Below are 72,089 nucleotides of genomic sequence, written 5' to 3' on the forward strand. Positions count from 1 at the left end.
TGCATTAGTTAATCTTCTGTTTCTAATGTCACCAAGGTGTTCAGAGATCCTGACACGAAACTGTCTAGACGTTTGGCCAATATAAAATGCATGACATGTACATGTGGCAAGATAAATAATCCAGTCTGAACTGCAGTTACCAAAAAACTGTATGTCGTATATTTGTCCAGTGTTCCTACTAGTGAAAGAAGTAGTTTTGAAAATATAGTTACAAAAACTGCAATGTCCATCTGCATAGGTGTCATGAAGTTTGCCACTTCTGTCTTAAGAAGCATGAAGTTGGCTTTGGAGAATTTTTTTACCATGATTTCCTTAATGGGAGGTGGGGGCGGGATGTGGATATCTAGGGTGATTAGCTTATGGTTGGATCTGTCCAGTGAAGAGTTGACTTCAGGTGTGGAACACCGGTCACTCATGTTGGTAATGAGTAGGTCTAGGATATTGTTTCCCCTGGTGGGGGTGTGGATAAGTTGATCCAAGGCATTGGAATTTATGAATTCCGGAAAGTGTTGAGTGAAGGAGTTGGTACATGAGTAGTTTTTCCAGTTAATGGTGGAGTAGTTGAAATCACTCATTATTAAGGTGTTTGGTTGAACCTTAATAATTTCCAGTATATCAAGAAAAGAGGAGTGGGAATCTTGGGGCATGGTGGGGGATCGGTAGCAAACTACAATTTGGATTGCAGTTTTGCCCAGAGTTAGTTGCACTTAGATAACCTCGGATGCATTATGCTGAGCAACTAGCCTGGAGGTGTGGATATCCTTAAAGAATATGGACACACCTCCACCTTTGGTGTTTCGGTCCAGGTTACATGGCTGAAAAGTGTGGTATGAGTTATAGCCTGGTAATGCAGGGGAGCACTCTGGACCCTTGAACCAGGTCTCAGTCACTGCACAGATATCGGTGTTCTCCATTTTAAGGAGTGCCTCGAGGGAGTGCATTTTGAGGGTTAGACTTCTAGCATTGAGTAGCATTACCTTCAGTTTTTGCTTGCCTGTTCCTGTTACGGTGGTGAATTTGTCATTTGAACCTTGCCTAAAAAAGGCACTATAAGGGCAGCAAGGGCCTTAGCCAATATCCAGAATCCCAGGGGTGACAGGTGCAGGCCATCTCTGGCAAAGCATCGTGGTCTGTCAACCATGTCGTCCTAGGCAGACAGATACTGGATCCCCTTAGAATGACATCAGAAGCTTAGCCAATTGTTGAAGTCAATCATTTTGTCGGTATCATTCTGGCGATGGCAGGCTGCTACTCAGGCCTAGGGTCATACCTGCCTGGGTTACAAGATCAGAGAGCTCTTCTATGTCTCTTTTCATGTAGTCCAGGGAGGTACGTCTCAGGTCATTCACACCAACATGGACAATGACAGAGTCATATTTGCTCTTGTTGTGGAATGACCTGAGTGTGTGGGTTATGTGGCAGATCCTGGCAGCTGACAGGCAGCTGACAGTAACCTTCTCCTTGTTTAGCCTGGTGAGTGGAACATCAGTGTGCCTGACTATAGAGTCACCTATGACTAGTGTGTTGGGTATGTTGCTTTGCCTTATGAGCTGTGGTTGAGTGGCACACTGAATCTGTGGGCTATGTGTCATTTGGGTTGTGTTGGGGGGTTGGAGGTTGCTTGCATTTCTGCTTTGGAGGTCTCTGTTGCTGGAGCATATTATTATTGAGAGCCTCTGTGAATGCTTTTGTGTTTCTATGTGTGATTTTGGTGGTGTAGGTTTAGTGGGACTATGTGAAGAGTGTGGTGTAGTGCAAGTGTTTACCATCTCCTCTTGACTGTCAAGTTCAGTCTTGGTTGGAGAGAGCTTTACCTCCAGTTTGGCTAGATAAGTGCATCTCTCACAGGTTGTGGTATTGGGTGCTAGGAGTAGAGGGTCATCTGTGTACATGAGGCAATTGTTACATTGCCCTAAGATGCCCAGATTCATCAGATAGACAGGAGGGAACACTGGAAGCTGACCCATGGACATGTCTGAATAACAAACTACTTTCCTCTAGACAAGTGAGGAAAGTGAGTATAAGAGTTGTTTTTTCTATATGCAAGTAAGGAAAGTAAATACAAAAACTGTTTTCCTCTAAGTAAAGAGGAAGGGTGAGTGCTGTAGTAATTTGTAGCTTATTTAGTGCTAACAAGTTCTGAACACGTGCTGAGCATGAATAAGCAAATTCAAGTGCTAAAACTAAGAATCTGTACCTGGATCATGTGGTAGATAGGCTACCTAGTGCTGATCACTCCCACTGATAAGCTAGAATGCTTTCCTCCAACACAGAAAGGCTTGGGCAGCTCCGAAGCTTACAAACAGTCCTGGATACAGCAAATCTGTATCTGGACTAGACTAGTTACAGGAAAGGTGGGAAACAAGCGCAAATGCGGCCTTTTAAATGAGAAAGTTGAAAGAGATGGAAAAACTGCCCAAACTGCCAATAAACTACAATTTCTGGGGCAGAAACCATTCTTGTGGTAGATAGGCTACCTAGTTCTTACCACTCCCACTGATAAGCTAGAAGGCTTCCCTCCAACACAGAAAGCTTGGGGGGCTCAGAAGCTTACAAACAGTACTGGATATAGAAAATCTGTATCTGGACTAGACTAGTTACAGGAAAGATGGGAAACAAGCACAAATCTGGGCTTTTAAACCAGTAAGTTGAAAGGGATGGAAAAACTGCCAAACAGCCAATAAACTACAATTTCTCAACCAGACACCACTCTTGTGGTAGAGAGGCTAGCTAGTGCTTAGCACTCCCCACTGATAAGCTAGAAGGTTTCCCTCCAACACAGAAAGGCTTGGGGGGCTCAGAAGCTTACAAACAGTCCTGGATACAGCAAATCCATATCTGGACTAGACTAGTTACAGGAAAGGTGGGAAACAAGCGCAAACACAGGCTTTTAAACTAGAAAGTTGAAAGAGATGGAAAAACTGCACAAATGGCCAATAAACTACAACTTCTGGGCCAGAAACCACTCTTGTGGTAGATAGGCTACCTAGTGCTTACCACTCCCACTGATAAGCTAAAAGGCTTACCTCCAACACAGAAAGGCTTTGGGGGCTCAGAAGCTTACAAACAGTCCTGGTTACAGCAAATCTGTATCTGGACTAGACTAGTTACAGGAAAGGCAGGAAACAAGCTTAGAAAAAAAAATTTTTTTGGAAAGTGGAAAGGGAGAAAGGAGAAACAGAAGATAATTCAAAATTAAGGACCTAAGTGGCTTGCCCTTTACAAATGTTCTCTCTGTATAAGGTAGAGTGAGCTAGTGACACTAGACTGGAATAGAGTTGGGATGGAGCAGAACAGATGGGACTGATAGGAATGTCTGAAGTCAAAATATGATCTCACTGTACTCGGTTGAGTGAGCAAATGAGATAGACCCAGGAGGAGTGCTCAAACACAAATTTACAGCAGGGACGGGCAATTCCAAAGCCACCAAGATTAATACCAAAACAAGAACAGGGAGGGTGGGCAGGAGACTAATTGCAGAGACAGAGAGAGACCACAGTATTCTATGAAACAATTAAATAGAAAAATAAATAACTACAGAGAAACACAGACACAGTATTCAATGAAACAATTAAATAGACAGAAAAATGAAATGCAGTGCAATCTTTAACACTGCAAGTTTGTACTTAACTCAGCTAGTAATGCAATTGATTGTAGGTATGTAGCAGAAGCCAAACAACTCAGGTATTCAGCAATAATAAATTCAAAGATATGTGACTCACTTATAAATACAGAGAAACCCTCTAGGCTAAGAGTTTAACACTGAATATCAATGAAGTGAAACACAATAGCCCCCACTAATTGCAGAGACAGAGAGAGACCACAGTGTTCTATGAAATAATTAAATATAAAAATAAATAACTGCAGATATACATATATATATATATATATATATATATATATATATATATATATTCTAAAAATACATATATAGAAGAACAGAATCATTTGTATTATGAAATAAACTGGATGCATCAGACATTATTGCCAAATATCATTTACAAAGATGAAAAACAAAAGTGAGAAAAGCACATTGCCTTGTTGCATATTCTAAGATCCACACAATTGGGTGTGATATGTATTAGAGTCACTTTTATCAGAATGTTTCTTTTCCTAATATAAGGTCTTTAACCAGGACAAGGATGAGTGGCTAAAATATAACTGACCACGCCAACTTACTGCTATCAGTTGCCTTACATAGATCCAGAACAGGCCACCAATAACAGTACTAGAAGTATTTGAAGTGGGATTTGAGTGCAAATGTTCAATAATAGCTAATAGAGCTGCTTTGGTCGCATGACTGGACCTACACATGAGCTGATAGATAAAAAAAAGAAAATATGGATACTATTGTCATGATGAGGCTTTGAGAAAGCAACATGTTCCAGGATAATAGGTAATGAATAGAAAAGGGCAAAATGTGGGAATTATTAACTTCTAGAGATTTTGTTCTATATCAGAGAAAGATTTAGTAGGAGTTTACATCTTCAGGTCAAGGATGCGTCTGTTGAGTAGGACAGTCATAAACCATCAGCTGTCACCCTTAAGGGAGCTATGTAAGAGCTGTCAGAATAATCAGTGATTTTCTTTTTGCAATAAAATTTATTAAAACACTACACAATGAGCATAACATAGCTTGTGCAATGCATTTATTTATTTATTTTATTTTTATTTATTTTATTTAACATTTGTTGACCAGGAATGTCCGACTAGGTTCCACAGATCCTGTTTTCAGCGGAGGCCCGGGGAGAAATGCTCCAGAAGCATGTCTTTAGATTTTCATTTTTTAGTCTTTACATTTCTACACCAGCAATATAGACTAATTATTCAAAATGAAACCCCTCATATAACCCACTTGCTAGCAAACTGTATCAAAAACAGAACCCAGCAAAATATAACTGGGACCATGCTGTTCTCCAAAAGGTCTGTTACTAGTGAGGTTCCCCATAGGCTCTGTATAAGATATGCTTCTATCTGGTATCAATTTTTCTGATGTCAAGGCCAATGCCAAAGGTCTTTGGCTTAGCAAGTTGACAGAGGGCTGCAAGTTCAGGCCACATTAGCTCTCTAAAAGACACCGTGGTCCTACAAGCAGGAAAAACACTTCAAAACAACAAATGCACCAGAAGAACCACAGACTAAAGCTAGATGCTAAAAAGGATAGTCACATATCCTTTGATAAACATAACAACCCATGGAGCTATATCATTAATGGCACCCACCTCAGCATTGCTACATTCATCGGAGTCCGTGGCATTTTTTCAGACAGCAAACTTTTTTTGGACCACTACCTATCTACTGTTGTCAGACAGTCTTTCGGTATGGCTCAGATGATCACTAAAAGTTTGTGTTCTAGGTCCAGAGATGTATTATCAGCCCTCTTTACTCCTCCATTACTAGGCCCCTAATGGAATATAACTATCTGGCAAGTGCCCATCCAAACACATGATCAAAGTGGAGAAACAGCAACATGTCCTTCTTAACCTCTGCCTTGTTAACAAGACCTCAAATGATGCTAGCCTCTGTCACCTCTTACATGGCTGCAAAACCTGTAATATTATGAACATCTATATAAACAAAATAAACCACCACTGAAATTTTAATAGAACCTCCTATTTGCTTGGATATTTTTCCAAAGAATTCCTCTCTTCTGAAAAAGACTTGCCCTTCATACTAAAAAAGTAGTTCAATAACCATCTTCAAACACAGCCTAGATGAATAGATGGAAATCCATAAAAAAAGTTCCACCAGATCAACTGCCTAGTAATAATCTATGATTCTATGCACATATGAACCTATATTCCTAGTCTGTCTGTGTGCTGTGCATGCATTGGTTGCACTATGTCCTTTGAAATCACTGGAAATTGGAACATAACATTAGTAAATACAGTTCAAATTCCATCTGTCTGAATAGTCAGAAACTCATTTCCCAGATACTCAAGCTTATAAGCAATGGGAGTAAACGAACATTATGGAATCTTTTTTCAGGAGGTTACCTCCCTGTATCAGACATATACCCCCAGATTCACTATACTTCCATGCAGGACTAGCTTTGTCCTGCAAAGAAGTGGCCGTTTAGGAGCAGGACGGCAGCGTGCCGTGCATATAAATGAAGACGCGCTGCCTGAGCTCTTAATCTTAAACGGAGTGTGTAAGAGTGCAGAGGGCATGTCTGAGAGCAGAACTCTCAGAATATACATGCCCATGCAACGAAGAACAGCAGACAAGGCATAAAAAATGAGTGAGACTGCTCATAGGTGTATGCATACCCCCAGCAACACCCCTCACGTGTACAAGAGCAATAGTTAAAACAACAAAAATAAAGATTTTTTTTTTATGAAACAGATTAAATTTAACCATAGGTGCACGTGTTTGCCCATCGCTTAATTACGGTTAATGCAGCTTAAATGGCAGAAGAGGATAAAAAGCAAGATATATGCAAACAAAGCAGTACAGCAATAGTGTAGTGGGCAGAGCATTCGTCTTACAAGCAGTCATTCCCGGTTCAAGTCCCACTGCAGTACATTCCATTTTGGATGTCAAATCACTTTATGACCAATATTTTTAGTTGCATAACCTACTAAATAACATATATTTGTGAACTGGAGTATTGCAGTAAATGCAGATGTGAGGTGTCAGTGTCATAATGTTGCAAAGTCCACAGATAATTACACGTGCCCCATACAGTATATGTACACAGGAATCAGGGATACAAATGGAAGGTAAAATGTGTAATGAATGACAACTCCATACAGCTTCCAAATCCCCCACCTTCCCAAGAACCATTAGACATTACTGTCTAAAGTAGTGCAGTGATAAGCGGGAGTAAGTACTAGTAAGCACTAGTAAGCAAGTGTAAGCACTATTAAGCAGTAGTAAGCGGGAGTAAGTATATTTAAGTACTAGTAAGCGGGTTTAAGCTCGTTTGCGCGGGGGTAAGCAATGCGCACACAGGTTAAGCATTACTGAAGCTAACTCTCTGTAAGCATATTTAACCGAAGGTTAGCATAGCTTACCCTCGCGCAAACCCACTTACAAGTGCTTAAAAGTACCTTAATCACTCTGTATGCAACAGCCGCTGTTCTGTCCAGAAACAAAATAAACAGCCTTTGCAGGTCTTGAACCTGGTACACTATAGTCACAGTAGTTAACCACTAAGCCATCACAGCAGTACATAAGATTGAGGTATCACCAAAGAAATCCTCACTATAGGAAAATCAAACTGAACATGTGAAAGGAATCTATATACAGTCTTATGTCGTATAACCTACTACATAACATAAATATGTGAACTGGAGTACTGCAGTAAGCCCAGATGTGAGGTGTATTTGTAATAAAGTGTTGAAGTCCCCTAATAAACACAAGAACCCCATACAGCGTACGTACATATGAATCATGGATACCAGACACATATATAACATGCAATGTATAATAAATCAATGCCAAAAAGAAAATATAATGCAAATTAAATATTAAGCAACACTAAGCATTGCACAGCCCAGCTTAGTAGGTGTAAGCAATGTGTAGGCCAGCTAACTCAATTTGACCATTGGTATACCTCTTTAAGCAATGCCAACCTTAGGTAAGCAGGTTTGCCCATAGCTTAGCCTTTTCAAAACCATCCAATCATGTGATTCCAAGATGGTGGTTATCTGAGTAGCACCCTCTCCACAACGCTCTTACCCTAACTACTTGAATTACTGCAATAGCTAGCAAATCGAGGAATAAAAATATTCATCAGAAGGGAAAACCCTGCACTGATCCTGACTGCCTGTTTTAGCTCCAAATCTTGTAAATCTGACAGTTAAATACAGATTTACTATCTAACAAGTACTAAAATGAGCCTGCATGTGTAATTTAGAGGCCTGAAGGCTTCAGTGCCTCAGCAACTGACAGTGACCACGAGGTAAAAAATCAAGCAAAGCCGAGGTCAGGAAATGCCCAAAGAAATGGAAGGCATGAACACTCAAACCTCAAAAGCCAAATTATCAGCATTATTATCCGCAGAGAAAGACGTTATCCTAAAAAGGCAAAGAACATCCAAAGCTTAGCAAGAAGAAATAAAGGATTGCACAAAACAGAAGGCTGATAATACCGTTCATATGGACGTTCTGAAGAGCGCCCTTTTACCTCTGCAATTTGCTATCCAAGGTTTCTCTGAAAAACTAAATACTTTCGGAGGCACAATCAACCAAATAGCTGAATGATTGGAACTAGTAGACAGGAGATCCAAAGCTAATGAAATAGATATTGAATGTTTGAGAGTGGAATTAAAATCCAAAGACAAGGCACTTTCAGACATCCATTTGAAAATTCTGGACCTGGAAGCAAGGAGCATACAGAATAACCTGATTGTTAGAGGCTTACCAGAAAAATATGACCAATATTAGCTGCTCCAAACTCTTAAACAAATCTTCAGCTCTCTGCTACATCCAAGAGAACCTCCGAATCGAAAGGGCACACCAAGCTCTTCAAAAACAAGTCACTACAACTCCAAGGTCCATCTCTGTGAAACTTCTGAATCACCAGGATGTGCAAGCTATTCTCTCTGCTTATAAAAAATTAAAACAGTTCACATGGAATACCTACACAATCTCTATCTCCCAGGATCTCCCCCAAGAAATCAAAGAAAAGTGCCACAAGCTTTCTCCATACTGTACAGACATCATCAAATGTCAAATTAAATTCCAAATGAGATTTGCAAACACCCTGCCTTTCTATCACAGGGACATAAATTTTACATTGGTTTCACCTAAAGAAGCTAACCCCATCTTCCTAAAATGCTTTGGATCAGCTCTGGAGGCATGAAAATGATGTATACCCCAAAAATCTCTTTGTTTCTGGTCTCCCGGTCCCAAGACCTCGGCCTTAGCCTGACTGCACAATAACTTTTATAAATAAAGTAAATTCAATGTATAAGTGAAATCTGCTAATACTCGCTTCTCCCAGGAATGATTATTCCAAGTGTTATAGCCAGGGGGAAGCATGAGCGGAGACAACACTTGACCCTTATAGCCTTACACAGCAAGGCAATAGGAAAAAGAAAAGTAAGGGCTTCCTGTTAGCCCAGCCTGTACATCATGAACCAGCTATGTTTCATCGGAAAGCACTTACCTGGCTCCTTACAATGAAACCTTTCCGTCTGCAGAAAACAGCGATTCAAAAGAATGACTATATTCACTGGAAAAGACTAAGGTGAGCACTACCCTTGTCATTCAGGTCAGGACTAAAGGTTAGAAAATGAAGTATGCACTTCCTCAAACCAGTCTTTACACTCTCATTCCTTCAGTAAAGATTGCGCTTACAGACAGCTTCCCTGCTGAGATAAAGTTAAGTTTTCAAAACTCACTCTGACAGTTACTTGCAACCTGGACTTATACTTTATGATGTGCTTTATGCCTCAGATTTTCTCCAATTTGGCCATTCTGACTGATGATTGTCAGCCTAGTATACTGGTTATGAGCCAAGGTACCTCTATATGCACCCCCTGGAGAGTAAAGCTGTCCAAATAATGACTGATTTGCGCTCGGTTAGGGTGCAATGATCCACGTTAATGGGGAAGCCGCAATTTACTCCACTATTTACTGTTTACTCCAATTTAATTCTTATAGAGAAAAATCAAAAACAAGATCTATGAAGGAATGGGCTTGGGCTTGTAACATATGTACAGTAGTTTTTTTTCTGCCTGCTGTAGTTGCTTGTTCAAAGTTTTAGGATTTAACCAATGTTTGTGTTTTAAATGGTTTTAATTGTTGTTGATTGTGTTATTCTCTCTTAAACAGATAAATATAAGTGAGATAAAAGGGAGAAAGGAAGGAAAATGAAAAGAAACTTAATACATGCTTCAGAACTAAATTTATATCGCTCGGCTTGTTATCTTTCTCATCACTTGCCCAGATCTTTATGTATTAACCAATTATATTGGTGCACAACAGCCCTCCCTTAGTTTATGTTTACAACTTTATCTGGTTGATGCTTAATCACTAGATTTTTTTTCTGCCATAACTAGCAGAACCTTCAACTAAGAGCTAGTTGGATATGCTAAGTAGGGTACAGGATGGCAGCTTTTGTAGTTGGATTAATGTTGTACATAGTTTGTGAAATTAGTTATTTTATTTTTGTTGACTACCTAATTGTTTTAAAGTCATATTTTCTTGGTTATTTATTCTCTTTTTCTCTCTCAAATGTACGGGTTAAGTGGGTAGGCACAGGGGTAAATTTGAGAGAGTCTAATGCTGCTTTATCAATAATTGCTACACACATACCTAACCTACGAATTAATCTTGAGCCACATTACAGCCCCCACCCCCCTGAGCACTACATAAACATCTATAACTTAACTATATGCCACATAATTATAGATAAGGTGTGGAAAATATTATCCTGGATTGTCAGAGGGCTCCAGGACAAAAATAAAAGGAATCTTCTAATGCACCTATTGGTTAAAGCAGAAGCAGATATCTGTTATATTCAAGAAGCACTTATGGTAGATGAAGACTGGGTAAAGGAAAAGAACAGGAAGTGGATAAAAGACATTATTTCAGCAGGAAACAGCTGTGATGCTAAAGGGATAGCAATTATTATTAAAAACTAATTTAAACCGGATATTATAGACAAGGGGGCAGATCAGGAGGGTATATGGTGCTACTTCAACATGCATAACCTCTCATCTTACTAAACCAGTAATGTTCCTAAACATTTATGGCCATGCTCAGGATAACAGGAATCCATTTTAAATGTCTGTAACACTCTTCTTAATTTCCCCAATCACTTCTACATCCTAGGGGGGATTGGAATGCAGTAATTGACCCCAACATTGACCACTCGAGTAAATCCAAATTATATAACACACAAGCCTCCCTTGCTTTAATGGAGTTAATCTCTGACTTTGAATGAGTTGACCCTATATCCTTTAGTAATGATAACTGGAACAACAACAGCTACACATATTTCTCTAAATGCCATAAGTCTTGGTCACACATAGATTTCTTCTAATGTCAGGCATACAAACAAATTAGCAAATAAAATTCTCAACTGAATCCAGATTTTTCTCAGATCATTCAAAGATGGCTTTAATGATAGAGCAGGTAACACATCTCCACTGAACAAAGGTTTTAACTGGTCCCTCAATAACAGTATTTTACATGTCCCAGCAGTTACTGATAACCAATGCTCTAACGGAGTTTAACATTGATTCTCGTTACACAGATATCCCATTTGATGTCCGATGGGCAGCATGTAAAGCTGTTCTTAGGGGTATGTTAATTCAAATATCTACCTACCTTAAAAAAAAGAGGAAAGAAAAAGAGGACTACGTAACATCTGAGATCATCAATCTTGACGACAAACTTCAAACTAATTACACTTTAACAATGGAAAATGAAATGTTAGATAAGCATAGGGAGCTATTTAACCTGCACCAATCCAACTATTCCCTGCAAGAACTAGATTAATAACTAAATACTCTGAATGGATTCAAACCCCCTCCAAAGCTCTAGCTAGGCTAATTGAAAATAAGCTTAAATCACCCAGAATAGCCCTTATTTGTCATCAAGGTACACTTTACAAATCAGCCTCTCAAATTATTCATTTATTTCATCAAACATATTATGATATCTATGCTAGTAACAATCACTAAACCCCAACCTCAGAGATAAAAAATTATCTCAACAACATCACTTTCCCAAAGCTAAACAAAGCTCAGAAAACAATCCTCTCTGCCCCACTGACTGATCAAGATGTTATAAAGGCCATTGGCAACCTGAAACTAGGTAAAGCTCCAGGCCCAGATGGATACTCCCCAGATTTCTATAAAACCTTTAAAGATAATTTAGCCCCCATCCTACTTAAGTTATTTAACTATATATCCTCTAATGGCATTTTGGACCTCTACATTAACCACTCCAAGACCATATTAATTCCTAAAAATAGCCTGGATAAATCAAACCTTAATAACTATAGACCAATTTCCCTAATGAATGTGGACATTAAAATCATATTATCCATACTAGCTGGAAGACTTAAAAAAAGTAATCCCCTCCCTAATCTCTACAGAACAAGCAGGTTTCATGTCCAATAGACACATTTGGGCAATATTCTGACTATAGAAACCATGATTAACCTTTCTAAGAAGGATATCAATCCAAGATATGCAATGATATTGGATGCATGCAAGGCATTTGATAGGGTCAATTGGAACTTTCTGTTTACAGTGATATCCTACTTTGATATACCTCCTGAGTTCATCAATACCATCAAAATTCTTTACAACAGTTCCTACATGCACCTCTATATAAATAAGCAATTCTCACAGCTGATTAAAATTACGAACGGCACCAGACAGGGATGCCCTCTGTCCCCTCTTCTTTTCAACTTATATCTAGAACCTTTCTTCTTATCCATAATACAAAAAGCATATCACTCAACCCCCAAAATTCTAAATACCAGTATTATCCTGACCGCATTTACAGATGACCTAAATCTATATTTTGAACATTCCCTGTTGGATACCAAGAAAATAGTCAATACCTTGAAAACCTTTGCTCATATTTCAGACTACAAAATCAATCAAAATAAATCCCTTATTTTCCCAATCAATCCTTCAGCCCATAGACAGAATCTCTTTCCAGGCTCACCCTTCCACATAGTATACTCCTTCAAATATCTAGGGGTCTGTTACGACCACTCTTCTTCCTCCACATTGCATTCCAATTTAACAAAAGTATGGGCGACACTCTCGCAAGACATGTCTAGATGGCAACAAATGAAACTTCCTATGCTATCTAAAACATCTATCATTAAAATGAACATCCTCCCAAAGCTTCTTTAGCACTTTCATGCATCTCTTTCCTCCATTCCTAATACTTTTTTCACCAAAATGCACAAAGTCTTTGCGAAGCTCATATGCCACCCAAAATCTGTAAAGGTATCGTACCAAAGATTTACCATCCCAAAAGATAGGAGAAGCCTAGGATTGCCTGACCTTCAACTATATTACAGAATCTTACACGCCAATAGATTAATCACAATTGCCAACTACCAGCCAAATTATATAGCATGGACCCATTCTTGGGTAAAAATGTGGCATAATCACACCCTGAATAATAATTTTAACCCCAAAGCTCTCCCCTTTTTAGGCCCATCAACTCTCAAGAATCTGAAGCTGCATCATATCCAAATGTTTAAAATTAAAAATTTCCAAGAGCTATTCAAATCCCTGAATCTAGAAAAAGTTCTCCTCCTATTTCAACCCATTCACCTAAACCCGAATCTCAAATTGAACTGTGGCATGATCAATTTGGTCGACTACCCCTTAATAAAATGATACACACTATGGGATATTCATAAGCATAGAAATTTCTCACTAACACAACTATGAGTTATCTTAAATCTATCTAAAAAATACACCATAATCTTAAGGCAACTAAGGGAAACTATTGCATCTCTACTTCAAGACCACACCATTGTTGAATCTGACCTCAACTTGGTTGCTAAACCGCTGCAAAACTTAGCTAGCAAGAAGAGCACGCTGTCCCTCTCTTATAAACTTATAACCATGATTCTATATCAAGAAAGAATTGTATATGCAAACTACTGGAATCAACAAGGGTCAAACCTACTGGTAGAACAAAAGCTTTCAGCTATTAACTCCACACTTTTGTTTTCCCCATTTAAAAAGCTTACTTATACACAGTTTATGATTACCAACAACTTATACTTTACTCCAGTCCACTTAAACAGATTTAACCCAAATGTGCCCACTTCATGCTCTTGCTTCTCATACCCCCACGATGACATCTTACATATATTATGGTTTTGTAGATACTCCCACAGTATTTGGTGCTCCTTCAAGGTCAGACTTGACAAAATGGGGTATCACAAATCAACCCTCTCGTGGGAAATGGCATTGCTACATGTACCAATCTTAAAATATCAAAATTAAGATTGCATATCTTAATAACACTTTGTCTGTTGGTTAAATTCTACATTACCAAGCATTGGCTGGACCGTACTAAGATGTCTTGGAGAGGGTTTAGGTGTTTGACTGTTAAACATATCACTTCAGAAAAACTTTTAATAACAAACTCCCACAAGCGTCCTTACTACCAGAAATTCTGGAGTACCATATTTGTGCTCTTGACTGACAACTAAATATCTATTAATTAAGGTAATTCTCCACTAATAAATACTCATCCCTGTAGCTCAAGATAGGTATAAAATCTTCCCCACTATTTGTTATATAAATTTTTAACTTAAAGGCAACACAGTGTGTGCAGCTCTTGTATTTACCTTTTTTTTTTTTTTTTTTTTTTCACATCTAGATTTTTTATTAGGTTTACTCCCATTGGTCTTTTTATTTATTAAGCAGCACAATTGTACATATTGTATATAATATGTTGTTTTATGTTTTCTCCTGTATACCGTTCATTGTTTAATTGCAGTTGTTTGTGATATTTATGTATGGCAAAACCAATAAAATTTTGATTTGAAAAAAAAACAAGTCCAATCACGGCAAGGTGTAGGAAATCGGCTCTATTTAAACCCAACAGGTGGGAATACATCTCATAACTGGTTGTAACTTCCCCTTGCAGACACCATGTCTGGAATGGGAGAGGGTGTGCACTTTCGGAAACAGTGCTGGGGCATCCAGGAGTCCAGAGTCATGGCAGGACACCTTGTCAAAGACCATGAGCAGAGACTGCTGCAGGGCCAGTACCAGGGTTCCCAATATAAAGCAGAAGCCTGGGACTGTCTGGCCCGTGACCTCACCAGTGGCACTGGCATACCTCAAACTGGTGAGCAGGTCAGTCATCACTACGCTGACCTGAAGCGGTGAAAGGGGGATCTCTTGGATCTGTGGATCCAAGAGGCTAGGAGGACAGGGGAGGTCCCAGCTGTGTGTAAGTATCACTCCACTACCTGTTTAATAATTGCCAGCTCATGTATATTATGGATAGGTATGGCTAAATATTCCTCTTATGTCCTTTACAGTGGCAAGTGAGGGGGCTGTGAACCAGGAGGCCCATGGATGTCGCTTGGAGAGGTTGCGATGCGAGGCAGGTTAGTAATACTCTTGCATGTACTGTCACAGGAAATAAATCTAAAAGTATTAGTAAGTTAATTGCCTGTATAAAACATGTATTGTTCAAGGCAAGTACTGCATGCACCAGAGAATATGGCAGGAAGAGTCTCATATAGGTTGTATGGAAATAAAAGCATAACAGCCTGACAATAAAGATCTAACTGTTGGACTGCATGTGTTTACTCTGGTATCATATGGTAATGTAAATTTGCAATCAATTAATAGTACTGTTGTATTAAACACTGTTACCCACACTGTGCAACATAAATAAAATGAGTAGGAATGTCTGTATATGACTGGTATAATCCCCAGAGTTCATTTAGTACAACTGAGAGAGGCATAGACAGAAAACAGTGAAATGACAGACAACAAAATCCAAATAGCACATGGAAATGAGACGTATTTTTAGCACACACAGCCATGATTCGAATCTTGGGAGTGATAGTAGGCTACACAGAATCATTTCCCACAACTGTACAGATATGTCCAGAATGTCCAGTAAATCGGCCCATATCTGCTGCCTGTCACCCTGTCCCCCTGGGAAATCAGTGGGATGATGCCAAATGTTTAGGCAGCAAACAAGAAATACAACTGATTGTCACAAATCTATAAGAGCAAACCTCTCACTCTAGCAACTCCCCAAAATGTTATGAGAGTAATAAGCCAAGTATGTCCCATGTACACCCCCGTGTTGTCAAGCTGTGACCAGAGTGTGTACAGTAACAGAGTGATATGTATGTGCATAATACTAATGTGGAATCTGGTAATTTGTGTGGCAACATTCAGGTAGTGCTAACAGACATTGCTCCCACAGGTTTGTCAGATATGAACACTGTGCTTAGAAATAAAAGATTGATACCCTGCACTGATACTGTATACTCTGGTATTGTATGGCATTGTGAGTGTTGCAGTTGCTCTGAATAATAAGGTATTACTCATCACTGTCAACCACACTATGCTACACAATATAACTGTCTAGGAAATCTTGTATGAGAGTGCTGAAATACAAGGTCAGAATGTAAAACCACAGGAGAATTATAGACAGAAATTAGATAAGAGATATACAGCAATATCTATATAGCACACACAACTGTGATGGACAGTGTTTTATTTTGAACAAACACAGCCATGGTCCAAATCCTGGGAGTGGTAGTGGGCTGCATACAGAATCATACCCCACAACTGTACAGATATGTCCAGAATGTCTAGTATATCAGCCCATATCTGCTGCCTGTCACCCTGTCCCCCTGGGAAATAAGTGGGATGATCCCAGATGTTTAAGCAGCAAACAGGAAATAAAACTGATTGTCACACATCTATAAGAATAAACCTGTCACACTAGCAACTCCCCAAAATGTTATGAGAGTAATACGCCAAGTATGTCCCATCTACACCCCCATGTTGTCAAGCTATGACCAGAGTGTGTACAGTAACAGAGTGATATGTATGTGCATAATACTAATGTGGAATCTGGTAATTTGTGTGGCAACATTCAGGTAGTGCTGACAAACATTGCTCCCACAGGTCCATCAGATATAAACACTCTGCCTAGAAATAAAAGAATGATACCCTGTACTGGTACTGTTTACTCTGGTATTGTATGGCATTGTGAGTGTTGCAGTTGCTCTGAATAATAAGGTATCACTCATCACTGTCACACACACACTGTGTCACATAATATAACTGTGTAGGAAATCCTGTATAAGAGTGTTGTAAGTCATTAAATGTTGAAGAGGGCAATAGTCTAAATATGTCCCGGTTCACCTGCATGTGGTCAAGACATTGCTAGAGTCTGTGCAAAAAGAGATGGACAGGTATATGCATAACATCAACCTATAATCTGGGAGTATGTGTAGAAACAGTTAGTGTTAAAAAACAATTCCTCCACAAGTATACCAGGTAAGAGGTGTATGCTGCAGGTAAAACCAGTTCATGTATATAGTTGTCGACAGCCATACCACTGTCCAAACTAAGGCAATAGGGTAGTGTACCAGTACTTGTAAGGTACAGATAACAGCACTGACTAGGAAGGTAATGCAAACTACAGGACTATACTTGTTGTTAATTGACACCCCCTCCCACCATATCTGCAACAATAAAACTAAATTACCAACTCAATTGGTATGTGCTGATTTAACTGTAATGTTGGGACATATGTCCAATTGTTTGATAATTATTTAAATCTGCTTCTATGCATGTGCTATGTTGAAATACACCAACATTGGTGGCATGGTGCCATCAATGTACCTGCATGCTGTTGTAATTACCACTGTGGTCCCATATATGCATGTGTTCTGTTTGCTATGCAACTGTTCCATATCTGGTGTCTGGGTTAAGGGGAATATTTATGCATGCTGTTATACCTAATCTTGGAATGTGTTGACTAATACTAACCCACATATGTTGATAAAACATAAACACCATAGCACGTATGGGAATGCGGGTCCCAGCGGACTCATCTGTCCCACCTCAGCTGGCCATGGTACTGAGCACCAGCCCATTTGGGGCCCAACCCAGGACATCGTCGTCTGTTGGTCCTGCACCATCTTCAGGTGGAACTGCCTCAGGGGATGGGGCTTGCCCCCCCATGGGAGAGGGAGCAGACAGGAACCTGTCACCCATCGGGAGGTCCAGGTCGTGATGTGTAGTGAGTTCAACCAGCAGTTTGGAGATCTGCTACGCCAGCTCAAGGACTGCAAGTCAGGACTAGAGGGTCGGCCTGGCTCTCTGACTCAACCCCCAGCACAGCCACCTTCGAGGCTGGAAGGTGCAATGGTGACTGCCCATGGGTGGGGACCTCAGTCCCACTGCTTCCACTAGGGGGCTCATGGGCTTCCGATTTCCCAACACCCCTCCCCATCAAGGTGTTTACCCACCCCTGTATGCATCTTGTTTGTCTTGTCAGTTAACTTACCCAACCTATCTCCCCAAATATACCTAGTATCCCTCCCCAACATCCCACTCTCACCTGAAAAAAAAGGGCAATCTGTTCCCAAAAACAATCTCAGCCCATATATAGCTGTCCATTTCACACACGTGTCCACTGGACACATGTAATCTGGTCTAATTAGCTTCACAACATATTACTGTTGTCCTCACCCCTCTCTCAGGGGTTTGAGTGCCCAAATCTATCCCAAAATTTAGTGTATATACACAGCTGTTGCTGTAGAAGAAATGGGCAGCTATGGACCTTCCCTACACCCTTCCTGCACATCCCTAGCTATTTTCCATACTGTCTTTCCCTATTTGTGTCCCTTTTTCACCACTTTCCTATCAACCCTTTTTCCTTTTCTTTTAAAGAAATTAGCATGGGGTAAGCGGGAGTAATCACTTTTAAGCATCAGTAAGTGGGTTTAAGCCTGTTTGCACAAGGGTAAGCAATGCCTATAAAGATTAAGCAATTGAGAAGCTAAAACAGTATAAGAAACTGTAACCAGAAGTTAGCAGTGCTTACCTCTGTGCAAACCCATGCAAACCCGCTTATAACTGCTTAAAAGTGCCTTAATCACTCTCTATCCAATGGCCCTTGTTCTGCCCAGCAACAAAATAACCAACCTCTGCATGGCTCAAGCCCAGGACCCTGCATGCCATAGCCAAAGTGATTTACCACTAAGCCATGTTAGATATACATAACCCTGATGTTTTCACAAACATATCATCCAGCACAGTCATTCAACAGTACTGGAAATGTATTTAAACATGTAGATCGTGTGTGTATACATATTTATATCTAAACAGATATATATATATATATATATATATATATATATATATATATATATATATATATATATATATAAAACAATATATATATATATATATATATATATATATATATATATATATATATATATATATATATATATATATATATATATATATATATATATATATATATATATATATATATATATATATATATATGTAAGCATAAATATACATCTATATATGTATATACAGATATATATCTATAGATATAAAAGAGAACATAACAAAAAATATATGACCACATGCACCGTTAATGGGGGTGAGGGGGCCCAAGCAACATACGTCTTGTAAATATAGATATCCCCCCCCCCACAGCCAAATGCATCTGCCCTGCAATACAGTACCAACTGTTGCAAATCCCATACCCAGGACCTGACACAACATGGGCACAAGATGTTAACAGTACTCCATCCCATCTGTATGATGTCAGGCTGGTATCAGTAACATATCATGCAGTATAGTCTGGCTACGATAGGGAATGTACAATGTGGAAGCAATCAACATTCCTAAGATACATATACACAGACACATATATGCAGATACATATATATATATATATATATATATATATATATATATATATATATATATATATATATATATATATATATATATATATATATATATATATATATATATATATATATATATGTAACTACACATACACACACACAAATATTTATAGGAAGATGTATATGTAGAGGGTGCACACAATATGGAACAGCCACTATGCCTACAGTTGCCACCTTACCAACTGGCTAATGTATGACCCACTCATACAAATGACAATTGTTGCCTGCAACATATACCCACAGAGAGGTCAAAGGATATAACACCACACACAGGTCTGCATACATGGGAAAGCTTTATGTGTGTACGATTACACTTGTATGTGCCATGTCATGTAGCTGTTTAAACTCTGAAATACATATAAACAGACTAATGCAACTGTCAAACAGATAAATGAATACAGTATTCTGGAAAAGCTATCCAGGCCAAGGCCTTTAAATAGTGCAACAATAAAGACAGACTGGGCCACAGGACAACATTCAATCAACAGTAAGTAATGCAGATGTATAATCCAGCAGCCTCTATCTACACTCTGTACACAATCCCTAGGGGGTAAATACCTCAGCTGACACAATGGGATGTATCTGTTACATAACAAGGCATAACTGAAACCATCGCAATCACAATGACAAACAGAACAGTCTGTATGGCAGGAAGCAGTAGGCCTGCCCTTACCCAAGGTGAATTGTATGGTAATGTACATCCAGATATCTTAAGGCAGCTTACCACTGATACCCCCACATGTTGTAACAGCCTAGGTTAGTTATGATGCATCCCCCCATAGACTGACATACAGAGCGATATACCACTGTTACATACACTGGCCTCTGGACTGCATAAGGGCACACATGTTTTGTGCAGATGAAGCCCACACATATATGGACCCAACCCCACAATATGTGTTAGGGCCACAACAGCAGCGGAATGATGGCAGGAATGGCAGCATGACATACTCACAGGCCACTACATAACAACACCTGACAGCATGTCATATGGACAAAGCCTGGCATGTAGATGGACGACAGAGGCTGTAATACAGGCCCATATGTGAAACAGTGTTGCCATACACTAAGTAAGTCACTGGTGTTACAGGATAGTCTGCAACATACCCTTAGTCAGGAATATGAAGTCAGAAACACAAATGGATGTAGCCATGTACTGATAGCACTCAACACACAAACAGCCAGTGTGGTGGACAGGAAAAACATAACACATACACCTCTGTCCATCAAGTGGATAGGCACACAGTTGAGAGCTATGCAGACTGCAGTCCGTATTAAACTAGTATGTACACACAGATCCTGTAACACTGGTGCTATACAATGCATACAACAACAGTACTGACACTCTCTGTTTGTAGTTCTGGAACCTCATGCAAATAAGTAGCTGGCCTGAGTGTGCAAGTCCTCTTGTAAGAGGTATTGCTACCTGCTGTCTGTAACACTGCATCTATACACAGGAAGGATGTCCACCATACAGGAAAGGTAAAGGGACCATGCCCATATGATGTAGTGATTTATAGTAGTGAGTTGCCATGACAGTGGTAATTGGAAGTACTACACAACTGGCTGCATGCAGGTAGCAAGTGGAGGACACTGATTGGTGCAGAGGCCATCACCTGATCATGTGCATCACCCACAAAAGCCATGCTGCAATCTATTCCAGGCAGCTCAATTCATTTACTGGAGAGAGAGAGAGAGAGAGAGAGAGAGAGATGCAGAGAAATAAAGTGAAAGAGACAAATAACCATAAACATACAACAGCTCCTGAACTGCAACAACACCAGTAAATACAACAAAGGAAGCAGGAGAATGAGTGAAAAAAATCTACCTCCTACAAGGATACTATCCACAACAGACCTCATCTCCACAACAGGTATGTGAAGAATATATGCATGCAATTGACTGTAGATCCCGGTCCATAATACTGGGGTAGATGATGTTGAATGATATACATGTGCCAACGGATGTTGCTATTGTAAGGATCTTCAGCTGAACAACTGCTATCGACATTAAAGTCTGTCCCTGTGGGTAGTGGGCCATACCCATTAACTGTGTAGAGCAGCACCGACTGACAAGATGTATGCCAATATAGTGTGTGGTGTATAATTGAAGGGATGTATATTACTGTGGCCAATAGCTGGTGGTGGAAGTAATGTCATAATGATGGATACGTGGGTTCCACAGCCCACCATTTACAGGACACTCAGCTTAACCTGTACTGTAGCATGCTGAAATGCCATAGGTGTGAAATAGGGTTACCTGCAATCTGGCCCTACATATACCCCCCTAATGTTAGGCTGTGTCCATATGTGGCACCTGTCTGTGTTGTAGCAAGGCAGAACAGTGCAGCTGTGCAGGAAGGAGTTTTGAGATTGTAGACCTGATGTCTGAATGTACCCCATATATAGGTATGTATATGTGTACACACACACACACACACACACACACACACACACACACGCATATATATATATATATATTATATATATATATATATATCTATAAATATTATATATATAAATATTTTATATATATATATATATATATATATATATATATATATTCACAGATATACAGATACCCATATGCAGACATATATATAAACACATATATACATCATATATATCTACACATATACAGATATATATCTATATGCACATCTACATATATAAAAAACACACACACACACGCATATATGTATGTAAATACATGACCCCTATATTACCACCACAGTGCTGCATGCTATGTGTGAGGGAACAGCACACATAGCAATACACACAGATATAAACACCTGACAGTGTGTGCAACATGGACTAGTAAGTCACATGTGAACCCCTTGTTGGGACCACATTGCCCTTGTCTGTGAAGTAGGGAATGGGAATATGGGGAAGTATGGCAGGTGGAATGGGAATATGGGGAAGTATGGAGGTGGTCCAGATTGGTAGATTTACAGGACAGCCTACAGGGGTGGTATATGACACATGTGGTGGGTAAACACTCTGGATGGTGTGTGTGGTCTGTGATGTGGAAGCCGCATGGGCCCCAATATGGACACAATGGGAACAAGCCTCCCATCCCTGCTATTCACAACAACAGTCCATGTCCTAAAGATGCCTGACCTGTAGGCTGAGCAAGAGGAGCATGTAGACCCGGTGAATGTGTACTGGGTGTCTCAAGGTGATGTAGCACATCCCACATGTGTCTGTGGAGCCCACTATGGCACAAACCCTGGGCCTAACCTAGGGGGACAGGATCATGTCTGTGTGTGCCCCTGGGGGGGAGACAACATCCCCTGAGGTGGCTCCACCTGAAGGTAGTGCTGGACCAGTACATGAGGGGGCCCCAGGGTGGATCCCACATGTGGCCTGGTAACATGGGCAGATGAGTTTGGAGAGGTGGTTCTGCTGGCAAATATGCCATAAACATGCTATTGTGTCACTGTTATAGAACATATGTGGGTAGTAATAGTCTACCCAATCCCAGAACATGTCCAACAGCATGCATAGATATCCCCAATAACACAGAATGTCAGATGTGCAGCAATCACATAGCAAGCATACCACGGGCATATATGGAACAAAAGTGGCCCTGACAATGACAAATAGTCTGCTCTTTTTTTAAAAAAAAATACAGTATTTAATTTGAGTGTTGAAGGAATTTTTAACTGAAGTTATTCTGCTCTTCAGTAACTTGAACTGAAGCTAGTGTTGGCTGAATTTTGTTATTTGCTAGTAATTACAGGTGTGGGGGTAGCCACATTCTTTGATTTCCTGTCCTTGCATATTTAAACTGGTGCATGTGAAATAATTCCTGCTTTAAAACTTCAGCTTGGCCAGCTAAGAACCTGGTTATATTCAACTGGACGTATAAGAGAATTTAAGTACCTTTATCTGCTCTTTTGTTTTTTTAAATACAGTATTTAATTTGAGTGTTGAAGGAATTTTAAACTGAAGTTATTCTGCTCTTCAGTTATTCCCACCCACCCGCCCTGTTTTTGTTTTGGTGTTAATCTTAGTGGCATTGAAACTGCCCACCCCTCAGCCTGCCTCTGGGCCCATCTCATTTGCTCACTCAACTGAGTGCAGTGAGATCATATTCTGAGTTCAGGCACTCCTACTGTGTACAAAGAGAGCATCTGGGAAATAGAAAAAAAAATTAAGCTTTCCTGCCTTTCTTGTTAAGTGGTACAGACTATTTGTAGGCTTCTGAGCGCCCAAGCCCTTCTGTGTTTGAGGGAAGCCTTCTAGCTTGTTTTTTTTTCTTATAACTAGCCAGTTTTCTAGTTTCAGCACTCAAATCTGTTTCTTTGATCTCAGCACTTGTTCAGAAAAAAAAAAAAAATTTCATCTGCTTTTACTGTACTTGTGTTTTTACCTACTTCTTTTTACTTTTGCATCATCTTAAAATACTCAATTGTATTTATTACTGCTTGGTGTAACTCATTCTAAGCCTTTTGGTTTAAACACTTGGGCTTCGGACCAGTTAGTTGTTTTGCACTGAGAGGGTTTGTGGTCTGCACTGTTGTGGCAGAACAGGTAGCTTACATCCTTCTAGGTTGAGAACTGCTGATTGAGGGCTCAGTGTCTGTTATTCTAAAAGTGTATTAATTCTGGTTTAAGCACTTGGGCTTTCAAGCCAGTTATTTTACATTAAGAGGGTTCGTGGTCTGCACTCTTGTGGGAGGAGGCTGGACTCTGCCCTTCTGAGCTGGGAATTTCTGGTTAAAGGCTTATAGTGCATGCATATCTGAACTGTTTCTTACTGAAGTTGGTGCCTTGTTTGCTGTGACATAGACTGGATTCGGGCCTGCTGGATCTAGCTTTGTTTGTGTAACTTGAGCACTAATCCAGACATTCTCTAAAGTATTCAATGGTATTTATTACTGCTTGGTTGTAACTTGATTAAAGTGTAGCTATCATTCAAGTCTTTTGGATTAAGCACTTGGGCTTCAGACCAGTTGTTTTACATTAGGAAGTTTTGTGGCAAGCACTGTGGTGGCAGGACAGGTAGCTTTCATCCTTCTAAGTTGGGAACTGCTGATTGAGAGCCCAGTGTCCAAGTGTATTAGTTCTGGTTTAGGCACTTGGGCTTCAGGCCAGTTATTTTACATTAAGAAGGTTCGTGGTCTGCACTCTTGTGGGAGAAGAGGCTGGACTCTGCCCTTCTGAGCTGGGAATTTCTGGTTAAAGGTTTATAGTGCCTGAATATTTGAACTGTATCTTACTGAAATTGGTTCACCTTGTTTGCTCTAGCATAGACTAGATCCAGGCCTGCTGAATCTAGCTTTGTTTATATGCTTGTTGTTTGTTTGCTTGTTATTTCCTGGAAGCTAATTCCACCTAATACGCAACTTCTCAGCTTCTGTGGATCACTAGTGATATCTGCATTGCTTACTGTACTTATTTCCTTGTTTCACTTGAAAGAAAGTTACTGTTTGTCGTTTTGCATTTAGTTACTTGTAACACATTGCACTCAAGTTACCTGGCACTTGCTCACTAAAGCAATTATATAAGTCAGCACTAAAATTAAAAGCACTACACCCTCACTCCCCACTGGCCCTTGTTTTCAATTAAGGAATTCCCAATATTATTCTAGCATGCCCAAAGGTCAGTTGTCAATCTTCTCTCCGGTCCAGCTGGTGAATCTGGGAATCTTGAGGCAATGTTATAACTGCCTCATGTACACAGACAACCCTCTCCTCCTCCCACATAACACAAATACTTGCGAGAGATGCAGCTATTTAGCCAAACTGGAGGCTGAGCTCTCTCAACTCAGGACTGGCAAGACCAGACAGGAGGAGAAGGCAACTACACACACCACAAAACCAGCCTCACATAATGCTACCACTCCACTGAATCAAACACATAAACACACAAAGACATACTGGAGGATCTGAGTAAAAATTTACCTAAACAGCAGAGGCCTCCAAAGCAGACACCCAAACAACTGCTACCTCAAGACACCCCACAAGCAACACATAAACCACAAAAGCAGTGTGCAAAGCAGTCACAGCCCTTAAGGCCAAATACAACACCAAACATACTTGTCATAGGTGACTCCATAGTCAGACACACTGACGTCCCACTCACCAGGCTGAACAAGGAGAGGGTCACAGTAAGCTGCCTATCAGGCGCTAGAATCCGCCACATAACACAAGCACTCGGGTCACTCCACGGCAAGTACAAATATGACACAGTCATTGTCCATGCTGGTGTGAACGACCTGAGACGTACCTCCCTGGACTACATGAAAAGAGACATTTTTATTTTTTATTTTATTTTATTTTACATTTGTTGACCGGGAGGATCCGACTGGATGCATGTCCATTTTCAGCGGAGGCCCGGGGAGAAAAGCTCCAGAACACAGGTTACAAAACACTTGACTAACAATGAAGCAAAATATACATTCAAAATAAGAGCATTCTGACTTATTCTTTATAATTTATTTTTAATGTAAGAGGATAGTAAGGAGATATAGAATAATTATGAGTTATAGACAGTTATTACAGTCTAGAGAGGAGCTCTCTGATTATGTAGCCCAGGCAGGTATGACCCTAACCCTGAGCAGTATCCTTCCTTCACCAAGAATGATGCCACAATATAGAGACAAGATGATCAGCTTTAACAATTGGCTTAATGTCTGGTGTCATTCAAAGGGGATCCAGTGTCTGTCTGCCTGGGATGACATGCTTGACAAGCCACGCTGCTCAAGGGACGGCTTGCACCTGTCACCCTGGGATTCGGATATTGGCTAAGGTTCTTGCCACCCCATAGTGCCTTTTTAGGCAAGGCTCAAATTCTAAACCTACCACCCTAGAAAACAAAAATGGGAAGAAACTGAGGGTAATGCTGCTCAATGCCAGAAGTCTAAATCTCAAAATGCACGCACTCGAGGCCCTTCTCAGTATGGAGAACATCGATGTCTGTGCTGTAACTGAAACCTGGTTCAAGGCTCCTGAGAGCACCCGCACTATTAGGTTTTACCTCATATCATGCCCGCCCCAAAACCGGACCACACCACAAAAGGAGGGGTGTATCCATATTCATAAAGGATACCCACACCTCCAGGTTGGTGGCAACGCAAGCTTGAAACCATCCAGGTGCAACTAACCATAGGCAAAACTGCTCTACAAATTGTAGCATGCTACAGGCCACCCTCTCAAACTCAGGAACCCCACACAGCCTTCCTGAAGACACTGGAGGTTATAAATGTATCTCCAAACACCATCATATTGGGTGACTTCAACTACCCGAATATAGACTGGGAACATTACTCAAGCCCCAACTTTCTAGCCCAACGGTTCCTGGAGTTCATAAATTCAAATGCCATGGAACAGCTAGTCACTGTTCCGAGAGGAGAAAATATACTAGATCTCATTGTCACAAACATGGGGACAAAATGCTCCACACCGAAGTATATCCTCATTGGTGAGATCTGATCATAAACTAATCTCACTGGAAATCCACATCCCGCCCCACCCCAAACAAAAGACCATAGTGAAGAACTTCTCTAAAGCAAACTTCACACTACTCAAGACTGGTGTGGTATCCTTCAAGGCCCTGAGCCAGTGGAAACCACAACCCAAGCTGGAAGCCCTTACAAATGCCTTCTATGAACACCTCCAGGACTGCATGGATCAGGCAATCCCAAATAAAACCAAGACTCTTTCCACAAAGGCAAACGTCCAGTCTGGTGGACCCCAGCCATTAACAAACTTTACAATAAGAGGAGAAAGCTATTACATGATAGAACAAAATCCATAAAAGGGAAGTCACCCCTGATCATTATTAGTAAAAAATCGAGCACTCATAAAATCAACTAAGGCCAATTTTGAGAGAAAAATTGCCATGGATTCAAAGGACAATCATAAGGCCTTTTTCAGCTATGTTAGGAACCTGGGCGGAAACTCCCAGATATGCTCAGAATTAGTCCAAAATGATACAAAAATCACTGAACCCACAGACATTGCCAACATACTGGCAGACAGGTTCAGTGCAAACTTCACCCTCTCTCCCCTAAAGGAGAGATAACTATCCCAGCCGAGTGTAGCCTCCCGGACATCTCAAATGCGCAGGTGAAAGCTGCTCTCTAAAGCTAAAAACACAGCATCAATGGGACGGATGGTGTCCCCGGCTGTGTGCTACACGAGCTAAATGAGGAATTAAACCCGCACATAAGGCAGCTGTTTAATCTCAGCCTTACCACAGGATACGTGCCCAAGGAGTGGCGACGGCAACTGTTGTCCCACTCCACAAAGGCGCCTCACGGACCCTGGTAATTACGCCCCATAAGCTTAACAGGTCTAGTCTGCAAAGCTATGGAGAGGATCATAATGGAGCTCATAAACAAAGATATAGGGTACTTGCAGACATTGGACCCGACCCAGTTTGGCTTTGTCAAGGGAAGATCATGCCTTTTGAACTTGGTCGACTTCTTGAAACAGTCACCAAGGCCATTGATGAGGAAAGGCAGTCCATACAGCCTACCTTGACCTTGCAAAGCTTTGACACAATACCCCACTCGGGTATTGTAGAAAAACTACCAGCTTAAATGTAAACCCATATGTCACAAGATGGGTTGCAAACTGGCTTAAGGACAGAACCCACAGGGTTAGAGTTGCTGGCGCTGTGTCAGACTCCAAGCTGGTCACAAGTGGTGTCCCACAGGGCTCGGTCCTTGGCCCCCTATTGTTTGGCATCTACTTCTCAGAAGTACAGGCCAACATAGGAGGACTTTATTGACAAAGTTTGCAGACGACTGCAAACTGGGCCATAGTGGAAAGTGCATCAGGCACGGATATCCTTCAGAAGGGACTCACGGAAACAGATAGCTGGTGCCAGAGCCATGGCCTGAAGTTAAACGCCAAAAATGTATAGTCATACCCTTGGAAACAAGGTAATCCCAAGCTACCATATAGGTGGCAATCAACTAAGCACAGAAGAGTTTATCAGGGACCTGGGGACCCAGGTTGACAGTGGCCTTTCTTTTGACACTCACATTGCTAAAGTGGTTAGAAAGACCTTCTACATTGCCCACCTGATCATGAAGGGATTCACATCCAGATCTAGTGAGGTTATTGTTCCCCTGTACTCTTCACTTATCAGACCAATGATCGAGTACAATGCCCCATTCGGGATGTATCTCACCCGACATCTGCAGCAATTGGAGAGACCCCAAAAGTTCCTCACCAAAAGGATAAAGGGACTCCAAAATCTGTCATATGCTGCCAGATTGAAGAAACTCCAGCTCTATTCAGTCGCATACCGTCTGCTCAGAGGTGACATGTGCCTGACATACAAGGCCATGTCCAACCCGGAATTAATGGACATGCTCCACCTCAAAATCCAAATCCACCAAAACCACTAGAGCAAGCGACTTAAACCTTAGCACGGATATAAATAGGACATGCTGGAGGGATAGATTTATCACTCAGAGACTCCCTATGCTGTGGAATAAAATCCCGGTCCATGTGAGGCAGAGCACCTCGCTGACTCTGTTCAAGAGAAATCTAGACCTGTGGATGGGAGATCGTAGGTTTACAGAATCATCTCTGTGTCACTGCTGGACAGAGGCACAACAAACTAATGGGCACAGTATTTTTTCATATAAGGGGTGCGTAAGCCACAAAAATTTGGGCTAGGCTTATAAATGCCTTAGGGCAGATAGGCTAGTATAAACCTATGAACCTATGAACCTATGAACAGCCCAGAAATGATAGTGTCCACACAGGGAACATGGCTACAAGCACATAACACAAAGTGTGGTACAATACAATATCTGTCCCACTGGTAGTTAAGCTGTAACCATACCTACTGAGTTGTGTGTACAATTTGTTGTCGCTGATATGGTGGGTGGGTGACAGATATGTGCATTGAAAACTGTGGTAAGCTTGCTGTATGAGTTGCTCAGACCTGTTTCCATCTTTATATCTTTCAGGCAATATGTCACATGGATGGCTTTCTGCTTACTCAGTTGCTGAAAATGAAATAGTGCTAAACTATCTAATCCAGCACTACCCTGTCCTGTTTGGCCAGGCTGCCCATGAGCAGCAGGAGCAGACCACCCTGTGGAATGACCTAGTCCACAGGGTCAATGATGTCAGATTGCACAACCACAGTTATCATCATGTCCGGCATCATTGTTCTGACCTGCTTCACAATGCCTGTCAGCGTGCTGCTGCAGTCCAGAGGGATCACCTTCCAATGGAGGGGCCATGCCATCCATCCCCCCGGACACATGTTGAAGAGCTCCTCGCTAGCCTCGTGGCACCTGCCCGTCCACACAGCCAACAACTGTCAGACACCATTGTGGAGGTGGGTGCTACCCACGCACCGTCTGAGGAGTGCACAGGTAAGGCCACAGGGCACATCAGTAGACCACTGTTGCATATGCATATGAAACTGCACAGGTAGATCATGCATATCTGACATGTCATATATATATATATATATATATATATATATATATATATATATATATATATATATATATTTTGCTGCTGCATAGTAGTAATAAACAGATGTGCAAACATGGTAGTATTGTGGACATGTACTGTTGATGTACTATAATGCTGCACCCACCCTGTAGCAATGCCACAGGTGTGGCCACTGACTTCGCATCTCTCACCCTCTTATGTAGGTCCTTCTGGTATACCACCAAGGCAACAGCCTGTAGCTGGTGAGTATGATTTATGTTGATGATTGCCAATACACTGGGCATGTAATGGCTATGGTATATTCCATGTACATATCTAACTCACCTACCCAGAATGCATGCTGTACATGTGCATGTATTGTTGCTGTTAAATGCATGGCATCACAGTGGTGACCATGATGGGATATTGGAAGGGTATGTCAGACACCTGCAAGATAACTAACATCCTGTCATTGCGGAATGTGTCCACAGGGATTAACATAATGTTGGGAGACATGGCCTACAGTAGAGACATGTGTGAAACATCACCCATATACAGTGCAACAACAGTGTCTATACCAGTAGTAAAATGGCAACTGTTACAGATTTACATTATGGCATAACATATTACTGTGGTGCACATTACTAGCTGGGACTAGGCTGTAACACATGGTGTTCAGTGTATGGGACATTGCAAACTGACACACATGTGTAGGCCTTATGTATCAAGCATCTGCAAAAAGGCTGAAGGTGGGGTGGGGGGTCAGCATGACACACCAATGCACTGCAGCAGGGATCCTAAGGATGCTAGGAATGGCTGTATCTGTACACAGCAAGTTCAGGAACTGTGGCAGGAGTAACCCTACCCCCACAGCAATAGTGATGGCAGTGTGTGAACACCAAGGGATGTGCACATGAGTAGACCTTGCAATCATGCAGGTCTGGGGGACGTGTGTAGGGCAAACTGAACACACACTGGCAAATGCAGATGGCCCATGCTAGTATATCCCTGCCAGGAGTAGTGACTGCTGTAGTACACATAACAATAGGTGCAACAAACCATCATAAGGGTGTGGACACATATGCACACATGGAGTATATGCATCGTGGTCAGCATCTGCACACCTAACACATTCTGTAGACACTGCATGTGAATGACAGGACATATATCACATATCGGGCTTATGTACTATTAATATATGAGGTGATGTGGTCCCATGGCAGATCAAGGAAGGGTGCATCATATCAATAAGGGTGTGTGCACTCCCCATAGCCATGGTATGGTCTGACAGTTGTCAGTGTAATAGTATTGGATTGGTCATACATGGTCCATTGATGTTGAGATCTGTAAACCAGACATCAGCTATTCACAAATGACATCTGTCCACATATCATCCCAGGTATGTGTTGCTGAAAAACATAGGGGCTGTGAGCATTAAAGCTGACATAACTGACACAGTACTACACATTCAGCAATGTGTTGTACACCTGTGAGGTTTGGTGTACAGTACATGCAGTGTGCAGAACAGGTGCACAGCAATACTGTGTAAATGGGTGCAGTGGTAGCCATGGGAAGGGGCATCACCTACTAGCACAGCACATGCATCACACACATGTATACTTTTGTTAGCATGGATTGACTATAGCTGCACTGCATGCTGTTGTGTACCATATGTTATGCATGTTGACAGTTGGGTAATAGAAGCACTGTGTGTACTATCTTTGTGCAACCTCACCTGTGTGTGTGTGTGTGTGTGTGTGTGTGTGTGTGTGTGTGTGTGTGTGTGTGTGTGTGTGTGTGTGCACATGTCGGTGGGTGGTTATTTGGTCTCTAGGGTCATTCTGGTAAAGTGGAAGGAGGCTGATGCATGTAGGATGCATGTGTGCATGTGTATGTGTTTGTATGGGTGTCTATGTATGCACATGTGTGATTGTGGGGTTGTAAACACAGCAGTGCTTCTCTTTGGTATGGTGCAGTACATGGACATGGACTGACACATGACACACCAGGAATACTTGTCATGTATGTAATCACAGGACAGCTGATAGTATAATAAGGTCTGTAGCATGGAACACACATTGGGAGGGAAGGTAAATACCAGGCATACACTTAATATCACATTCAGCAGACAGGTGACCGACAACCCCCGTATGCAGCACTACAGATGCATTGGGGAATTACTAGACAACACCAGGGAGTGTATCCATATATTACAGTTGTCACATGATAGGTTGATTGAGCAGCATATCTGGCATGTACTGAGCAATACTTACACATGACACTCCAGTACATGGTATTATGGAGTGAATATAGTAGCCCCTCACATACAGGGGCCATGCTTATGATGTCCAGACATACACAGGGTGAACACTGAATGACAGCAGTGAGGCCATGTAAAACCACTCCACTCAGGTCAGGGAGGTAATGGAATAACAGGTCTTGTGTTGTGATCACTTGTCTAGGCATTTAGAGGAATGATACATTAATGAGTGGTATTAATGAGTGTATGTTACCAAGTGTGATGCAGGATGTACAAAGCATGGGAATAAACATGGGACTGTCTGTAAAGTCATGGACAGTTAGGTATTAAGATATTGTGTGTGTGTGTGTGTGTGTGTGTGTGTGTGTGTGTGTGTGTGTGTGTGTGTGTGTGTGTGTATGTGTGTACTGTTATGCAATGATGTGCAGGTCTTAAAGTGCATTTCTTGTTTTCCTCCACAGGTTGCGAGGTGGGTCAGGGTCCCTCTTACATGCAATCTGATGTTGGTGTCCATACAGACACCAAAGATGATGATAGTACTGTTGAGGCACAGGTGGGGTTGCCAGAGGCCAAAACAGTGCCATCATTTGACAACCCCCTTTTAGCCACCCCAACCCCGCACACAGTTTCAGTGCCTATACATACCCCATCACCAGTGGCCAATGTGGAGGGACAGCTGGCAGCTGGTGGCAGTGCACAGCAGAGTGTGGTAACCATGCCTACTGCGTCTGGTCACAGCAGACATAGTCAGATGTTTGGCAGGGCACCACATAGGCAGATATCCCAGGGTGCTCGTGGTAGGGCCACTGGTTATCATGCCCCTAGCAGACGTGCCACAACTAGTACCACCAGGCGCATGTTTCAGTCTGTCATGGAGGCGCAGGCATGTATGGAATGTAACACCAGAGAGGGCCTGAGGCTGCAGAGGGCTGCTCTCACATCTGCAAGTGACAACTTCAATGAACTGTCTGCTGCCATCTGTGCTTATACCGAGCAAATGGATAGATGGTTTGGTGAGATGATGGGCCTCATCAACCGCGGTTTGTCTGTGCTTGAACATGTGGCGGGAGTGAGGCGACAGCCGTGTGGACATAGGCCAGCAAAACCAACAGCTGGCAGCCAATGTGGACATGCTAGAACACAAAGGTGCTCCCGTAGTGGCAGTACCAGCCCCACACTGCTGGGGAGTACTGTCCACACCACACCACAGCAGGCCATGAGCACATGGTCCTGGCCAGTCTCATGGGGGACCTGGTTCCAGCGGGCATCTGTCATCATCAGGGGAGAGTAGCACATTGTGGCCTGTACCTGGACATGCCCATGGAACTCCTGGCAGGCACAGTCCATGTGTCCATGGCTGGTGGCAGTGAACTGCACACCCTGCCAGATATGATCTGCAGCTGTCTATAAACACCTGTGTAGGGCAGCCACATGGCAAAACTGTGTGCATGCATACCCACACACTATACGAAAACACTTAGGGCATCCCCATACCTACACACACCACATCACCACACCCCGTTCACCTCATTATACCCTTCACCTACATACATGGTGTCAAATGTATGGCCAACCCTCAGCCTCTGTCAAACCAACAACACACCCTGTGCATATGATGATACCTGTGCCACATCCCTAGCATTCATAACATCAATGCAGGGACAGGCTGATATGGTTCTGATGCACATGGTGACTGTACTACAGTGTACCAAAGTACTGCAGTGTAACATGTTGTTAGGAGTAAAGTTTAATGCATACATGTCAGGTAGTGTAGCCATCCAGAAATGATGCATTATAGCTGTTAGTAACACTGGTTGATTGTGGTCTCCATAATGTTATCCATTTGTGTTGTAGGTGTACATGTGTCAGCAGGAGGATGGTCTACAGTCATATTCCACAAGGAGTATGGTTGTGACATATCTGGGATACAGTTGAACACATGTCACAGGTTTGTATAACAGTTATTGCCTGTGCCACATGGACAGGTGACCCGCTGGGATGTGTATAATCTGCAACCCGAAGTAGATCCCTCCACATACATGCACACTCTTACTTGGCAACACTGGGACTAGACCCCTACCTAGGTATGTAGTGCTACTGAAGTGTGTGCCTTTCATTGCACACACCACACAGCATTTAGGGTGAGGTGTGTTCCAGGTTACATGTTACATGCAGAACATCCCCAGACATGTACAGTATGCTAATGGGGGATGTATTGGCTGTATATAGACAATACATAGTGTGACATACCATCATATACATATTAACAGACACATAAGAGGCAGACACACATCTGAGAGACCTGGGCCTATCGCTGTTAACTAACTTGACTGTGTGTCCAATGCATTACGGTAGGCTGCACACAACACATGCATAACTGGGCTGGACTGTGGTATCAGTTACCTGTATGGTTCATGGTGACAGTGGTCACCATAAAGTGCTATATGGGACATATACTGGGTGTACCAGGGTGTAATGACAAGTGTACACAACACTCACATCCCCAGTGGATATTGTACTCCCTGAAACCCATGATGACGCTCACACCATCACACATTGCCCATGACTGTGATACAACCCATTGTAAACCCCAACAGTGGTACTACAGGGATTTGCATCTAATGCGCTTGCCACAGGCATACTAGGGTGTTGCATTGTCATGCCTCACCTATGGGCAGCAACAACACTATCTGTACTACTGTGTGGCAATGGGTATTGTAATAGGAGTATGTGGCCTTGGAATGTTCTACCCTACAGATGGGATCCATATGGATCACCAAATGGCAACATAACCGAAACAGATTCGGTTGGGCATACTTGCATGAAAGTGCTTTTCACCGAAAGGCACTTTTGCGTAAGTATGCCTGTTGCGGAGATTGCACTACAGTGGGGATAAGGGAAAATTCCCTTTTCCCCACTGTAGTGCGACCTTGGAGTGAGAATATTTAAGTAGGGGGGTGTGGGGGTGCAGGGGGGCTTCCCCCCTGCAAAAAAAAAAAGTAATGTTTTATTTTTTTTTTATTAAACACACTTTAATGAAAGTGCTTTTTCGGTGAAAGTGCTTTCGTTAAAGTGTGTTCAGTGATTGTGGATTCGGACTACTGAACTTTCGTTCAATAGTCCTAGATCCCTGCAGATATATGGACATGCACACATACACACACTTGTCAGAACTCAATGGGTATCCCATGCCTATCGACCCATTTGTACAACACTGTTGTACTGGTACTGCAAGGCTCGTGCAGCCAGTAGAGAGAGTAGCGTAACAGGGTACATGTAATGTCCCATACAGCAGCAGCCACAACTGACTATGGCAATGGGTGTTGTGGTGGTTGTGGAGACCCTCATGGAATTCCCAAGTACAGGGGTACTAACACACAGATACTGCTATCCTTAGTAATGCACATGTACTCATGTCAGTACTCGGGTGCATCGCTGCAGGTGGTCATAGCTGTGTACCTAGCTATTGTCCATGGAGAGATGGGTTGTGTAGGGGATGTGTGTACAGTGGTATCCTGCCACCTGCCATGTGGCAGCAGGCAATATATCAACAGACACCATTGTGGTGACCCTCAGGGTGAGACTGACATGGATCAGCCGATCCTCTGTGTGCCTCCTGCACAAGGCCACTGAGGTGATCAAGTTGACATGTATGCAACATTATTACAACACATGGTTAGTGTCTGTGATGGAAACCTGTACCCAAGCATGTTCTGTTGACTGTGGTAGTGTAGTGGAGGTACCTATGGCATGTGGTGCATACAGGGTATTGTCTTCTATATGTGCCAGTTCTTACACAGCTGGGCAGATATGTCAGTGTCAATCAAGCATAGGTTGCCTGTACATATCCCAGCTGGATACCTGCTATCTGCACATCTGTACAGGGACTGACAGTCATCAGCTTAGCAAGTAGCTATGCAATAGGATGAATGTTTTGACAGATAGATGTTTGACAACAATATGTATGCCATAACTACATGTTGGAAGCCCTCACTAACATGTGCTGTATAGACGGTAGTCTACAGTTACATTCCACATGTCGGATCATTATCCAATAGTGGATATATACTGTGACACAGCTCACACACCAGGGACACAACAGGGATGCCTCAGAGTCCAGCTATGCCTCCAGGTGTGCCTGTTGCCAGTACTACATTTAGCACTCTACTCTTGCCTGGGAAAGTACTGTCAACAGTAGTACCATCATGATACACTACGCACCAGTGTGACAGCACATATCGTGGGCTACTATCCTATATGTAACACATTCACATGGATAACAGCGCTGTACAGGCCTCATATACTTGTATGTCCCAGACATAACACTCACACCCCTTGCTACTGTAATGACAGCACATAGGTGCATGTATTGTACATGGCATTACATACACTTATTACAGATGCCATTACCCTGCTATGTTATTGGACTGGGTGGTAAGAACTGGTTACTAGGTCTAAGCCATGCTTAGCAGGTATTAACATTGCTCCAGTATAACAGCTAAGCTGATTTGACACTGGTAAGCAAAGCTACACTGTGTAAGCGCCTGTACATTTAACTGTAGCCTAGCACCGCTTAGCTTCACACAAAAGCTGCTTAAAACTGCCTTAACCACTCTGTATCTGACAGCCCTTGTTCTGCCCAGCAACAAAATGAACAGCCCTTGCAGGTCTTGAACCCTGTACACTATAGTCACAACACTTAACCACAATGCCATGACCACTGTCAAGACAGCTGTTGGTTTTCCACTATATCTGCCAATATACATATTGATTAGTATTGAACAATTGCCTTTACTTCCACAATTGTGTAGTACTTGTTATTAATATGACTGTTGCATCACATATGTTGTTTTATCATAATGTACATATATCAGATACATACGGCGAGATACATCTGGGAAGGTATACACAACTGTGATGTTTACACATGACAGGAATATGGATATATACATATGTTGATGTGAGTTTGGAAGAGAGGTGAAGAAGAGAGTACAGGCAGGATGGAGTGGGTGGAGAAGAGTGTCAGGAGTGATTTGTGACAGACGAGTACCTGTAAGAGTGAAAGGGAAGGTCTACAAGAGGGTAGAGAGACCAGCTATGTTATATGGGTTGAAGACAGTGGCATTGACAAAAAGGCAGGAGTTTGAGCTGGATGTGACAGAGGTAAAGATGTTAAGATTTGCACTGGGTGTGACGAGGGTGGACAGGATTAGGAATAAGTATATTAGAGGGTCAGCCCAGGTTGGAAGGTTTGGAGACAAAGCCAGAGAGGCAAGATTACGTTGGTTTGGACATGTGCTGAGAAGGGATGTGGAGTATATTGGGAAAAAGATGCTAAGGATGAAGCTACCAGGTAACAGGAAAAGAGGAAGGCCTAAGATAAGGTTTATGGATGTGGTGAGAGAGGACATGCAGGTGGTTGGTGTGACAGTGCAAGATGCAGAGGACAGGAAGAAATGGAAACAGGTGATCTGCTGTGGCGACCCCTAATGGGAACAGCTGAAAGAAGATGATGATGATGATGTTGATATATGTCTACATGTACATACACATGTATATTCATACATATGTCTGTATACACATCTGTATAGTGCATCATATATATGGCCATGTGTAGATCTCTTTGTATATACATATATATATATATATATGTGTATATATATATATATATATATATATATATATATATATATATATATATATATATATATATATATATATATATATATATATATATATATACACATATATATGTATATATATATATATATATGTGTGTGTGTGTGTGTGTGTGTATATATATATATATATATATATATATACATATATATATATATATATATATATATATATATATATATATATATATATATATATATATATATATATATATATATATAGCTATATATGTATGCACATCCTATGTGTACAGATATGTCTATTTATGTAGATATATATGTCGATATATATAGCTATATATGTATGCATATCTATTCTGATATACCCATTACTGTCGATATATATGTAGCTATCCATAAGTATATGTGCATATGTATCTATATCTGTATATGTGTAGACATATATTGCTGTGTATATGTATATATTTGAGTGTTTATATGTATATATATATATATATATATATATATATATATATATATAGAGAGAGAGAGAGAGAGATCCATCTATGTATGTCGATATGTATATGTGTATATATATCTATATAGATATATGGATAAATATATATACATATATGTTCACCATATGTCCAGAACATGGAGTGGAGTCCTACCTCAGCCCCAATAGTCCCATCCTCTTAGTACAAGAGGATATCAGATACGTTTTGCAGGTATATATGTAGACAGTTGCTACTGTGATAGGGGTTGTCTTAACAGACATGTTGTGTGTCGGTGGTCACATCTGCTTTTAACATGTGCGTCATTGGCTACTGACTGACATCTTAAGGACATCATAGTACAGTACCACTGCTAGCACAGTAATGATCTTGTGAACTACAGCAGAGGTATTACCAATATATGTGGACAGTCTGGCACTCTGTGGTCAATCCAGAGGTGTACACATATCCCATTTAAGCGAGACATGTGAACCACACCTCCTAATGTGGATGTTAATTGCCATGTACATAGGTATAGCACATAAATACTGGACTACATATGCCCACACAGTTTATGCATGCACACACGCCAGTCTGTCTGGACTCATAATACCTGATGATGCAGGGGTCACATGGCCACATACTACCCAGTAGTTAGTGACATACATCTGTACAGAATCCCGCTGCTTTGTCAGAAATACACAACAGTTAAGGTGGCCGGGCAGCAGTATGTCTTGCAAATAACTGGACATATCATCACACTGGGTAATTACACTAGGCTGCTAGGTATGTCACAAAGCACTGTGCAAATTACAGGCAGACTGCCACAACACTGGACTACATTTTGTATGGGGGACTACACATGCACCTTTCATTATAGTGGGCTCTACATGCATGTCACAGCACAGAGTTACAGTCACCTGTGTGAAAGTGCATGCCCACAGCCAATGTAAGCACAGCCACAGCCACATATGGTACACATACTTAATATGACACTATATGGACTGTCTGATAAACACCATCCTCATATGTGACACACACACTGACCCTACATACACTGGGTCATGGCACTGTGTGGTCTGATGGCTGATTATAGTGGGCTCTACATGCATGTCACAGCACAGAGTTACAGACACCTGTGTGAAAGTGCATGCCCACAACCAATGTAAGCACAGCCACAGCCACATATGGTACACATGCTTAATATGACACTATATGGACTGTCTGATACACACCATCCTCATATGTGACACACACACTGACCCTACATACACTGGGTCATGGCACTGTGTGGTCTGATGGCTGTCTGTGGTATGAGACATGTGTATCTGGCCCTACAGATATGTGAGCCAATAGGGTACCATTCACTGGAGCAACATGTCACATCAGATAGAACAGGACCAACAACAATGGAATCTACCACAGTCTGTGCACAGCCCAAGGTGCGTATGTGCAATACACATACTGTCGACAATCACCCTAGGTAGACAGACCCCAGTACTGTACACACAACCACAGAATGGCCAAGCTATGGACTCAGAAACAACCCTGGGTCTACTTTATGTGCTCAAAGTCTGAGAATATCAAATACAATATTCTTGACACAAGTACACCGAAAGCGCAAAACATTGAAACTGTAAATGGAAATATCCATAGGTGGAGATTTCTGTTTACTTCAATGAAGTGCGATCTCAGAGTTGGTATATTTAAGTAGCGGGGGTGTGGGGAACACAGCTCCCCATGTGGGGGGTACAGGGGGGCTTGACCCCCTGCCTACACTAGTTTAAATTATTTTATTTTGTGTAAATTGTTTTTTTTAGGTTGATTGTTAATAGTTCGATGCATATGGTTCGATCTATATGCATTCAAGCTATTAAGCTTTCGAGGTCCTAAAGTAGACCCAACAAACCCTACTATACATAACATATCTAGCAATCTGATATCTGACTGGCTTGTTATCAGGTATGATGTCAATAAATAAGGGTGTACAGGACATATGCACCTCTTACTGCAGGACATATGTACAAAGGTTGACAGACTTATGGCTTGTGATATGAACACTGCCCCAATATTGGCATGTTGCTGTGATAACCTCATATATTTACTGCATACCAGAGTTTATTGTGGCATATGTCCTATGAGGGATATGAAGTCAGTAACTCTCATGTATGTCACCATGTACTGAATGCAATCCTCACACTATGCTTCTGCAGTTCTCAGATAGGTGCTCTGTGAGTAGCACAAGAAACAAAAGGCTCCACACACTACCCAGTCTGCTGATGACCCTACAGATGGGGGTTTCCTCTAAAACATAGCACTGTCATGACAGGTATTAAAACATGAAGACCAGCCATATCCACACACACCCTGTTAAACCGACATTACTCCAAATGCAGAATAGCAACACTTACATTCTGTAGTCATGTCAGGCACATCCCCCTCCTGTGTGTTAGCCTGTTTCCACAGTGTATGTTGTTAGAGGAAAATCCCAAATCCATCTGTGATGCTGTTTGCCAAACACCAGATCAGGGTCCTGCTCTCAGTGAATGAAAAGGCCCAACAACAACATGATGTTCCTAGATATTGGAGTGTGTTTCCATGCAACTGGCTATGGGAATATTACCACAGGTGTTCCACATGCATTCAACTAGAGGAGGGCTGCAATTCACGCAAAGGCCATCAGCTGATCATGAGCATCACTTACAAAACACAAGCTGCTGCCTAAGCAAAGCAGGTGTAGCTCTCCACATCCACCAGAAAGGGAGTGAGAGAGACAGACATAGACAAAGTAAGTCAGGGAGTGGTTGGGAAAGTAAAACCTAAGCATGTATGTGTCACACACCTATCAGTACAGAGTTTCAACCCCCTGACTGACTATGTGTTGCTATTACATGTCTATGCAGTTATTGCATGCGCCACATAGCTTACATGTTGAGGAGCTGTCCAAACATATATGTGATGGTGAGTGACATCTGCAACAGCAATATGGTTGTGATACGGTAAGTGTAGTACACATGTCTGTCCACATGAACAAGTGTCAGCGTCAACATAGCCACACTCTCTCAGGGACTCACACACATTGACACACTTGGCAGGGTCAGGAATACACTTCCTAACTAGTTAGTTTGCCACAATACAGTAATGTGCAGGTATCACATGTACCACAGGGGTTATCCGGAGGTTATATGGGCAAAGGGTCTGCAAAGGTGTCTGACATCAGACAGCATGGTTCAGTATGCCAATGGGAGTTGTAGTGAGTGTGAATGTGGTCAAAAGCATCATACACCACACACACATACACAGGGTGCCGGTACTGACATGCATGCATGCATTGCTTCACAGGTGTGTAGTGGTTGACTGTGCCAGAAGGATATACAAGGCTAGGTGAAGGGTATACTTTGGCATCAGGCCACATGACAATGGTCTGCAGTGTGGCTCAAGGGTGTAGTGTCTGGATTGGCCCACACAGGTGGGTATTGTATTCACCATCCATTCACCTGGGTAACTATTGTGTGTGGCCATTGCTGTGCAGTGCTTGCCATGTATGTGTTCTTTAGTCCATGACATGGATGCTGTCTGAGATGTGCACACGTCCCACATGCATGTACAGTGACTTGTGGAATTGTACTTGGGGTGTCTGGCCCATGTTGTGTATACAGATTGTTATCATCAGATGTGCCAGTCTTGGCCTCATGTGGCAGGAACTGGTGATGGACAGCAGGTTGACCCTGCACCTACATTGATAGCATGATACAGTTATTCCCTGGTGTCAGTGGCATCTGTTCATACAAGGCATGTGTTTAAGGCATGGTACGTCCTTTGTGGGTCACATTTGATGTCACCACAGGTGTTGCAGGTGTCCAGTGGGGAACATAGTGAAGGTGCGCTGTTTGCATGTACATGCCTATTGTACTGATGGACAGGGTGCAATGCCCTCTGTAGTCCACTGCAATCATACCATGATTACTATCTGTGGGCAATATGCAGGGTACTACCAACATAGTGGTTGTTGCCTAGGCAAGTGTGTTTGTGTATGAGACATGGGTTGAGAGTGTTCTCTGGGTAATACAAGGGTTGCTAACTTTGTTCTCCAGGCTTTGATGTCACATGCAGGGGTATGGATTGGCACCCCAGCTGCTTGGCTATTTCACATCTGTTATACTTGTAAGGTGGACATTGTGACATATAATAGGGCCACCATATAACAAATATACAAAATCCACTTCACAATGAGTCCAGTTGTTACACACTCACAGCCACCTCCACACAGGATATGAATGACAAACACAAACACACAACTTGCCATGTTTGGGATTAGAACTCCTACCTAACTAGTTTATCACACTACACCATTTCACAGTTATAGAACATTCCACAGAGATTACTGGAGTACTCCTTCCCTAAAGGTGTATTTCACTGTGAATGACATCAGCAAGCTTGCCAAAGAAGGTCAATGGAGGTTGTAGTGACTGTGAATGGCCTCAACAGCATTGCACCCTACACAGACAAAGAAACACACACACATCCCAAATGCCATGTGTGTGAATAGAACCCCTACCAAAGTACTATATCACACTATTGCATTACACTGTTATAGGATGCACCATGGAGATTACTGGGCTACTCTTTCCCCAAAGGTGTATTTCACTGGGAATGACATCAGCAGGCTTGCCAAAGAAGGTCAATGGAGGTTGTAGTGACTGTGCATGGCCTGAAAAGCATTGCACCCTAAACCGACAAAGAAACACACCCACAAACATCCAAACTTGTCATGTGTGGGAATAGAACCCCAACCAAAGTACTATATCACACTACAGCATTATACTGTTATAGGATGCACCACGGTGATTACTGGGCTATTCCTTTCCCAAAGGTGTATTTTAAAGTGAATGACATCAGCAGCCTTGCCAAAGTAGGGCATGTGAATTGTAGTGAGTCTGACTAGCCTAAAAAGCATTGCTCCCTACACACACACACACACACACACACACACACACACACACACACACACACACACACACACACACACACACACACACACACACACACACACACACACACACACACACACACACACCATGTCTGGAATTAGAACTTCTACCTAACTAGTTTATCACACTACAGCATTACACAGTTATTGGACTTGCCACAGAGATTACTGTTGTACTCCTTCCCCCAAAGATGTATTTCACAGTGAATAATATAAGCAGGCTTGCCAAAGTAGGGCATTTGAATTGTAATGAGTGTGACTAGCCTAAAAAAGCTTTGCTCCCTACACAGACAGAGACACACACAACTGCCATGTCTGGTTGTAGAACTCCTACTTAACTAATTTATCACACTACAGCATTGCACATTTATTGGATGTGCCATGGAGATTACTGGGCTACTCTTTTTCCAAAGGTGTACTTCAAATTGAATGACAACTGCAGCCTTGCCAAAGTAGGGCATTTGAATTGTAGTGAGTGTGACTAACCTAAAAAGCATTGCTCCCTACTCAGAGACACACACACACAGTTGCCATGTCTGGGATTAAAACTCCTACCTAACTAGTTTATCACACTACAGCATTATGCAGTTATAGGACACTCCACAGACATTACTGGGCTATTCTTTTCCCAAAGGTGTATTGCAAAGTGAATGACATCAGCAGCCTTGCCAAAGTAGGGCATTTGAATTGTAGTGAGTGTGACTAACCTAAAAAGCATTGTGCCCTACACAGACAGAGACACACAAACACAGTTGGCATGTCTGGGATTAGAACTCCTACCTACCTAGTTTATCACACTACAGCATTATGCAGTTATAGGACACACCACAGACATTACTGGGCTACTTCTTTCCCAAAGGTGTATTTCAAAGTGAATGATCTAACTAGTTTATCACACTACAGCATTACACAGTTATAGAACGTGCCATGGAGATTACTGGAGTACTCCTTCCCCCAAAGGTGTATTTCACAGTGAATGACATCAGCAGGCTTGCCAAAGTAGGGCATTTGAATTTTAGTGAGTGTGACTAGCCTAAAAAGCATTGCTCCCTACACAGGGGGAGACACACACACAGAGTTGCCATGTCTGGGATTAGAACTCCTACCTAACTAGTTTATCACACTACAACATTATGCATTTATAGGATGCGCCACAGAGATTATGGGGCTACTCTTTTCTCAAAGGTGTATTTTAAAGTGAATGCTATCAGTGGGCTTATCATAGTAGAGCTATGGGGAGGGCAGTATGTGTGCATGGGCCATAACCCATTCATCTAGAGGTAGACACATCACACTCAGGCACACACAGGTTTATAATCTGCAGGTACGTATATATACAACTGCTAGATAACTACTGCCTTGTACAGTCATGTTGCCCAGCTAGCACTTGCACCACAGAGTCTGTAATGCTGAGAGATACCAGTGGCTAATTTCTACAGTGAGTGACATCTACACATAATGTGGTTGCAGCCATTTGGCTGTGTGCTGGGTGGGACAGGCCTCATGATGGAAGGCTCTTTGTCACTGTCACTCTCTTCCACACATCTATATATGTGTACGTTTGGCATATTATAGTGTGTTGTCCTTGGATAAATGTGTGTATTCCTGTCCAGTGTGTGTGCAAAGCATGACTGGTGCATACTGAGGAGTGTATGCACTAACATCTGCAACTGTCAGATATGTATGGTCCACTGTTGTTGGCAGACATGGGCTTCATTTGTTTGTGTGTGAGCATGCCTAGTATGACCTTTCTGTATGTTGTTGTCTGACATTGCCTTTATTTCTCTAAGTGTGTGAGCATGCCCAGTATGCCCTTCTGTACTGAAGGTGTGGATCCATTCCAGGTAGTTTGTACTCCACTACAGACCTTTGTGTTCTACACCTTCAGGTAGCAAACTCTTTCTGCAGGATATCTGTAGATCAGTTGGCAATATGGGGTCAAACTGTGCAAGGGATAGTGTGTACTGTAGGTGATTGTGTCTGTGCTGCTTCTGTTACATGGTACTGGTGTTAGCAGAGATACTCAGACATGTGTTCTGTTAAATATCGTGACGTTGTATGTCTTCAAGGACAGTCAGGTGGAAATTTTTGCTTGCTGTGATGTCCTGGGGAACAAAGAGTGAATGCAGCTGTGTCCAGTATTGTGGTTAAACACCTACATATTCATGTAAAGTTATGCCATTCTGGAGGGGGAGCGGCAGATACTTGCTGCTGGGTCTGTGTATCCAGTTCAGCACCTAAGTACAGTGATGGGAGAGGATCCCATACCTGTACATCCGTCGAAGTGACAGTATGGCCTTACCTTGCTGTGGCAATACCTCACAGCTGTACAGATTCACACAGGTTACCCAGAGACAGGGGTCGTAAGTCAGGACATTACCCCTATTGTTGTGTACAGGCAGGTTTGCAGCCACCCATTTCTGTGTTTACAGCCAGGGATAGTATGTGCAAATGGCTCTGTGTCAGACCTTGTACATTCCATGCTGCCAATGCTCCCCCCTCTATTATTCTATCCTCTTCCATACATTATGCACGCATTTTATGATACTTTCTCTATAGTTATCACCTCATCACAGCTGTGTTTTGGTGTTGTTCCACAGCTCATGCAGTGGGACATGGTGGACATGTTACTATGGTTTGTCCACATGGCCTTGCATATGGGTTATGTGGAGTGTGTTATGTTGTTATTTGCGTATCCATGACATAACATACATTGGCAGCACGGGTGAGACACAGGCCTTTGGCAGAAGCCTGTAGGCAATTTGATGGTGATGCAGGCCAGCTGTAGCAGGCCGTTGCATTCTGTCAGTCCTACAGTCTCAGACTGCCATTCCCCTGGGGTGACAGGGTAGGTGTTCTAGTTGTTCATGCCAATACTTTCTATCAGTACTGATCAGGTGGTGTGGATGCTGGCAGGGTGCTGCTTACAGCTAGGTTCACACCTGCATGGGACACCTGCACTACATGCTACATTCTTTTGCCATTGCCATACACAGGTGGGGTCATATTGTACCCATTCACAACAGCAAGGATAAGACAGGAGAGGTACCTGTGGGTGGTGTTTGGGTGAGCAGGGTGCATGTGTGCATGGACACTACTTTAATCTTTCTCACAGATATGCATGGGGCATTCCAGGTGTGCTGGCTTATGCAGGGGCTTCAGCTGTTTCTCAATACATCAGTCCTATCACCTTCGTGATCTGCAAGTGTTTGGCCAGACAACATCGGTATTCCCTACTACAAGCCCAGATAATTTGGTGCATACCTGTATGTACAATTCTAAGGGTGTGACCATTTTGCAGTTACACATTATATACTGTATGTCTGGGGTACTTTTCTCTGTGTACTGCTTGTATATCTAGCCCCACAGTCATGCCATGTCCATCTTTCAAAATGGTGACACATATTACCACCATACATTTACAATGGCTTACTGCTAGCATGTGTTATACTGGGGAGCATTGTCTTTGGCACTGCAGTTGTGAGGACTTGGCCCTGTCATCGGCAGTAGTGGGAAATGGCCACCAGGTCAAACCTCCACATGCATACATACTGACCACTCTCACACAAGATGAAACACACACCAACCTAACACATGCATACCTGCATATTGTACAAATGCTATAATCTGTCTTGCTACCTTGGCCATCTCAGGTCATCTATGCCCCACTGGTATTATACCTACACATACAAGCTACTACATGTCTACATCAGATTGGAGGGGGGCAAACCTAACTGTTACTACATTTCTCCTTAGCATTGGGGTGCCCACCTGACTGTTACAACGTGTCTACATCAGATTGGGGAGATACACCTGACTGTTTCTACATTTCTACACAGGATTGGGGGGCACACCTGACTGTTTCTACATTTCTACACAGGATTGAGAGCACACCTGACTGTTTCTACATTTCTACACAGGATTAGGGGAGGGTGCACACCTGACTGTTTCTACATTTCTACACAGAATTGCAGGGCACACCTTACTATTTCTGCATTTTTACATAGGATTGGGGGGCACACCTGACTGCTTCTACATTTCTACACAGGATTGGGGGAGGGGGCACACCTGACTGTTTCTACATTTCTACATAGGATTGGGGGGCACAACTGACACTTGTACACTTTTGCTATGACTGTACTGGTATGTCAGGTACTCCATTTCATTCTGTATTCTAACCTATCATGCTGACTAGAGGCATATCAGTGTACTACAGGTCTTAGGTTTGATTGACCTACATATCAGTTTCTGACTTTCTACCCTTCAGAACTGAACTAACATTCCACTGCCTGACCTGATGTAGTTTGTCTGCGTAGGCCTGGGGGTTACCCATAGACATCATTCAGAGGCCTTAGCACAACCTTTATTTGTGTTTGTCTACACCTGTCCTGCTGACTGAGACTGTTTCTGGGTATGTGAACTTCCCTGACTGGCATGTGTGTCATATGGACACACATGTGGCCCAGCGCATTTCCTGCAGTGGGTTTTGTCACCATGTGTAGTACTGGCTACTATGGTGACACCAGTATTTGTTACAGATCTAATGCTGCCACTATAGGTGTCTACTATCTGCTGCAATCCTATTCAGCCACCCGATTCCCTTGCATGCTCACATCCATACCATAGATACAAGTAACAACACATACTACTCCATTCAGCAATTGGTAAGGACAGTGACTTACCTTATGGGTATGCCAGTATTGAGGATGTTGCCGGAGGGCTGCCTGTGTCAGATGCACATAGTACACTCCCTATACATGGTTGAGCACAGGTAGTGTCATGTTTGGCATCCCTTTTACTGTATGTGCAAGTAAGAGAGAGAGAGGTGTCATTCCCTGGGTCCTTACTGTGTCAGTGTATGTGCTATGCATTGCCTCTTTGCCAAGGCCAGGGCATACTGGACATGACTCCATCTGCCTACTGGGGCAGGCTCAGGTTGTTCCTCCTCAGATTCACTCTGTGCCTGTGCAGGCCTTGGCATTGGTGGGGGGCTGTGTGACCCTGCCCCGTGCTGTTCCTGCTGCAGCTGTTTCTGCAGGATCATATTGTGTAGCATTGCACATACAATGACAATATGAGTACATGTACCTGGTGAGTACTGCAAGGCTCCACCGGATGTGTCCAGGCACTGGAACCATGACATGAGCATCCCAAACACATGCTCTATTATAATTCTGGTCTCTGTGTGTGCCTCATTATGAAGTTCTTGTTCGGGTGTGTGTGCATTTCTAATGGGTGTTATCAGTCGTGGCTCCAGTGTGTAACCAGCATCCCCCACTGTGTGACACACTAGGTGACCATAAAGGATGTCTCCATTGGCAAATCTCTGGTACAGCTGTGTCAGATGCCAGATGTGGGAATCATGATAGCTTGCAGGGCAGCCAGCACACACATTCATTATAATGCCCTAGGCATCACACATGACCTAGCAGTTGATGGAGGGGAAGCCCTTGTGGTTGATGTAGACCCTACCCCGGTCACCGGCAGTGCTTTGATGCATATGTGCATGCAGTCTATAGCACCCACTACCTCAGGACATTCTACTTTTTGGTGGAAGAGACGCATATTGCTGGCCAACACCTCATGGCTGTTGAGTAAATATATGTGCTCTTCGGCATGTACTGATATGGCATCCATGAACTGGTGGAATACCCTGGATGCTGATGCCTGTGAGATCCTCATGATATCCCCAGTTGGTTTTTGGGAGGTACCTGTGGCTAGTATTCCTAGGCCTACACATACCTTGGTATCCACTGAGATGGGTTCCCCTCTGTTAGCTCTGAGTGTCAGGCATGGCCGGCACAGCTCAAACATTTGCTGTAGGAGGTCCCTGTCCACACTATAGTGCTCCACTATCTTCAGCTCATAGACCCTGGTAGGTTACCCTTGGTCTGTACACCCTTCTTCGTCTCCTCACTGTGGGTTGGTTGACAACATTCTCATCCTCAACACCCTCAGCCTCTTCCATATGTTGATGTCTGATAGCTGCTGCAGCCCCTATCATTTTGTTGTTTTTGTTTGTTAAAATTTCCCCACTTGTATACACCAGTGGTGTAGAGTATGTGGGAAAAAACAGAATGAAAGGTGTTTGCATAGTTTATAGTAGTGTTCTGGGCTGGTCTGGTCTGCTGCATGTGTAATTGACTGATTCTGATACATTTCACCTGCCAGCTATGCTAGTTCTCCTAGCTTACCTTTCTACTGCTGGTTTCCCTTCCCATTGCCTTCCTGTTTAAGCCTAGGTGTGCGCCGCGCAAACACACTGCTCAAATGTGCACAGAGCTGGTATTTCCTGGTTTACTTTCTCTTTTTCCCTTTAAAACCTAGTGCATGGCACGCACACCCACTTAGGCAATGTAAGGAGTGCAAGGCAGCCTCAGACACACCCCCTTGCTTAGCTCTGCTAAGCTAAGGGCAAACCCAAGCCACAGGGCTCCGATCTGTTCACAGTATGCCTGACACACCCCCCTATGATGTCAGCTAACTCATAGGCTTGCACCAAGCTATTCATGCTCTTAAACTGTTGGGTGCTGACCAGCATGCAAGGGAAATCTGGGATTCAGTATCATTCCTCTCATTTGCATAGGATTGCCTGCTGTTGCATAATTACAGTTCCCACACTGAGCCTCCCCACCCACGGTGGTGGTGCTGCAGTAGCGTTGTCGCCTCACAGTAAGATGCTGTCTGGTTCAATTCTCAGCTAGAGCGTCTTCTGCGTGGAGACATGCGTGAATGGGTGTACCTTCGTTGAAGGCTGTACGTCAGGGCTGGTAACTCGGCATGTAAAAATCAACTACCAATCATTAGTGGACCGGAGTTCCGCTGTGGAGACCCCTAACCCGGAAAAGCCGAAAGACGCAACAACAACAACACTGAGCCTCCCCCTTAGCAACCACTATTCAGTGGCCATGTTGTCTTCTGCCTGCCATTGAGTATAATGGCACAATAGTGATTTTAGTTAGAATGCTTATTTTAGGTTTTTTATTTTATTTTTCACCTGATCCCATTTGTGCGTTGCTGCCCTATGCTTAAACAGCCAAGTTTGCAGAAATGTACTCGGTTAATAACTGAGTACATTTTTGCAGATTACACTAGTCCTGCATGGCCATCTTCCAGCTTCCTGGATCACAAATTCACCTCATTTGCATGGATTTCACCTGCAAATGGGGTAATTTGCATACAGGAGATGAGACCATGCAGGACTAGTGCAGGAGTGCTCATGCACATTCCTACAGGTTATTCCTGGATCGCATGGCAGACATATTGCCTGCTGGAGCTCCTGCACTAGTCCTGCACACCGTGTAGGGCTTGCTGAATCTGGGGTCAAGTTCCCATACAGCCCAAACTTAATTATTCTCACTTCACAGTCACTGCCCCTTGGAGAAAGAGTGACCACCACTACTGACATTCATTGTACAGCCTGTGTTGATCATTTTCTTGGAGACTGTAAGGAAAAACTACCTAATAAAAAGGTTCACATAAGAAATAAGATCTTACTTATATGTGTCTTGACAAAGTAAAATGAGAAACTGAAAGCTCAATCTGATATGCTTGAGCAATTGTGATGTGAGCTCAGATGATCTAAAGGACTGATCATGAGCTCCTGTGCGCCTCTTCCATCAGGATTCCTGGCCTTCTCACCAGTGTGAACAGCCATGGCTGCAGCAGGTAGACATATTCTCTAAAAAAAGTGCCTAACTGGTGCTATCTCACCCAGGAAAGAGTAGTATAAGGTGTACCCCAGGTAGATAATGGTACTGTCTGTATATCACAGATGACTGGTATATAAAATATATATGTGTGTCCATTGTCACCTTACACCACATGCACATTGATTGAATGAACTCTATCTGTTACAGCAGGCTGTGGTACCATCTGTGCCGAGTGCCCATAACATAATGTGACTTTGGCCTACAGTGACAGGTAACAATCAGCTATGGCATTCTAAAACAAGTTGCATAGCTTGTTCAGTGCATGGGCATCCATGTGGTATCCATCATGCTGCTCCTGTGCTGTGAGTATACTGTTCTGCAGACATCACTGCTGTCTTACTAGCTGAACATTATTATTATTGTTCTTGTTATGGTGGCAATGCTGCTGGCTAAATGTCTAATGCCATTATCTACACAAAATACAAAAGAAGCATGGTTAATGCATTGGTGCTTTCACTGGGGTAAAATCACCACTGTTTTTTTTTCACACTTTCTATTTGCTTGCTGTCTGCCTTCAAATATCCTGGAATCAGTGTCATCCCATGTGAGAAAAGCATCTGTAATGCCATCATTTGCATGGAAACACCATAGTCAATCTTAACCCTGCATCAAATATTGTTTCAGTTCCCCTGAATCACATCAGTGCTTCAGCCCCAGCATTTTCTGTAGGCTATCATTCTATACTGTGTGAGAGCTCTACTCTTTATGATGTGGCTTGTTATTGTGTCACAAAATATCACTGCAAAAAGACAGGGCATTCTTGATGGCATTACAAATATGTTGATAACTGGCTTTTGTAGATGCTGACTATAGCATTTGGCTGGTCTTGGCAGTTAATAAAAGAGGAAAAAGGTGAGTTTTATTTTTGGTTTCAGCTTTTCCTTTTTCTTTGATGTTTCTTTACCTACCTATCTATCTATTTATCTATCTGTCTTAGAAAGCATCTGGTTTGGGTACAGGGTAGCATCGTTGGCTAAGTTAGCTGCAGATTACATCAAGTAAGCATCCACCCCCATCTGGTTATAACCCCCCTCCACTCCTATCCCTTGCAAGTAAAGTTAGAACTGCTACTAAGAATGGACACTTTCCTAGCATCTCTGTTTCCATAAAATGCAACAAAGAGGTTGTCAATGACTGACACACACCATTCATCACATCTAGTAAGGATCATACACATAGACCTACATATGTGGAAGTGCTCACATGTAACCTCCCCAAACCTCAAAGGCCTGGCATGCGCATTCCTCAAAGTTTCTGCATTCACACAAGCAAGACACTTACCCACACAACACATAAAGCCACATCTCATTGTGTCTAAACTACCAACCTCATAAGGAGAAGCATTTCACAACCCAACATTCTGGTCATGACTCCATTGTTAGACACACCAAAGTTCGACTTACAAGGCTGGATATAGAGAAAGATACAGTTAGTTGCCTGTCTGGGGCCATGATCTAGCAGATCATGCAAGCACACAGGTCAGTTACCCCTAAGAACCGGTATGACTCAGTAATAGTCCAGACCTGAGAGGTACCTCCCTGGACTATATGAAGAAAGACATGACTGAAATCTCAGACTATATATCACAGAGAGGTATGAGCCTAACATTGAACAGCCTTCTACCATCACCGATGATGATACCACAACACAAGCAGAAAATAATCAACTTTAACAATTGTTTTAACTACTGGTGTCATTCCAAATGAGTCCAATATGGGTCTATATCAGAACATCGAAGTTTTAAAACTTTGAATGTTCTAATATCGACTCGTTTTGAGTGAACACTAAAAATAGCGAAGCTGCAGAACACCGAATTCTTTCCTAGGGAAAGAATTTGGTTGGCCGGTTCTGTGGCTTCTCTATTTTCAGCGCTGTGGTGAAAATTTAAGGGTCGAGTTCAGGTAAGTGTACGATTGTGTGGTTGTTAGGATTATGGCACAGGTTAGGTGAGTTAGGGTTAGGGCGTGGGTTAGGTGAGTCTGGGTTAGGGCATGGGTTAGGTGAATTAGGGTTAGGGGTGGTTTAAGTGAGTTAGGGTTAGGGCGCCGGTTAGGTGACTGTGCGATAGTGACGGACCTTAGGGTTAGGGTTTGGGTTAACATAAGTGGATAGATAGTAGTGTGTGTACAGTTTAGTGTAAGGTTAGTTGTAGGATTATACGTGTATGTGTGTGGATTGATGTTTTTTAGGTGTGCTTGTGCTGTGTGTATGTGTTTCGGAATAGCGAATATTTTCCCAAGGAAAAAAATTGCTGTTCTGAATGTTCAATATTATGTGGTTTAGATATTTTAGGTTTAATGAAATAGCGTTCACTATTTTCATCTTTTGATAGCGTGATATAAACACTCCAATACTTGTCAGCCTGGGAGGACATGTTCAACAGGTCACACTGTTTTGCCATGGATGATCTCCACCTATCACTTATGGGCTTTTGGATATTAGCAAAAACATTATCCACCTCTATATAGTCTTTTTTAAGCTTTGCCAAACAGGCAAATCTTCCAACATAGCAAAAGCTACTCTGGACAAGCTAAAGGTGTTACTGCACAGTCCTAGGAGTCTCAACAAGAAGCTGCACTCCCCAAAAGCTGTCCTCACCCTGGAGAATGCTGACATCTGTGCAGTTACTGAAAGATGGTTTAAAGCCATAGAAAACACTCTGTCAGTGCATGGCTCCAATGCCTATCATGCCTTCTATTCACTCACTGAATGTGAAAGATTACAGGGTAGAGGTATATCTATTTACATAAAGGATAAGTTCACTTCAAGGCTGGTCAAACAATATGGCATGCTTGTGCTACTCCATGTCCAACTAACTATGGGAAAAGCTATTACCGTATCCTTGCTAGCTACAGATCCACCTCCATGAACCAAGAAACCCACACATCATGCCTAGAATTACTTGACTCACTCACCATCCAGCACAATACCAACCTCATAGGTGATTTTAATTACCCCTCCATTAACTGGGAGGCATACATGACCACTAACATACAGGCCCAATGATTTTGCGACTTTGTGAATTCAAATACCATTGAGCAGCAAGTTTGCAGTCTCACCAGCAGAACAAATATCTTAGATTTGGTACTCACAAATATGAAAGAGCACTGCAACCCCCCCCCCCCCACCCCATGTGTGATGTCCTCACTGATAAGATCAGCACACAAAGCAGTCTTCCTGGAAATTAAGGTAAAACTGGACACCCCCCCCCTGCTGAACCCCCAAAACTTTAAAAACTTTTCTAAGGCAAACTACTTCCTATTAAGTGACAGCATAGCTAGATTACAAATTACCCCCTTATCCAGAAAACAAGGAAGCCTTTGCTGAGGAGCATACTTCTCAATCTCTTAGCACAAAAAAATCTGGACAAAGCAAAAATAACGTGAGGACAAAGCCTCAAAAATAGGGACACATTTTAAACATTGCTCTCATAAATTTGGAGAGATGTCAGAATAAAAGGTTTAGTGCTACAATGCATTTCCTGAAGGATATGAAGTTTGAAACTCAAATGCCTGTCATTATTTATTGAATTCAATCATCACTGATTTGCCAAAAATATCCAGAAAACCACAAATTTTATGAGGAACAGACCAAAAATATGAGGCAAAAATTTAGACAGTCGAGCAGTATGCAGAGGAGTAAACAAAAGCCCTGTACAAACACATGAACAACTGCATAGAAACAGCAGTACCAAACCAAAATAAGCCCAGGTCAAACTGCAAAAACAAGCCACCCTGATGGACCCCTGGTCTTAATAGGTTATACAACAAAAGAAACAAAATCCTGTTGAGAACTAAGTGGGAGTGTGCACAACAGGGCAATAATTTCCTCATTGGTATAAATGAGTGACAAAGAACTAGTCAATTCTCTAAAAGCAGACAGGGTAATAATAGCCTCCTATGCATTTTCAGTTATGTCTGTAATCTTAAGGGTAAAACTGAACAATGAGCAAAATTAGTTATATATGGTATCTCCTATACTCAGCCAGAAGATATAGCAAATCCGCTGGCTAATAAATTCATCTCAGATTTCTCCTCCCATCACCCACAGTTCTCTCCAAAGAAATACCTCACCACCACTCCTCCACCAGTTATCACCAAGAAACAGGTTTCTACTGTGCCCACTAAAGCTTAAATAGCTTAAATCAGGACCTACCATGCCCAATAGGATCTCTGTTTAACCAGAGCATCCAGAACATATTTATTCTGATAGAGTGGAGAACAACTGTGTTCATTCCAATGCATAAGGGAGGACCGTCAAATGAACTGGGAAATGACATACCTATAAGCTTGACTAGTCATATTTGTAAGGCCATGGAAATAATAATCAGGATCCAACCCAATTCGGCTTTGTCAAAGGCAGGTCATGCCTACTAAATCTGAAGGAATTCTTTGAGAACGTCTCTAAGGTTATGGATTAGGGCAAAATGGTGCATAATGCCTACCTCGACCTGGCCAAGATATTTGACAAAATTCCTCGCTCATGTATTATATGAAAGCTCACAAAACTAGGCATAAATCCCTATGTCACCAAATGGATAGCTAATTAGCTTAAAGACAAGACACATGGGGTTAAAGTAGGTGATTCAAGTTCCAGCAAGTTACTAGTGGTGTGCCACAGTGCTCATTGCTGGTGTGATGATGTGAGATATTGCCAGCTATGCCAGGAGAAGTAGGGCAATGGATGTGTGACATATGCCAGCACAGCTAGCTGGAATTTTGTAAAGAATTATATGTCATTTGTATATCAAACTGATTTGTGCAGATGATTGTGTTGACAAATGTATTTGTAAAGCTGCTTGTGTTGAAAATGTACTAACAGCATGACCTACTGGATAGAAAAAGAAATTCACTTGTATGTCAGACTGTCTTATAGCTATTGAAATTAATATTGTAAGAGAGTACTGGAAGAGAAGAGGTTAAGCTCAGTTTCAGCTAACTTTGAAAAATAGTATGGAATTAAATTACTTTATTTAGGCCATAAAGATTGCATCTTACAGTTCTGATTGCAGACAGAGCCAAGCTGTTTGTGCCAGAGAATGGTTTATTAGCTCCTGTAGGAAGAGTGAAAGTATTTTATTGTTTTATGACTTCCAGAAGCTGCAACATATCTTAGCAAAGCTCTTTGTGTGTGTATTATTGACACATATGTGCGAGATTCTGGGTCAGTTGCTAGCATGGGAACCAGAAGTCAGATGACTGGATGTAAGTGATGTCATTCTGTAAAACAGGGCAAAATTTATATTTTAATACTAGATGAGACTGAAGTCTCAGAGTTGTCTGTTTTTGGAACCTGACATAGAAGGATCACTCACCTACTTCATTTTGCCTTGCTCTAGTAAGTGACCAGGGAATAGTAATTCTTTAGATCAGTCAGGAAAATATAGTGAGATCAGTTAAGTACTGTTTTCTGTATCTGTGTGATTCTCTTCATGTGTGTTATTTTAATACTTCCTGTGATTGAAACTCTAGTGTTTATTGTAAATAGATATTTAGTACTTTCATGTTCTTTTATTATTTATTATCAAGTATATTTAAACTTTTCATTGTGGATGGTCCTTTAGAGAATATTTTAACCTTTGAGAGTATTTATATCTAGTTGGTGACTCTGTGACCACTCCTGAAAACCTTTGCATTGGTTAAAATTATCATCTGTATTAATATTAATTTCACTCTGTATAATTTGGGTACCCTTGTAAGAGCCTTAGAGTAGCTGGCTTTGATGTGTCTGGTGGCAGTGTAACTACCTTATAGTCTGGACAGAAGGGGGCATAGATAATAAATCTATGCCAGGTTTTCCCAGTTGTATATGTGCAAAACAATTCTCAAAGAGTGTGTGTGTCAACTGCTTGGAACAGGGACACAGAGCACTGGTTTCACAGAGAGGGTGGTGGAGTACTTGGCTTGGACACTTGGCTGAAGACTCAGTACTACAGCTGTGCCAGTCAGGAGTCTTACTGGGGACATGGAGAGAGAGAGAAACCCAGACCCCAGATTGAGTGTGTTCCCTGTGTGCTAATGGAAATTGTGCCTGATGCAGAGAGTTGCATCTAGAAATACTGTGTGTATCTATTTTTGTTCCAAGTGAATGTCCCTTTCCAGTGTCATTGGTGAGGATTACTCCTTGATTACTGGCCTAGACAGCGGACATCACAGCAGGGATCACTACTGTTTGGAATATAATTCACAGATGCCAAGGCCAATGTGGAATGCCTCCAGATGACAAAGTTTGAAAGATGAATGCATGCTCAGGTGCAACTGCTGAATCTCCCAGTGATTCAGATATTCTTCAACAAGGTCTAAATCATGCAAGTGATTGGTGTCAGAATCATGGCCCGAAACTAACTGCAAAAAATGCATTATTGTACCCTTTGGCAAATCAACTACCCCTGCTAACTACAGCATTAAGAATACACCCCTAACAGAAGACTCAGGGGTGAGGGGTCTAGGCACCTAGATAGACAAGTAGCCTGAACTTTGACCATCACATGTCCACAGTGGTGAGGAAGTCCTTCATTTTGGCACAACTTATAAGTAAAGGTACAACATCCAGATCCAAGGAGATTATAGTTCCAATTTGCACAATCCTAATTGGACCAATACTCAAGTAAAATGCACCATTTGGAATGTGCTTGACTAGGCATTTAAAACAGGTGGAATGATTGCAGAGATTCCTCAATAAGAAAATACAGGGTGTTAACAATATGTACTATGTTGATAGACTGAAAGCCCTTTCTGTTTACTCTCGCTCTTATTAACTAATAAGGGGTGACCTATGCCTGAGGATTCCTATTCACGTTAAGCAGAATCCTTCACTGGCCCTATTCAAGACCAGTGTGGATCGATGGATGGGGAATCATTAATTCACACCGTGGGTGTAGCCTATATCTCTTACAGCCAGCGTCAGTCTGTAAAATCTGTAAAATACTCAAGGCATGGACCCAACCGCATGCCATTCTCCTGCCCCTAAGAGCTACATACCAGGTTCTATTGGCTCAGCTTGTAAAGGCTCTTGAGGTTCTATATTAGATGATCGAACTTTCAAAAGTTTGACTGTCATATGGTCGACACCATATGATCAAATTTTTGAAAGTTTCAATGTTTTAACGGAGATCTCCGTACAGCATGGAATGGGAAGAGTTTCCTTTTCTGCACTGTAATGCGATCTCGGAGTTGGTATATTTAAAGAGCGGGTGGTGTGGGGGGGTGCAGAAGTTCTTGCCCCCCTGCTTAAAACATTCAGACAGGTTATTTGTGTAGCTTTTTTTTTATTAGCTTTTCGAACTTTTAAAAGTTCAATCATATGGTGCCGACCAGATGACAGTCGAACTTTAGAAAGTTCAGTTATCTAATACAGACCCGACTTTTAAGCCATTAGCCTAGTAATCTCCTATGAACCTATGAACCTATGAATCTCTCTATCTCTGTCTGTCTCTCTGTATCTATCTGGATATAAACAGACAGAGAGATAGATAAACAGATAGATAGATAGATAGATAGATAGATAGATAGATAGATAGATAGATAGATAGATAGATGGATGTTTGAAGACCTATATATTCATAGCATTTACAAGGCAGAACCATTCCATGGACCACAATCACAGCACCTGTTCTCATAGGACACCTCCTTGCATCTAAGAGGGCATAGCAAGTCAAGCCTAGGGTGAATTGACACGTACCTATCCAATCATCAAGGACTAACTTAAAGGAAATGAGAGCATTGCTCTGGGTTATATGTAAATGGAGATTATCCCACAAATGGGAGAAGCACTGATTAATGAATCTATCCCATCCAGCATGTCTTATTCATGGAGACTTAAGTCTTTAGTTTGGGTGTTTGTCAAGCCATTTGTATAGCAGGAGAGTAAGGCTGCATAGAGGAGTGTGTCATCAGCAGCATATAATGCTAGAATTAACTCACGTTAAAGAAATTAATCAGAGACAGGGTAGAGTAATAAAGCTTCAAGCTTGTCATGTCGGCTGAGGGTTTTTAGTTCAGTAATCATTTTTGTTTGAAAGTTCTATGGTCTTTCTAGATACATGATGTATTTGGCTAGAGGCACACTAAAAGGGGAATTATATAATAAACATGGCCTGATCAGACAAGAGTGCAATGGAATGATAACCTCCTTTGACATGGATGAAATACTTTTACTTATTAACTAGACTAGTCAAGAAGATCTTCATGACTGCTGTTGCTATGTGGTGTTGAAAGGATTGGGAGTTGTCTGTGTATATTTTGAGAGCTGTGAATGCAATATCAGTCTGGAATATGGTGATATCTATACTGTTGCTATCGAGATTTGTTTACGAAAGTTGATATCTATACCATAAGCTGGTATTGAGACTTTTATACCAACGTTGATATCTATAGTGTAAGCTAATATTGAGACTTGCTTACCAAAGCTGATAATGGTACATTTATATTCATTCACTTTGTCTGTTTTCAATACACAGCTGATTTCAATCATTTAGTCCTTGCTCCAGTAACATGGTATCAGATGCTAAGCAAATGACAAGCACAATTTGCAGTCATTTGGAAAGTTAGTTAGCCATTTATCTGGGTTAGTGGTGTACAGATCCAAGAAGAAGAAGCTGAACAAAAGGGGTCCCAAGACTAATCTGTATAAATACCACTAGTCACTTTATTGCTTTCTGAGGTAGTGTCTGCTATTTTAACTATGCAGGCTCTATCTTTCATCCAGTTTGCTATTCATTTTACAAAATGAGGGTCTACATTTACCCTTTTAAGTTTATTAACAATTACTTCTGAGGAAGAGTGTCAAACACATGGCCAGATACAGGTATGCTGTACATACTACAGAGCTAGTATCTAAAGTATTAGTGACTTTCTCAAAGAAGTTTACTAGATTAAATAGAGATTACCTCTCTTTGAAAAAAAGATACACTGCTGTTGGTCCAGAGCAATATGCTTTTTTGTTTATCAGACCTTATAAAATTAGATATAACACATTCCATGGCCTTGCCATTTAGACTTGTTAGGTGATTGAGTCTATAGCTCCTGGCATCTGATGCAGGGCCTCCATTATGAAGTGACATATTCATAGTTATTTTCCGTACCTCTGGAACATACCCTGTGGATATCGGTAAGTTGAACGTACAGTGGAGGTGCGTTTGGAACTGTTGAATAACCATCCATGTATATAGTGTGGGCCCATAAAGGTGGCATTCTATCAATTTGCTAAGTTTACAAGAGCAATATTCCAAGTCTTAGCCTAAATTTTGGGTCTTTGTCCCCCATTATTTTTGGCTTTGCCCAGATTTCTTGTGCTTAAGAGATTGAGAGCTATGGGTATATCTTAACTGAGATGAATATTCATAACAAATCCACTCTATGGACAGTGCTTCTGAACTGAATAAAGGAAAGGTTTTACTTAAAAATATTCGATTCCTGTACTTTGTTAGTATCAGACTACTTTTTTATCTGAACAATATTTGCTATACTATTTGTTTGCTGCATACTAAGGAATTACATTTGTAATCAGGAACATCATAATATTTGAATAACTAAAGTAAGTAGAATAGCTGAGCATTGTATTAGACAATTGTATTAGTATAATAATATGGATAAGAATGTATTAATGATTGACATTAACAAATGAGATTGGTTTGTTGATGGCATATATTAAAAGTAAATAAGTTTCTAACCTGTCGTTATGTTTAGTTTTCTTTTTTTTTTTTACTTTAGTATGTATCTGTGTAATCAGTGCCCTGTCTCATTTGTTATCCTAATGTGAAAGAAACCTCATGTTCTCATGAAACCTATGCTTTCAAAAGCAGTGAGCTGTAGCTGCAGATAATCAGAATTGCTTGTGACATTAATTATTAATTTTTATTGAATTTGTTTTGGAATAATTATGCAAATCGTGTGCTGCATTAGTAGAACACCTGCAGGGAAGCAGTGCTGTATTTTTCTAAAATATTTTATAGCAGTTCTGTTTATCATGATAATGACAAAAATGAAAGTATGCATTATGTGAGGTATGTTAAGAGACAATTGAATGTCATTGGAAATACAGAGGTCCATAACACTGGTATATATAGCTGATGGAAATAAAAATGTGTATATTTCTTTATCTAACACCTAGCTAAAACTTCAATTAATTTTCATTTCCTAAGTTTTCAGAAGAAGTATATCAAAACAGAGTGATATTTAAAGAAATATCATTTGATTTTTGCCTCACTTGACAAATGTGATCATGTGAAGTAACACTTATATGCCAAAATTCACTTTATAGAGCCTATCTCTGAATGAATGCTTATGTAACCCATATGGCAAAAAGTTTAATCAAGATGTTTTCGCCATGTTCGGCCAGAGGTTATAGCTCATGTTAAACTCTTCCTGCAGTACTAAATCAACCCTTTCCTTTTTACCATAACACATCTTTATTCAGTGCCTACACAGTCCCATCTTCCCACCATTGCTTTGAAAAACAGAACTTTTGCATGTATGTATATTTCTTTGCATGTCCGTGTTTTTTTTTTGATTTTTTTTTGAGGTATAAGTTAAGGGGTATTCTTAATTTCTATATGTATGGCTCCAGTTACATTGAGACTGAACTCACAGAGCACTTTGCTTTCATATCCAAACTTTTATTTTCCTGCTGCATTATCTAATCATGATAAAGGATATCTGTAAACAATGCTTGTAGCTTACTAAGCTGCTCCTCCATATTTAATGATTTGGCGAAATAAACTAATAAAAGATAGATGATTATACGATAGGCTACAGCTGCTGAAATGGTGATTAGGATCCAGCAGCTGGAGTCATTGCTGTAATGAATTTTAATTTAATATTTAGTAGTTGCTCTCATATGCAATAAATGAGGAATATTTAAAATCCCAGATCAAGTTTTGTAAATTTATAATGAAAATGTGTGTCTGACTATTTTTAACACTCACATGCTAAAGTACGTTAAAATTCAGCTGGAGTGGGACTTTATATGCATTAGTCTCTTTTTCCTGCTGGTTATGATAGCAAGTTATTTCTGAATGTTTAATTTTGACTGCTGAGGTTAGTACTGCTTTCTAAAAAATAAGGTTTGGAAGTTTTTCATTAGCTTACTAATGCTGAACCTTCTAAACCTTTATTAACAGCAAGTGTATATTGTAGGAAATACAGAATACTTCATTCCATCATGAAGTTCATTGTTATTGTTAGTACAAAATGTGAGATAAAATGTCATGGTAGAGGAAACATTTATTCATGTGGGGAGAAAATAATTGTTTTAAGAATAATCAATATTGTGAATGCTGATTATCAGAATTTATTCTTGCTTGGAGTGGTCTGATCAGTGGTGCACTGTGCAAACTATCAGACCATATGTCAGGTTGGAGTAACAGGCAATATAACACACACCCTCATCTGTCAAACAGGGTGAGGAGGTGCTATGTCTAAGAACATCTGACGTTCTGATGACTCTGAGGTGAGTAAACCAAAGAAAAGCAGCTGGTCTTGATAATATTATGGGAACGGTTCTAAGAGACTGTGCTACCCAACTGTCCACTGTACTAACAGATATATTCAACACATGTCTGCAAACAGTCATTGTACTTAGTTGCTTCAAATATACGACAATCATTCCCTTACCCAAAAAATCCCAACCGACAAGCCTAAATGATTACCATCCAGTTGCTCTTACGTCAACAGTATTAAAGTGTTTTGATTGGTTGATCAAGAACCATATCTCTTCAAGCCTACCTACAACACTGGATACATTACAGTTTGCTAATAGCTATAATCGCTGCATGGCTGATGCAGTAGCTATAGCACTCCATGAATCCTTGGTACATCTAGAGAACACAAATTGCTATGTCAGAATGCTGTTCATTGATTTTAGCTCTGCCTTTAACACTGTCACCCCCCAGAATCTGATATCGAAGCTGATGAGATGGGCATCAACACCCCTTTATGTAACTAGATACTGGATTTTCTCATCAACAGACCCCAAAATGTATGTGTGGAAAATAACAGTTCAATCAGTATTACACTGAGCACAGTGTCCCTCAGGGCTGCATCCTGAGTCCTCTGCTGTTCTCCTTGTTGACACATGACTGCATGGCCAACCATGTATCCAACAAAATCATCAAATTTGTGGATGATTCCACTGTCATAGGTCTTGTCAGAAATGATGAGGGGAGCAGCCTACAGCGATGAAGTGCAGCATCTGATAGGCTGGTGCGACAGCAACAATCTGGCCTTAAATGTAAGCAAGACCAAAACATTAATAGTGGACTGGCTTCAGGAGGACTCAGGAGATACATCAACCTCTGGAAATTAAGGGGCTGGCAGTAGAAAGAGTCAAAAACACCAAGTTTCTGGGGGTGCACATCTCAAATGACTTATCCTGGTCAACTCATATTAGCCACACAGTGAAGAAGGCACAACAATCTCTACACTTCCTATGGAAACTGGGGAAGGCAAACCTGTCTAAGTCCATCCTTAAAGTCTTCTATAGGGGGACCATCAAGAGCAGTCTCTCAAATAACTTGATATAGTAACTGCACAGCATCTGACTACAAGACTCTTCTGATGGTAATGAGGACAGTCATTGGTTCCTCACTCCCATCCATGGAGGATCTGCATGAGACTCGGTGTGAGAGAAGGGCTAAGAAGATAATCAATGATCCCACTCACCCTGCGCATGCCATGTACTTCTACCTTTTCTCAGGCAGGTGGTATCACAGCTTACACTGCAAAACATCTAGACTGAACAGAAGCTTCTTTCCTCTATCCATAAGGCTGCTGAAGCTGAATTCCTGGCATGACAGTGAGTAATCAGATCAATATGTCATTTGCTATGAAGTATCACAGCTATAGTAATCACTCTGGCAAATTGCTTTAATAACTGGTACAGCTAGCCTGATTTCTTATGCTATTACTCCCTGAATGTGCAACAGTCAGGAGTGAGTCACCACTCCATACATGTGCAGATGAACGTCCAAATATATCATACTACAACTGATGAAGTGCAATTTTCTAAGCAATCACCATGCGAAGTGATAGTTTTGCAATACCTACTAGAATAACACTGTCTAATGTTTTCCTGTCCAATTGTGGTAATTTATTGTGTTGTTAATATTTTAATTATTAATGTATGTGTACTGCACTTACTGTCATTCAAACTGTGTTCATTGTTATGTCTTGCATGGGGACCAAAGCAATGAAATTTCATTCAGCTTGTACTGTGGTGTATATCTGATCAACAATAAAGTTTACTTTGACTTTGACGATATGGATGATTGATAAATGTTTAGATTAAAAGAAGAAGAAAGAAAATATCTGACTTAGTTGTCTTAGCAGCTGTCTTACTAGCAAACTGTGGCTGAATATCATTCATAATGATAGGTCCTGTGAATACCTTTACTATTTTCTTACAGATTAATTTATTCCATATACCCTAATACATTAATGTGTTAAGTAAAACAGTGAATTCTTATTATTGTTTACTTGTGGAAATATTCTCAGTTCAGTAATGTAGACTGTTTTTAAGCTTCTGACAGGCAATTTGCTACCTTTAAGAGATATAAAGCAGATGCATTTTAGACTAAAAATAGAACGCTATTCCTCATTTCTTCCATTTAATCGATAATCCCTGAGATTCATTAACAATTGTGTAGAGGTCGTGCTATGCCTACATCATGTAAGCATGTTAGCACTATCATCATCAGCGCTAACTGAATATGCATGCTGTTCATCATGCCTACACTTTTGCAATCACCTTTTTGTGACAAGCAACAGTGTTCACAGCCATAGGTAGGTGCTTGCAAGCATAAGTACTGAATGTAAATAAAACAGCTTGTATATAGGCAATGCTCAAATATGAGCATGTGCTGTAGTCCAAACATATTAAGAGTAAGTACAGGGAAAGAATATAGAATGTGGGGAAGTGAAATGGGGGAACTGGTACAATAAATGGCTTTATAATGAATAATTAATGTTAAAAAGGGAAAATGTTTAAAGTGCACTCATATCCCACAGGCAAATGTGATGGAAGTATATAATACGGATGTCTGACATAAATCCAGCAATATTGATTTAATGATAATTAATGTGTACAGTTATACACATAAATAATAATGGACATGCTAATGAAGGATGTAACAGGGGCATAAAGCTGCAGTGTAACAAAGGTGAGTGAAAATGCAATATACATGTTACTTAAATGCTGACTTGAGATAACACTTAGCAAGGGCAGAAGATACTTTATGGGATGAATGCATAGAATGCAGTTATTGCAGACGCTATGTATATCTTGTTTTTGCCCCAATTTTTTTCAGCCAGTAAAGTTTCATTAAACCTGCTCTAAATCAAGTATAAATTAATGTCAGAATAGGCATTTTGACCATTTATTACAAAAAGTGCATGAAATGTTTGTAAAATGTTATGTTCCAAAATTGGAACAATGAGCATGAATGGGTACATAAATTTGGAATATGAAGAAAACTATGGGCCAAAAGGCTGACATACATTTTATAACTTTATTTCATGTGGCACTGTGAAAGTCTACTGCCAATCATTAGCGGACCAGAGTTCCGCTGTGGCGACCCCTAACCAGGAAAAGCCGAAAGACAACAACATTTCATGTGAAAGTCTCTGAAACATGCTTCATGCAGGTTAACCCTGCACTTGACACACATTTTTGTTGTGTTCTTCTTACAGGCTGCACATCTGTTTAGCTTTTCTGGAGGAATTATCCAATGCTCTATCCCATATTTTCTCTCTTGTTAGGGCACTCTGCTGGTAAGGTCTTTCATGCTTTTTGGTCTTCCACTTCTAGAAGCCTCAGTGCCATACTTCTGTAAATATATAGCAATAACCTTCCCTCTGAAGCCAAGATAATTCAGAGTTTCAGCATCCAATGCTTCAACTTTTGATACAGCCGGCAGGCTTTATGCAGACTAGTGTCAAGGATGAAAAGGAAAACAGACCACCACCACTTCTTATTCCAGTTCTATAATTGTCAATGTTCTGATCCATTCTATCAACTCCTCCCATGTACAAGTTGTACTTATTTACAGTGTATGGTTGAAGAATGGCCATATTGCATTTTTGGGTGGAGATCCATCACTGGACAGACCCAAGTGGCTCAACAGGATCAACACTGGTAATCATTGTGACAACTAGGTCATCATTCCAAGCTACTACCAAGAAACTGGAATTTCTGTCTAACAGAAATTCATATGCTCCTCGTTCCTTGAAACGCTTCTTCTGCAAGATTGGACAATGCGCAATCCTATTAGTCACTACAGTTGTAGTGTAGCCATAGCTCATGGAAGAAAGTTGTCTCAGTAACTTCAGGGAGCTGAAGAACCTGTCAGCATATAACTGGAAAGGTGCATTTCCTGGTAAAACAGAAAACCAACTTCAGTACAAATGATGCACTTAGTCCAAGTTCCAGATTCTCATGAGGCACTGAGGCACCCTGATATGTCTAGATTGGATCAAATATCCCACTCTGTCACAAAGGCTCCAAAATTTATACCCAAATTATATGGGTTTTCCTTTTATGAACTGCTTGTTGCCACATGTCCCGAAATATGGAGTTATGCCATCATTAATTGGCAGATGCTGCTCTAGAATAGCATATTTCCTGTAATGATCATTCAACATAGTTATAAGTTGATGCATCTTTGCAAATTTGTCTCTGGGATTCAATTTGCTGTTGTCAGCACAGTGAAAATATGACTTCATCATTTCAAAGTGATTACACCTCACAGAGTTTGCAACAACTGGAATAAAAGTTTCTGTGTCAACTTCCCACATCATACGCCAGCGTGGCAAACCGAAATATCCAGAAAGAAGCAAGACAGCCAGAAAACAGTGTAATTCACCCAGGTCCATTTCAAAACTGTGATCACCTTTTACTATTTGCCCATAAAGGGTTATCATCTCCACCACATATTTGCATCTCTCTTCATCGAAGTATAATTCACAAAAAGAAACTGGATCAACGTCTCTTGAAAACAGCCGGTTTCCCAAATGAAGATTTGGAAAATCAAGTTTCAGGCCTTTTCTCACCCAACATGTTTGTCCCTAGGATGCTGTAATGACTGTTTCTTCTTCAGATGAAGAGGAATTTTCCATGTTTGATCCGGACTGCCTCTGTTGTGTATTTCTTATTTTTGGTCCCTCATCACAATGTATGGAAACAGTTCTTTTGCATTTTCTGCTTGTAGTGAGCTTATTTTCTTCCCTTCCATTGTCATGACTGGATCCTTTGAGTTTTTCCTTGGTACGCTTAGTTCTGCTTTGTGACTCCTATGTTGCTCTTGGCTGCAGCATCATGGAACTCTCACCTTCCTCTATCTGTCATTGATTTTTAGAATTTCCTTTCTCTTCAGCAGGAGGTGAAGATTCTTCATTGCCATCCACTGTATCACCCACATAACATGGTTGTCAAGTCTTTGTAATTACAGCATGTCCATGGGCATTGAGCTGACTGCCACTGAGATTGTTGATGCTCCCAGACCTCTCTTCATCCATGCTGTGTTCTTCTAATTTATTTCCATCACCTGGTGGTTCAATGTGCATATCTGCAAGGAAAAAAATCTTCTTCTAACGTCAAGCCTTTCCTTGACAGTATAGTGCCCGGTATAAAGATGTGTATATACAACTATATCTTATAGACACCGATTATGCTGAAATAATAGAAAACAGTATGATACTAAATGCACTTGCCATTTGTCATATTACGGTTTAGGATTATTGGAGTTTAAAACAAAGGCATATATATCTATCTATCTATATATATATATATATATATATATATATATATATATATATATATATATATATATATATATATATAGATATAGATATAAAACACTGGGAGGGCAGCCCGGAATTGAATAAACAAATATGATGCATCTTCCACTGTCTTCTGTTTCAGACTTCAAAACCAGAAACTTGAAACATTGTATATCATGCCCTGTACCCATTCATTGCTAGTGTTCCATTTTCAGAACACATGCAAAAAATGGTGTATAAAGACGATGGCCCTACATGAAAGCATTTTGTATGCAGAGGTACATTACTACAGGAGTAAAGTATAAAACCCAATACTAAACTTTCTCTTCAACAACAAACATCGAAACAATCAACTTACTTAACACATGGCATTTCTGCACAGTCCAAAAAATATCTTGATTTTGTAATGCAGTAACTTTTTTCTCCAGAAATCACTAGCTAATCAATATAACTTTACCCAACAGAGCTAACCACAGTAAGGTGAATGCCAAATAATAAATTTGGTCTTCCAGTGTGTCATGGTTAATGTTTACCCATAAATAAAACCAGAATGTTACATTTTGGAACACTGGGCAGAAATGGATATACAGGGAATTTATGTATGCAAGTTGACTGCTCGCTGTATTATCCATCGCAGCACATATACACAAGAATATAATGACCTTATAGCTGTAATGCCAAATAAATCAGAAATGGACATGATTTTGCAAATAAATGATAGTGGGACCAATATGAAAGGTGTCCATCACCTACAAGTATGTAATAGATGAGCAAGTGTTGTATAGTTAATTAAATTCTAAATGCTAACCTAATAACAAACGACATACATAAGTGACAAATGACAGGAAAGAGTGGATGACATGTCAGGAAACCAGTTTTGCCAATGCTAATTTGCAGACAAGTCTGACATAGTAGTACCGGGCATGCTAACATGGAATTACAGGTAACAGTAAAATAACAGCAATTCAACAGCAGTGACACGATAGAAGGTGTTGTAACAGAGTACCGGTCACAATTTCTGATGGTTTCACAGCACGCCATAAAGTAAGAAACATTTATGGAATCATTCATCTGCCATTAAGCTGTTTAGTGTGCCAAAAACAATGAAGACAATGCAATACAGAGCATAATTAGGTAATGCATATGAGCAATGTATGACATAAGAAACATTTTCATCATGCCATTATCAAACACTTATGCAGTAATGGCCAGCACTCAAAGTCAGCAGACAATATTCTTTATTGTGAAAAAAACAGACTGGTTTTGGCAAGCCATTGTCTTTATCAGTGTAATTCAATGTAAATGCATTACTCAGTGCTTAAATAGCATAACAATGAATTGAGCCGCACCCATTAATGAATACAGTACAATTATAAAATATCACTCTAACATCCTTTAATGAAAGATGTGTGGCAAAATTGGTGGTAGAGGTATCCAAATTTTGTGAAGAGTAAAATTACAAAAATCACATGAATCTTTTCAGGAACAGTTTGACATGTTGTCTGCCAAATTAGTGACTTTGGAATAAGATTTCAATGAACTCAAAATTAAAAAGTTTAAAAGGGTTGCAAGTGATTATGCAAATGATAAACCATTTGCTGTACATAAAGCAGTCAAATTTTTGAACACAAGTGATAATGTTCATCTACAAGGAAAGAAGAAAAGAAGCATGTCCATTCTTAGATAATCTGACAACACATTAGAAACATCAGCTGATGACTCTTCTTCAGCTGTAGAAACTGATGCTGAGGCAGTCAGTACCTTTGCACTGGTCAATAATAAGATCATTTCCAACCCTTTGGACCCCGGAGAAGGTCTGACCACAAACATTCCAAAAGACATTCCATCAATAGATGCTTTGTCACGTCTGATAGTTCTGAATTGGAGCATAATTCGAATGTGCACAATATTTCTTCTTTTCCTTTAACCCTGGCAAAGCCAGATTTTCTTAAATTTGTTTGACATGTGTGCCTACTTCTTTTGCTTCAGAAGAAATGTTTGTTAAGGATGTTGCAACATTTTGTAGACAATTGAATTTAAAATTATTTTTTACATGATAAAGATATATTTGACAGTACAGAATTCAAATTCAGGCAATCATATTTTGTACCTCCAATGAACAAGCATGTAGCAGCCTTCCAACAAAGTGTACTTAAAGAATTACACAAGCTTTAAACATGATGCTGGTTTTCATAACAATTTGTCCAGGTCACGAAAAAGTGTTTTAAAAAATCTTAAGGCCAACAAAAATATTGTGGTTAACGCTGCAGATAGAGGTGGTGCGGTGGTCATTTGGGATTGGGCCATGTACTTAACTATAGCCCATAAACAACTTTTAGGCAACCGTTTCTATCAAAAGATGATCTCAGACCCCCTTTTAAAATTTAAACATGATATAGATGACTTTTTGAAGCTGGCTTTGGAAGATAGCATTATCTCCATAGAAGCAGTCTTTCATCTTATGGTTAAGGATCCCACCCCTAAATATTTCTTCATGTTTCCAAAGATACACTTTACATAGCTTCTTGGCAGACCAAAAGTTTCTGGTTGTGGTTCTTTAACTGAACCACTGTCTGCTTTTCTGACTCAATATTTGCATCCCTTGTTAAGTGGCATCTGATCGCGTATTCAAGATACTACTCAGTTTTTAAGGATTTTACAAGACAGACAGAAACAGGATGGTACATGTGCACATTAAATGTGATAGCTTTGTATACAAATATTCCACACTGGGTGGGATTAATGGCCTTGGATTACTGGTTAAACCGTATACCTCTAAATAGTCCTGGGTTTAATACGTTTTTGTTATGCCTCACAGAACATGTGCTTACCAAAAATGTTTTCTATTTTAATGAAGAATGCTTTCTACAGTTGAAAGGGACTGCCATGGGGACATCTTATGCTCCCATTTATGCAGATTTATTCATGGGGTTCTTAGAGGAACAGATTATTTATGATAGCAATCATAATATTTTTTGGAGGCCATGTATATATGGCGCAGGTACTTGGATGATTGCTCGATGGTTTGGAAATATGATTTAACATATTTACATGAGTTTGTACAATATCTTAATGAAAATAAGTAGGGCATACAGTTTAGTATTAAATCTGATCTTAAACAAATTTCTTTCTTGGATGTTATAGTTTCCAAAAGTAATGATTGCATTCTCACCACTACAATATATAGAAAAAAATCTTCAGTTTAACACATTATTACATGCAACAAGTTGCTATCCAGCACATATTATCAAGACAATACCAAAATCACAAATCTTGAGAATTTGAAGGATATGTTCATCTGAAAAGGAATTAATTCAGCAAGAATCTTCTCTTCTCAAAAGATTTTATGGACAGGGGTATAAGTTTAATGATATACAGGCAATTCAGGATGCTGTTAAAAATATTGACAGATTACAATTGTTGCAATATACCAACAGTAGAGTTAAAGATGATAAGTTGAGATTGGTGACTAATTTTGGTAGCAACACTTCACTTTTCAGAGGTTTGATTAACAAACATTGGTCATATTCTACTATCAGATAAATTATGTGAATTACTGCTTCAAAGTTGTTTGTTTTCTTATAGAAGGGGCAAAACCATAGGGAACCATTTTAATTATTATAAAAAGGCTTTCAAGTTTGATATTGAGAAACAAATAACCATGAATGGTAGTTTATTGGTAGGTTGCCAACCTCGTGGACATTGTTCTGTGTAAAAATATTAGGAAAACAAAACAATTCACGTCTTGCAATGCAACACAGGTTTTTGAAATCTTAAGTTTTAGTACCTGTAGTTCTGATTGGTTAATTTATTTAGCTACATGCACTTCACTTGTTCAGCCTTTTATGTTGGACAAACTTCCAGACAACTCAAAGCTCACATTTATGAGCATATCAGTGACATTAGAAATCACCATCCTTCCCATGCTTATACAAACACACTGAAAAACATCCTATTGCTGTATTTAATTTTATAGCAATTGATAGAATATGTCATGGTAAGTATAATAAATTATGCTAGCATGGAATATTAAAACAAAAAAAGAACAATATTGGATCAATAAATTAGAGGCACTATTTTCACCTGGACTTAATGATATTTTATAATTGTATTCATTAATGGGTGCAGCTCAATTAATTGTTATGCTATTTAAGCATTGAGTAATGCATTTACATTGAATCACACTGATAAAGACAATGGCTTGCCAAAACCAGTCTGTTTTTTCACAATAAAGAATATTGTCTGCTGACTTTGAGTGCTGGCCATGACTGAATTGGAGTTTTAGCTTTTCTTTGCCTTTGCACCTTGCTGTACTTGGGTGGAATTAGTTTTTTTGAATTTTCAAACACATGCCAGAATAGATATCAGAGAGGCATAGCAGTCATGGTTACTACAGAAATATGCCTA

This window comes from Protopterus annectens, chromosome 6.part0 (assembly GCF_019279795.1).
Source record: "Protopterus annectens isolate FY-2018-M chromosome 6.part0, PAN1.0, whole genome shotgun sequence".
Taxonomy (NCBI): Eukaryota; Metazoa; Chordata; order Ceratodontiformes; family Protopteridae; genus Protopterus; species Protopterus annectens.